This window comes from Rhamphochromis longiceps, linkage group LG3, assembly GCF_057381845.1.
Source record: "Rhamphochromis longiceps isolate RC_006_pf linkage group LG3, R_longiceps_female_GT1.1, whole genome shotgun sequence".
Lineage (NCBI taxonomy): Eukaryota > Metazoa > Chordata > Actinopteri > Cichliformes > Cichlidae > Rhamphochromis > Rhamphochromis longiceps.
Window position 1 is genome coordinate 29,907,519 of NC_140559.1, and position 72,089 is coordinate 29,979,607.

At 41.3% G+C, this 72,089-nt stretch overlaps 4 protein-coding genes and 1 pseudogene across 5 annotated transcripts; 1 reads left to right on the plus strand and 4 right to left on the minus strand.

The window, feature by feature from the left end:
* Nucleotides 1–2,118: 2,118 nt before the first annotated feature.
* Nucleotides 2,119–4,654, minus strand: LOC146674011 (tripartite motif-containing protein 16-like). Its single transcript, XM_085393497.1, has one exon. The coding sequence runs from the start codon at nt 4,560–4,562 to the stop codon at nt 2,895–2,897; it is 1,668 nt and encodes a 555-aa protein (XP_085249623.1). The 5' UTR covers nt 4,563–4,654; the 3' UTR covers nt 2,119–2,894.
* A 9,555-nt stretch (nt 4,655–14,209) lies between these two features.
* LOC146674012 (uncharacterized) lies at nt 14,210–18,154 on the plus strand (annotated as a pseudogene). Its single transcript, XR_014909026.1, has 3 exons — nt 14,210–14,940; nt 16,592–17,250; nt 17,320–18,154. The product of XR_014909026.1 is annotated as an uncharacterized LOC146674012 (transcript).
* A 3,160-nt stretch (nt 18,155–21,314) lies between these two features.
* Nucleotides 21,315–55,641, minus strand: LOC146674013 (uncharacterized). Its single transcript, XM_085384743.1, has 7 exons — nt 55,452–55,641; nt 54,399–54,798; nt 51,161–51,421; nt 48,770–49,760; nt 40,164–40,450; nt 25,552–25,704; nt 21,315–24,446 (listed from the first exon to the last, which is right to left on the minus strand). The coding sequence occupies exons 2-7, from the start codon at nt 54,568–54,570 to the stop codon at nt 23,185–23,187; spliced, it is 3,126 nt and encodes a 1,041-aa protein (XP_085240869.1). The 5' UTR covers nt 54,571–54,798; nt 55,452–55,641; the 3' UTR covers nt 21,315–23,184.
* Nucleotides 33,371–38,833, minus strand: LOC146674014 (uncharacterized). Its single transcript, XM_085393654.1, has 2 exons — nt 38,006–38,833; nt 33,371–34,726 (listed from the first exon to the last, which is right to left on the minus strand). The coding sequence occupies exon 2, from the start codon at nt 34,647–34,649 to the stop codon at nt 34,002–34,004; it is 648 nt and encodes a 215-aa protein (XP_085249780.1). The 5' UTR covers nt 34,650–34,726; nt 38,006–38,833; the 3' UTR covers nt 33,371–34,001.
* Nucleotides 55,642–65,244: 9,603 nt separating the features above from the next.
* LOC146674015 (tripartite motif-containing protein 16-like) lies at nt 65,245–67,504 on the minus strand. Its single transcript, XM_085393474.1, has one exon. The coding sequence runs from the start codon at nt 67,394–67,396 to the stop codon at nt 65,723–65,725; it is 1,674 nt and encodes a 557-aa protein (XP_085249600.1). The 5' UTR covers nt 67,397–67,504; the 3' UTR covers nt 65,245–65,722.
* Nucleotides 67,505–72,089: the final 4,585 nt, after the last annotated feature.

Genomic DNA, 72,089 nt, shown 5'->3' on the forward strand with positions numbered 1-72,089 from the left:
AGCAGAGTCGAATGCAGAGCCAGCAGGTGCAGAAAAGTCCGGCTGAGGTGAAGCTAACTGTAGCTGCACAGGGCACGTACAGAGCTAACAGTCTGTCTGAGCTTTGTCAGAAAGATGCAGTCCTCAGCTGACTGAATGAGCTCACCAGAGCTTTCAGCAGAGGATGGCAGCAAGTGAACAGAGCTGGGCTGGAGAGGGACCTGGAAACAGAGCTAAAGCCTGAACAAGTAATAGAGCTAGAAACTGCTGCTCCCACCCAGGGAACTGAAACGGGTGCAGGAGTCAGTGTCTCTGTTAGCACTGTAAGGGTGCAAGGGGAAGCTGGGCCCGAGCTGCCCTGGGAACAGGAACTGGAAGTGCAGAGCGGAGCTCAGGAGCAGTAACAGTCACTGGGCAAACTAGGTTAATGGTGCCAAAGACAGTTTCAACTTGACACCGAGGTGTCACTCTGAATAATGTCTTTAGAGTTCAAACACACAGTAGCGGAGTTATCTGATCCAGGCGATACAGAGTCCACGGAAGACGAAACAGTGTTACTGTTGATCTATTTTTACTTATTTATTTATTTATTTATTTGATGGATCCGCCTTCCCCTTGTGTTGACCATTCTCACCTGCTGGTAAGCCTCAGTCCTGAACTCCTCTTCCCTGTATGGTTGAATGTGAAGTTGCTTTCCCTGTCTGGATAATAAATCTTGGAAGCACATCTCCTCCCTCATTTTTAGTCTAAAGAACCTGTGCACCTGACTGTGTTAAACATATAAATATGCATTAAAGCCACTAAAGTGTCTTATAGTCCCTGTTAACACATGCCTGCTGACACATGATACACAGTAATGTGTGTTTGAAAACAACCTGAAAACTTAAACTTAAATGCAACATAAGCATCATGTCAGTGGCTGCCTTATCTGTATGTTTAGGATCATTATCCTCCTGCATTGACTGAAACTGAAGGACTGTTTGTTAACTTCAGTGAGAACTCTGACATTTTTAAACTGTCTATTTATTTACAGAGATAATGAGGTGAAGAAAAACTTTACATTCTTCATGAGACACTAAAACCTCTGCAGACTTTTCAGGCAAAGCATGAACAAAACGGCATTTGCCCTCCACTTCTACCCAAACAAATGCTCTGCTCTGCTTCTGTTTGTCCATCTGTCCAACCGATGTTTAAAAAAACATGTTCGTTCTACCAGTTTATAGTTTATGTAAAACAGTGGTATAAATTAAGCTCCTACAGACAGATAAAATTGTAAAATAAGCACCAGGTGCTCGTTTTGTTTCCAGTGTGAGGAGTAGCTGTGTACTGTTGAGTGAAGCCTGACCAGCATGTGGCTGTGGCTTTATGTCAACATGTTTTTTCTCTGTGTTGTTTTTTCTCTGAAATATGCAAAACAAACTCTGTTAGGATGTGTGTTAATGTAAGCTATACGATGTCCTGTTCAAACGGAGCCTCGGCCGCTCATTATAGCAACCAGCTGTCAACTCAAAATGACGTGTGATGAGTGAAAGACTTTAAATTGTGCTTCACTCATGATTCTTCTTCAACATGCAGGACACCGTTGTAAAGGAAAAATGCACTTGTACTGTTTAACCATGTTGATATAAATGACATTTTTATGACTCGCCTGTGTGGAACTTATACAGAAAACCTGCAACAATAACAACATCGTCTCCACCAGATGAAACTCCACAGCATGACCTGACATTCAGACACTGAAAAGTTCAGGCTGGTCGTCATTATAATTTATGGACTTTTGAACCGCGTCCTTGATTTGTCTTTGACTGTATGCTGACTCTGAGTTGCTGAGTCCCTGCTGTGACTATTTCAGCCTGGTGTTCATTCTTGTATTTGCTCAGGGTCCAGGATACAGACTGGATAAGGCACATTTAGAGAACACATTTAAAACAAGACAACAAAATCGTTTTTCATGTTAGTAAGATTAATGACTATATTTTATGTATGAGAGAAGAAGAAAAGCTTTGGTTTAACCAGTTTGAATAAAATAGATGTCTAATGAACAAACAAACAAACAAACAAACAAACATTTTCTAAAGAAGCTTTGGAGAAACGATTTCATCCAGTTTGTCCATTATTAAAACTGATGTTTATTTGCCAATCATTCAACATCACCACTTGTTTATAACTCTGCTGATTTTATTCCCTTTGTGTCCAGGATGAGATTCCAGGTGTCTCCCTCAGATCATTTTCTCCAAATCAGAAGCTTCAGATTTGTGGAGATGCTCTGCCTGCCAGACACAGCTCAGGGCAAAGCAACATGTCTATCCTCCACAACATACAGGCCTGTATCATTTAGTGTCTGTATTTAAATGTATAAATGATCGAGTGTGATCAAAGTTTTCATATGAAAAAAAATATTAAATGTCAAACATTAACTATTTAATTTTTGTTACATTTTAAAAGTTCAAACCTCAAAGACATTAAGTTTACAGTCATATATGATCAAGAAAACCAACAATCTTCACATTTCAGAAACTGGAACCAGCTTTAAATGTGACTAAAATAATGATAAAACAATCAATTCTCTAATCATTGACTAACTGATGAATCACTGCAGCTCCAATATATTGTTGCATTTGACAACCCACTACAGCAACTACAGAATAAAAGCACTAACCAGACTGATGACAGATTTCAAACATGCTGAATATGAAGAGTAGTATCATTTAAACTCACATGATTATCAGCCATAAGAACAAATTCAGATTTATATTGATGTAAGGTATATAAATGTAAGTACAGTTTGAATCAGTGCAATATTATTTTCACACATCAATGGACCACTGAACTTCTCAGCTTCTAAAATGTAAAGCCTCATTTAGAAACTACACAAGTACATATAATGGTCAGGGATCAACATGAACCTGTCTTCTCTATTTGACTTTAATCAACTCTGCAGTGGCTCCATAAAGATGAACTCCAGCATAGAGCGGCTGAGTGAATGTAGTCTGGACTCTGTGGAGGAGAGTCATGGTTTCAGAGACGCTGTAGAAAGACAGAATACCTGCTCTGTGATCCAGGTACACTCCTACTCTGGAGGACCGAGGACCTGAGAGGACAGTTCGGACTTTGTTGTGCCAAAATTTATAACTGTTCATGTCACAATCTAATGCCCAAGATTTGTTATTGTATCCAAATACACATTCATCGCCCCCCCCTTCTCTGCTGATATTCTTGTATGCCACTGCAACACCAACTCCTCCCCCTCTCCACTCCACCTCCCAGTAACAACGTCCAGTCAGACTCTCTCTACTCAGGACCTGAAAAAATACAGTGAATCTGTCTGGATGATCAGAATAAGACTGTTGTTGCTTCATAAATGTTACTTTTCTGTTCCCCTCAGATAATAACAGACGTCTGTTTGCTGTGTTTGGATCCAGTGTGATTTCATGTGAATATTTTAAGAATCCAGCTCTGGTCTTTGGCTCAGGTGGTGACAGTGAAACATCCTCTTCAGTGACTGTCAGTGAGATGTTTGTCCATTCCTCTCTCAGAATGTCCTGTAGTTTATCTCTGGTCTCTGACACAGCTGCTGTCACATCCTCAAAGTAGCTCAGAGGAAGAATATTGATGCTGGATGAGTGTGTAGACTCACTGAGTGCTGACAGTGAGGGGTAGTTGTGTAGAAACTGGTTGTGATCCTCTGTGTGTGAGAGCTGCTCCAGCTCGCCGTCTTTCCTCTTCAGCTCAGCGATCTCCTGCTCCAGCTTCTCCTGAAGCTCTTTGACTCGACTCACTTCAGTTTCCTGCTGGGATCTGACCTGCTGCTTCACATCAGAGCTTCTTTTCTGGATGAGACGGATCAGCTCAGTGAACATCTTCTCACTGTCCTCCACTGCTTTATCAGCAGAGCCATTGATGGCCTCCACCTCCTGTTGAAGCAGCTTCACATCTTTCTCTCGCTCCTGGATTCTCTGCTGGATGTTTAGTCGTCTCACCTCGAGCTCCTTCTGCTTCTCAGTCCTTTCTGCTGCAGCTGGGACTGTTTCATGGCCTTTATGTTCATCCATTGTGCAGAGATAACAGATACTCTGCTGATCAGTACGACAGAAAATCTTCATCACCTCATCATGACGAGAGCAGATGTTGTCCTGGAGCTTCTTGGAGGGGGCCACCAGCTTGTGTTTCTTAAACTGAACTACATCATAGTGAGGTTGGAGGTGTTTCTCACAGTAAGAAATTAAACAGACTAAACAGGACTTGATGGCTTTCAGCTTCCTCCCAGTACAGACATCACAGGCCACATCTTCAGGTCCAGCATAGCAGTGATCAGCAGGAGCAGCTTGGAGTCCAGTCTTCTTCAGCTGCTCCACTAAAGCTGCTAACATGGTGTTTTTCTCCAGGACAGGCCTCGGTATGAAATTCTTCCTGCACTGAGGGCAGCTGTGGATTCCCTTCCTGTCCTCTTCATCAAAGTGGGCTTTAATACAGTTCATGCAGTAGCTGTGTCCACAGGTTGTAGTCACCGGATTTATCAGTAGATCCAAACAGATGGAACAAGAGAAGGTTTCTTCATCCAGCTGAACTCCTTTATGCGCCATTTCTCCTCTCAGTGTCAGCGACTGTGTGAGTTTCTCTTCCTTATAACTGAAACTAGTCTGAGCTCTGATCTCAACAACATGTTTCTGCAGTGAATGGAGCCTGTCTTGTTTATCAGGCTGTGTCTCATTCCAGAAAGAGGAGCGGTTTGAGAGCGAAGTCTGTTTGACCTGTTTTTTTTTTGTGCTCACATCAACTTTTAAGCTTGTTAACACCTTATTCTATATAAATAAACTTCAGTTTAGAAATGTCAGAGTTCTCACTGAAGTTAACAAACAGTCCTTCAGTTTCAGTCAATGCAGGAGGATAATGATCCTAAACATACAGATAAGGCAGCCACTGACATGATGCTTATGTTGCATTTAAGTTTATGTTCATTTCAGTTGTTTCTGTCCCTCAAACACCATCAGAGGTGAGAGGGTGCAGCAGGTGTAGTAGTTGGTATATGAGGCAGTAAACAAATTAAAGGTTTTTCAAACACATTCATCTCCACAAAAATGTGATAAATGTTTGACAGGAATAAAAAGAAACTCTGATCCTTCTTTAAAAGTAATTTTCTGTTATTACGGTCGAGTTGATCACAACAATAATCTTGAGCATGGACGTGGCTAAATACTGGTATGTGAGAACCAGTCAATATTAACTCTTTCCTGACCAAGTATTATACAGACTGCCTTATTTGGTTATTTTGGCTGTAAAAGGGTCAGAAATCATACTATAAGTGAATGTTTTTGCTCCTTTTCTCAGAATAAACTCCACTTCCAATATCTGTCATTTTACATTATTGTATTGTTATTACAATGGAACAACAGCATAAAGTGGAAATAAACGGACTCTGTTTTTTCAGATATTTAGTTAATTAGAAACTGATATTCAGCAGGAAGAAAATGTATCACGACATCAACGTTAAATATGAATTACAATAAATACGTACAAAAACGTTTTTTAGCCTGGGCCACTCAGGTTTTTAAATCTCCAGGCCTTTTTGGGGGGCATTGCCACTTCTCCACACCTGCGTCTCTGCTCCGTGCGTCATCAATTCTTACTTGTGATTGGACCATTGTTACTCGTGCTTTCTAATGATGCACCGTAAAGTTTCGTAAAGCACATCTTCTCCTCTTCCAGTAACCGTCTGAAATGTTTCTCTTGCCCAACTGGTCGAGGAGCTACAGTGGTACAAATCACCCATGGTAACACCTAAGAGGAATTGACTTTTCTTTTTTCAGACAGCAGTAGCTTGTGAACAGTTTGTGCTACCATAATACACCAAATATCTCCGTAAAGTGCAGCTTTTCTTCTTTTAAAAACCGTTCATATTATGTCTCTAACATACACAATGACGGAGTTACAGTCATTTAAAGAGCGCATGTAAAATGGGCCCACCAGTGGATAAACAGAGCGCACTGATATGAATGGCAGCATTTTAGAGGATTCATTGTAAACATGGCTGAACAGGATGGTGACACTACATTGATGTGACGGACTACAAATCTATTCTCCACTCATGACTCTGTGCTGAGTCTGCATAATAAAGGAGGGTTTGTATGAAGTAGAAACTTTCATATAAAACATCTCTGTTACCAGTTGCTTCGTGTACAGGTTGATGGAGTGGAGGGTGATTTTCCAGCATCTGTGCTGAATAAAATCCTTTAAGTGCTGCAGGATTTGATGGACTGCCTCTGTGTGATTAACAGAGTGAAATAATGTTTCATCTTTTCTGCTTTGTCCCAAATGGTTCTTTAACATCTTTAATGACTGAGCCTCAGGTTTGATACCTGAAGGCTCCAATATTCTTAGACACTACAATGGGTCAACTGACTATTTAAGTTGCTTTGGACGGTAACATTGTCTGGTTATCCAGTTGGAATGAGGTTAAATGTGAAAAGCGTTGATTACATTTACATATTGCATTGATATTAATTACAAGGCTCTGCATGTGTGACCGGCAGCTGACTGGCAATCACCCTGCTGTCCATTATTAAAGCTGCCATTTATTTAACAATCATTCAACTTCTTCACTTGACTGATTCCCATAAATGTCCACATGGAGGCGATAAAGTCAAACACAATAAATAAACTGCACAGCAGTCCACTGATATCTGACATCCTGGCAGCTCATGAACCGATTGTCTCATTTCCACCTTAAATCCATCTCAGCTGGAAGAAAGAACAAAGAGGCTGAAGGTGGAAACACAAATGAAGAAAAAACTAAATGTTTGTTTAAAAAGATGCAGAGCAAACAGGAAACATTTGAATTTATTCATAGCTGCACATTATTAAAAACATGAGTGAATGTTGGAGTTTAGTCTGGACTCAATCAGAAACACAAAAGTAGAAATAAACACAAACCAAAAATCTATCAGGTTACTGGAACCAGTCAGAGGTCTTTGGGTCGTTTCATAAAGATCCCAATGGTGCAGAAACACACACAGCTGTAAACCTGCAGCCAGGTGAAGATTTCATTATAGAAAAAGTGCAATAAAACAACACCAGTGTTAACAACTCACTGATTTCATTTCAGGCTGATTCACATTTACAGGATAGCAATTATTATCAGACAGAAAATATCAGCGCGCTGTTAGACAGGATTAAAATCAGTGAATGCAGCAGAGTTTCAGATTAACAATAACAAGATTAATCTATAGTGTGTAAGAATTAAAGCTGTAAATGAATCCTGAAGGTCTGAACTCACAGCTGCAGTCTGACAGTTTTTATGAGATCAGACAATAAAGAAGCAGATCACTGTGGATCAAAGCAGAACACAAACACTGCAGCTTCATCAGAGGAGTCAAAAACTGGCAGACAGCAGAAATATTACTGCAATATAAGTAATAATAAACCAACAGCTTTATAAATGGAAACACGGCAACAGAAACAAATCAGAATGAAAAACTTCTACCACAACTTCACTTATAGTTTCAAGGTGCATGGAGAAGAAGAGGCTCTGAAGACTCTCTATTCTTTCTCTAATTGCTCTTAATTCTTTTCTGCACATCCACACAACTGAGTGGATTTGGGATGGCTATATTTCATTTGCTATTGTGATTGTGTTTTTTATGCCTCTACTCAAACACGTGTTCTATTTAAAGTGATATCGACCATCTGCAGCAGAGCTGCTGTCAGTAGAGGCCGATCCTTCCTCCACTCTCTGTGTTTGATGTCTCAGGTTTTCTCTCCCTGCTGCAGAGACACAAACACATCTTAAACAAGTATTTAAAATCACTAATAACCACTAAAATTATTTTCACACACATTTCCAAGCAGATTATTATTCATCTGAAAAGAAAGTCATGTAGAACTGAAGGAGTTTAAAATTTTACTTAATGACCTGATCCAGTTACCAGTGTCACTAAGATAAATCTGCCAAAGCCATAACATTGATCCACCTCACACAGGTACAGACAAGAGTCATCAGTCCTGATTCTGGACAGTCAGAATCAGTTCCTTCATGAACACAATACAGGACTGGGAGTTCAAGTATTATTTTGGCCACCCCCTGTTTATGTTTACAAAATGCTATAAAATTCATATATATTAAAACATTTTTCTACTTTCATTGACTTAATTTTTTTAAATTAGCACCGCTCCTAGTAATGAAAACCAAAATATAATTCAAATTCAGAAATTATACGCTTTGAATACCAGTCAGATTATGTATTATTACTACATTTTGGGGGAGAATAGCAAATAAATTCAGCATATGTATGATGAAACCTAATATATTTTTAATCATCATTGTAGGTTAGTATCATTTTTTGGGGGGAATGAATGGCCAAAAAAAGAAAATCACACATGGTGTTTTAGTGGCCAGAAAAGCCATTTAATGACCAAATAACCACTGAAATGATCAAAATTTATATTCCAGTGTGTGAGAGCTTCTGTGTGCATCCTCATTAGCACCAAGATGTACTAACCACATTAGAGTGGTTTTTGTAGGCGCACTTTCTACACCTGGTGCAAGGGGCTGCTGTTCCAATCTTGGTGGTGCGCCTTTTGCACCTTCTTCTCATTTTGTTGGTGGGGTGTGGGTCACACTCTGGTTCAGACTACTGCATCTTGAGAAGTGGCTGAGAATCAGGGACAAGGGTGTCTTGCAGTTGTTGAGGTCACCAGCATGTGCCCCAGCTCTCCCAGCATCACTCTTCATTTGTAGGTTGTAGAGGACTCCCCCACTTCAGTGAAGGTGTTTCCAACGGGACAAAGACATCGTTTCCCAAGACATCCAGGAGATTGGAGAAAAGAGCCATCAGTTAGTTTCCGTTCAACTCGAGGTGCCAACACAATCTCTAAATTATCCAAGCTGTATTTGTGCCTATTGTAGTCCAGGATTGCTTCTTGCTTTCACACATCCTTTATTCCCCATGACTGACTGCTGGTTCACTGTGTGTTGTGCTCAAAAGAAGAACATTCCTCCGTTGCTTTGGCATGTGGGACATCGCCGTGGTAGTTTTGGTGAAGACAGACAGACAACAAAGTCTTTCTCTGTTGCAACTGGAGGAGCTGGGGAGGAAGCTCTGGGTTGTTTCCCCTGCGCCCGTTTTCATCTGAGGAGTTCCTCTACCAAGGTGACCGAAGGAAAGACGCTGTCCTCGGAGCTCCTCCGTCAGTTGGAGTCTGAACCCCTTGAGCTTTTTTGCTTCCTGAGAACTTCCAGTGTTGTCATCCAACGTGCAATGTATTGCTTTATTCTGGTGTAGGCTAATCTCTACCTTATCTGTAGTCCTTTAATCCTCACACCTTCGCCTCCCGTGCAGGTTTGTAAGGGTGCACAAGAGCTAAAAGATCTCCTTTGTTATAAAAAAGTCAAAAGTAGATCTCAGGCTGCTAATGCAGGAAACTGCATACAGGGTGACCCCTGGTTTGATACCAGTGGGTACTGGATTGTAGAGCAGTCTCTCTTCAGTAGTGGGACCCACATGGTTTTCCTTTCACGAGGGATCCACTCAGTCACCGGCTCCTCGCTCTCAGAAAATGCTCCTTTTCCATCAGCTGCTTGGCCTCCACCTCCATGCCCCCCGACCCCAATCCTGAGGATTCAAGCACTGGCTAGTACTCATCATCTGTGATGTTGCAGTCAGCCTCTTTGGAGATTGTCCCCTCATCTTCTGGAGAGGAAGTTTCTTCATCTTGGGCAGATGTCTTTTCTTCAATGGCAGAGAACTGCTTGCTGTCCTTGCTCTCTGATCAGATCATATAGGCAGTGCTTGAAGCAGTGATGACCTTCTTGCCATATAGCCAGAATAAATGATGTGGAAGCTGTTAGGCTTACTTACAGCAGTAGCAACGTCTGCACCTGCATAAACTCCAGGACACGTTTAGTGTTTGTTGTTGTTTGTTTCTTTGTTTGTTTCTTTGAATTCTGCAAAATGTCCTGTGATTGGGTTTTTTTGTTTTTGTTTCTAGACTTAATATTTTGGGTATGATATCTTTTTATGAAAAATACAAGAGTAAAAGTGCTTTTAACATGTGCTGCAAAGCTGAGTTTGACTGGGAACCTCAAAGCTCAATAGCAGCCACAGAAATTCACTGCAGCCTATGTAATATTTGATGCGTCATAATTTATTCCAGTCTATCTTGCAAATATATGTTTGTGCTCCAATGTCATGCACAAACACAAACTATTAGATCCTTAAGATCAAACCTTTGTCAAAATTGTTTCATTATTTTGGTCCATTGGAGTGTGGTCAGCCATCAAAGGCCTACTAGAAACTCAGAATATTAAATAAAATTGCTTGTTTAACCAAAAATGGGTAATTGGTGCAATTTTGTAAAAAAAAAAAATATTAAAAACTACAATTTTCATGTGTTGAGTTTAAAATGAAAGCATTTTTACCTAAATTGCATGATTTACTACTGTCAATAAAAAGGAATCAAAAAAAGTGGTTATAATGGGTTTCAATTGGTCAAAAATGGCCACGATAGAGTCAAGAGGAACAATTTGGTGTATAGTGAATATTATTGACATTATTAAGGAGCTGATGTTGAAAATTAAAACATCTGAACAAATATAAACCTTTGGGAAATTTCATTCCATTTGTATTAACAGAATGAAAATGGTTGGAAAAAGAAAAGTCCCAGGATAGAGCCCAGAGGGTTAATGCGTCAGCGTACCAAGACATTTTGGACAATTTCATGCTCCCAACTTTGTGGAAACAGTTTTCGGATGGACCCTTCCTCTTCCAACATGACTGCACACCAGTGCACAAAGCAAGCTCCATAAAGATGTGGATGAGGGAGTTTGGTGAGGAAGAACTTGACTGACTAGCAGAGTCTGACCTCAACTCGGTAGAACGCCTTTGAGATGAATTAGAGTGGAGACTGCAAGCCAGGCCTTTCTTGGCTGCTGCCTCAAAGCACATTGTGCGCTGTCTATCTTGCGTGCTGCACAATATCGTTTATTATTTAGTAACTATTGATATCTACTGCTAGCTAGTTTATTGTGATGGTGCTTTTTTTTCTTATTATGTTGCTCTTTGTTGTTTGCTTTCTCTTCTGTTTTTTTTTCTCCATACAGGTGACCCAGGAGTTGTTTTTTTTTTGTTTGTTTGTGTTTTTTTCTCTCTTCCCCCCCTTCTCACCGTCTCTTCTCCCCTTTGGTTTTCTTTCTCTCCCTCTCTTTCTTTCATTCTTTCCCCCTGTCCTATCCCACAGTCATGTCTGTCCCGTTTGTAGCAACTGAAAATAAAATAAATCCATAATTATAATAAAGGTCAATCAAATGGACCAATATGGCAAGGCCATGATGATCCACTTGGTAAAATAAATCCGCTTGGCATCTTTCTTGGCCTCAAGACAACAATTCTGATGGCTATAGATCCAAACGGGACAAAAAAAAAAAAAAAGAGAAGCAAAAAAAGAGAATATGACACGAGACTGGAGTAAAAGACATCCATGGATTGATACTTTATTAAAGAAGGAGCATGATAACAGCACAAACACTAACTGCAACTAAACAAAATGGCTTCCCTTTATACTCTACCTTTTCAGGTGAGCATCCGGAATAGCCCAAGTATGGGGTTAACTAATCAAAATGAAACACATAACCCTCCACACAAACAAACATACAATAACATTAAAGCACATCACAAACATATACATATTTCCAACACGTACTATAAACAAACCAATAACATAAGCTTCACCCATTTCTATCTAAATTAAAACCCTCTTTATCCATACTCCCTAACCCGGCACACTGGTCTGCTCCAAGAGCTCTTAAACAGGTGATTGAGCTGCTTTCACTCTTTTGCTCCACATCCTGCAAGAAGCAACCAGGACAGGTGAGTACCTTTAAAAGTTCTCATTTCACATATGTTTAGGTTATTGATAAGTGATTAACTGCAAGCAGCTCTAACTAGTGATGGGCAGATGAAGCTTCATGAAGCACTGAAGCTTTCCATCCAATTGGTTCACCCCAGTGCAAAGCTTCTTGAAGCTTCATTTGCTCTAGTAGGACACCTACTGGACGTAAAAAATATTAGTTGGCATGAATTTGAAGAGTGTGGCCTTTTGCACACAGCCTGTAAATGTCAACAACAAAAGGAGTGTGTAAAACATGTATATTGTAGTGATGGAAGTATACTGTGTATATTTATACTGCCAGTATGGAAAATGATTATTTGGAAATGCTTAAAATGATCATTTACTGTGAGGTGAGGTTGGGGTGTGGACAGTGGTTGTGCTTTTGTAACGTTGAGGTATGGACAGCTACACACTGAGGCATCAGTCCTGCCTGTTCACATTTTATTCTGTAAAAACTAAATTTTCACTGCTTTTATGACCTTTTTAGTGGGGAGAACATAGCTAGGATTTAATGATTTAACAAATCTTTTAAATCCTTTGTCCTCCACAATGCTAAATGGCTGGGAGTCCTCAATCACCATGCTGACCAGGTTTTCATCTATTTGAGATTGTTCTCCTGAGGAAAGACAATAAAGACGAAGCACAAATATAAATATCACACACGTAACTTATAACAGCTGTATAATATTGTTATATCATTTAGTAACATTAAAGCATGCTATATTATCATTGCATTTGATGGCTCACCTGGTCTTGCTCCATCGGTGTTCCCCTTATTCTCATGCAAAGCTCTGTAGTGCCTAAGCATGGATGAGGTGTTGTTGCTATATCCCAGCTCCCTGGCACATAGCAAACACTTCACCTTGTACAAAAGTACAGACAGCTTAACATAAATTGTATTGCACCATCAGTATCATGAAAATACATCTTCTGTGGAAATTTACATACCTTGTTGGGAGGAATAAAATCAAAATGTTCCCACACAGGGGAGGACATCCTCCTCTTAGCTGGCTCCATTCTCTCCTGACTTTCTCTCCTCACTCTCCTAAACCTCCAAACTGTCTCCAAACTCTCACTAACAACTCTCCATCAAACACCCACATTTTGAATGAAGTCTGAGGGGTTTATATTGCTGTCATATCTCGCGGCAAAATTCGAACCACTTCATGAACCAGTCACGTGGTACAGCCGGGCAGCGAGGCTTCGGACGTCATCATTTTCAGCTCCTCCCATAAATGAAGCAAGCCTCTATCCGGTTGTTCAGTCTGACATCACTAGCCGTGTCTGGGTCTAAACTCCGCTGCAGGTCTATATATCAAATGATCACTATGGCATTACTGAGAGTTGAAAAACTGTCTAAAGTCTTTCATCTTTAATAAAATGATCAGCGTTCTGCTCTACCAGGTGTAACAATTGAGTTTAACTTCCAGGCATCCATGAAAACGGAATTTATGACATTTAACGGAGTTAGAAGTTAGCATGGAGTTAGCTCGCTAGCTTCTATCTAAATACAATATAGCATGTCCTGACTGCGGGGTTTTGGAAACAAATTAAAACGTACAGCTCTTTTATCACTTCCAACATAAATGAAGACAGAAAACTAAACAGCAGTGACGTTTGTAGGGTTACTGAAGTTGGGCTAGCTGGTATATAATGATGTGCTACGTGACCGCTAGAGACACAGCTATGTTAGCATAATATAAACAAGCTAACTTTTTTTCCACTGTAAATGTAATCGCATGGCAGGATGCTGTAAAAGGACCAAACTTCAGCCAGGAGAACAACTGAGATAATCCATCCACAATACGAGGTTAGTCATTCATATACTGCTGCATGGGCTGGGCTGTAGTTACATCCTAAGGTTTTAAAAACTGAGCTTAAATAAATGATTAGCGGTAATAAAAGCCGAGGGAGGTCAACAGTGATCGCTGACTGTTTTAGGAGCTTTTTGAGATCAAATAGAAGAAAATGCATAACATTAAACATGTTAACAACACAAAAGCCATATTAAACGCAGACTACTTTAGACCCGGAAGTAGGATTCGTCGCGTCATCACTGAACAACCGGATACGCGCATCGCGGAAACGCCCCCTCCATTACTCGACACAAGCTTCGATGCCTCGATACAGAACGTCTCATCACTAGCTCTAACTTTGGCTCTTCTCCGACACAGGTAGGATGGCCAGTCCCACTGTCTCTTTTCCGTTACCAGCTGTCAAATTATTAATTGTATGTCAAATAACCTAATAAAAGACTCCATAAGAACTAATGTGTTTTCTTTATTACCCTATTTTAAATTCCTAATCCAACAATTAATCACTAACAATACCAACCAGGTAATGGAACCCCTGGTCTCCATTACACATCGGTTAAACACTAGACTCCAGGTACACGACGCCCAGCTGGAAACACTTCAGCTGCCCAAGATTCACAGAATTTACAGAAAATTTTTACATTTTTGTGATTTATATCGTTATTGGGATGATAGTTGTCTTATATCGGTCCCATCAGTCTGAAAGCATGCAGTTATAGTGGCACTGGCAAAGCCTGTAAAAAGCCATCGTATTAACATCAAATTTTGGGATGACCTGGGAGAGAATGATAAAAAATTAAAAAATTTTCCTGCTATTCTCCTGTCCACACTTTACTCCAATAGGTGGCAGTAATACACCTGTAAGCTGGTTTGCCAACTACTATCAAGCTCAGAAAAATGAGAAGCAAGGAGGTGGAGGGCAAGTGTGGCTGTTCAAGTGGAGCAGTGTGAATAGACATGGCTGCTGTTTGATGAAGTGGACTGAAGTCGGAAGAGAGACACAAACTAAAGTATCGATCTGTGGATCGGATCCCAATGTCGGCTTCACGTCATCGATGCTTATATCGATCCGTCCAGCCTCAGCGGAAGCAGCAATGAGTTCAGTTCAGTATCTGAGAGAGTTCATCAAGGAGAGACTAACTGCTGTTTGTGAAGAAATCTTCTCAGAGGTTCAAAAAACCATCGTCCAGTATGAGGAGGAGATACACCGTCAGCACAGACTGCTGGATATCAGCCGGAAACCCGACAGACTCACACATCATAGGTATGGACATGTTTTTAACTGTTCACATTCTAATTTCCTGAACTGAAGTCAGAGCACTAACACATGAACATGGACAGAAACATCCTTTTTATTTCAGCTATTGCTGCAATTACTGATTTTTCAAGAGATCAGACATGTGAACCTCTGGTCTCTGGACTGCTCACAAAAGGAGCCTGCTAAACAACAATAACGGCTGGTTTTGAGCTAACTTTATGCCAGCTAATGTTAGGCTCGAGTGTCCTAAAACACACTTCCCCTCTAATAAACAGTTTGATTACAAAAAAGAAAACAAAACACTACATTTTTGGAAACATTTGTGGGTGTTTTCTCATTTTTGTCTTTTTTTTTTTTTTTTTTTTTTTTGGTAGTACCATACTTTTCAGTTCATAAGGCACATTAAGCTAAACAAAACAGTCAGATAACTCAAACTTTACTCAACTCATTCTTCTTGCGTCGTCCACTTCCCTACCATTGATTCATTAATGTTGAATTCTCTCACAGCTGCTCTATTCCCTTGTTGTTGCAGTATATTATTGACAAACCTCGTATTGTGGATGGATTATCTCAGTTGTTCTCCTGACTGAAGTTTGATCTGTTTGCAGCATCCTGCCATGCGATTACATTTGTACCATTAACTTTTATCAAGTGGAAAAAAGTTAGCGTTCATACTCCAGCTTCACTGTGTTTATATTATGCTAACATAGCTGTGTCGCTAGCGATCATGTAGCACATCATTATATACCAGCTAGTCTGACCCTAAAAAAGTCACCGCTGTTTCTGTCTTCATTTCTGTTGGAAGTGATAGCAGAGCTGTACCATTTTAAGTTTTTTCTGAAATCTCTCAGTCAGAACATGCTATATCATGTTTAGGTGGAAACTAGCGAGCTAACTTCTAACTCTGTTAAATTTAATACATTCTGTTTTCATGGATGCCTGGATGTTAAAATTAATTGTTACACCTGTTAACGCAACAACACTGATCATTTTATTAAAGATGAAAGAGTTTAGACAGTTTTTAACTCTCAGTGATGCCGCAGTGTTCATTTGATTTTGGGACCTGAAGCGGACGGAGCTTTAGACCCAGATTACTCCGCGAGGCTCCTGACTACGGTAGCTGTAATGCTCAGACAATCCATCGAGCGGTGCAGCTTCATAGTTTACCAAAGTCGTACTGAAACATTCTTTGACAGACTTTTGAGCGCCATGTACCACATAAGGACTTTCTTTTGCTGCTCTCTCACTGACAGAAGAGATGGTCACATTCCATAAATGTAACTTTCACATGACCTTCAGACAATGTTTCCTGAAGTTTACATTTGTAGAACCATTAGGGAACGTTTAGCCATTTTTCTTTTGTTAGCTTCTTTAACATGACCGTGTTTAAGAGTGTGGTCAGGTTTGCTGCACAAAAATGGTCACCTTGCAGTTTAGTTTGGTGGACTTTGGGTCTTTGCTCGCAGTGAGGAGCTTCAATGTCAATATATTAGTGTGTGGCTGTGAGTATGCACAACTGTTTGCCTGAGCTGCTGTGCGTGTGTTGTGCATGCATGAAACAGACGGGCTCACGATCAGTCAAATGATAGACTCTCTGGTCTGATCACCATTTATCATCACATAACTGACTTTTTCTTGTATTTATTTGTTCCTCAAGACCTCCCACAACAACATGACTGTGAGGAAGAGGAGGGTCTGGATGAGCAGCAGGTCTGTAACCAGGAGAGGAACTCCAGCCCAGACCAGGAGGAGCCAGAGCCTCCACAGGTTAAAGATGAACAGGAGGAGCTTTGCAGCAGTCAGGAGAGAGAAGCTTGGAATGAAGCAGGAGACTGATATTTTCATGGACACTCCGACTTATGAGGAAAGTTCCCACAGTGAACAAAAACTAAACAGTAAGCAGCTCCTTTCTCACAGCTCTCCTGAAGCAGAGAGCCGAGATCATGAAGAAAGCCATCACGTGGACTCAGGATTTACTAGCAATACAAAGCTAAAGAAGAGACATCACAATGAGGGAGTGGACAACACCCCTGTGTCAGAAAGTAAAACTGACACAAGGAAACAGTCTGTACAGTGTGACACCTGTGGAAAAACGTTTAACTTTAAATCCAACCTTACTACACATCTGAGAGTTCACACAGGTGAAAAACCATATCCTTGTAGCACCTGTGGGAAACAGTTCAATCAGAAATCATCATTGAATACTCATGTAAGAATTCACACAGGTGAGAAGCCGTATCCGTGTAACACCTGTGGGAAAATATTCAATCAGCTGGCACACTTGAAAACTCACACAAGAATTCACACAGGAGAGAAGCCACATTGTTGGGAAAAGATTCAATGAGAAATCAACATTAAAAACTCACGAGTGCACACTGGTGAAAGGCCATATCCTTGCAGCACTTGTGGTAAAAGATTCAGTCAGAGGATGAACTTAAAGAAACACATGAAAATTCACACTGGTTAAATGTTTAATACTTTGAAAATGTGATACAGCCCTGAGTCATAGCAATGTGTTGGTGGTAGAACTCACCCTGACCAGGGCCCTATTTCAGGAAGCCGGTTTAGAAAACTCAGAGTGAAAAACGATACTCAGGGTTGAGTAACCCCGAACTGTCCAACTCGGAATATTCGGTTTCAGAAAGGCTGATAACAAGTAGTTCAATCAACGCGGAGTTGCTTTAACCCCAAGTTAAGCGCGCGCACGAGGATACATAAAGCCCTGATTAGTGGAGCACAGATTAAGCGAGTCACCATGGAGACGGAGGGAAAGAAGGCGCGGTCAATGTATTTTACAGCGCTTGACGCCGAAATTCTGATGGCAGCATATGCTGATAACATGCAAATCTTGCAGAAAAAAAGTAACACAGCCTCAGCTGCAAAAGAAAGGGAGCATGCATGGCAAAACATAGCCGACAGAGTCAATGCGTGAGTGTTTATTTAAACATTGATCTAGGGATTTCCACCCATTTAACACGTTATTTTATTATATTTTATTTTATATTTTATACATTTTATTTTGTGATGATGTGAGCACAAGTGCAACCCAACAGGCCCCAAACGTTCCTGGCAGCAAGTAAAAATGAAATATAAAAATATAGTCCAAACAGGTAAGGTGTAATTGTATTATGAGCCATAGTGCTTGGTCTGTTGTCCGATGTAAATCAATTGCAGTTAGAGGCTACATTAATTTTCTTTCTGTAAGCACTTATTGAAATTATCTGAGCACATTATAAGTACATATTTGCTTACTCTGTATGCTCAAATGTGACCCATTATGGCCACTAGAAAAAAAACGGAGGCCCAAAAAACAGGTGGGGGTCCTCCACCACCCCCACCTGTTTTTTGGGCCTCCGTTTTTTTTTGGCCAAGGAAACAGTCTGTACAGTGTGACACTTGGCTTCCACATTTGTGATAATGTTGGCAGCATCACATATGATCTTCACAGTGCAGAGAACACAAATTAGCATCCATTACTATAATGAAATAATTTGTTAGTTTGAAATGCTACAGGGAACTATGTACCTGTACGTTAATGCTGTGGAAAGACTTCCTGTTCACATAGTCTCCTTCATTTACTGAAGGAGCAATGATTGGAATGTGAGTGCCATCTGTACAGCCAATCACGCCTGGGAACCCTGAAAATAAATGTAAAATTTAAGTAGTAGTCCAAGTATCACCACATCATGAATTAAGTTTTGTTCATCCTGCTACCTGCAATTTTGTGGAATCCCTCTTTGATAAATCTTGTGGGTCTGTGACCGGGGAACACCACAAACGAGTACAGGAGACGTTTCAGTGCAACTGTAACATTCCTGACTGCCCGACAGACGGTAGCCTTGGAAACGCGCTCAGTAGTAAACCTGCTAGGGGGCAGGTTAGCTTCACAGAGTGTGTCGTCATAGTGACTCACTCAAGATGAATCTAAACTCGCTTTGTGAAACTGAAAACCCAGAGTTTTCGTTAACTCAGGGTATACTTACTCAGAGTTTGCACTAAACCGGCTTCCTGAAATAGGGCCCAGAAGTCGAATCACTGCAACACCTGAGTGAAAAGATGATTCATGTTCAAGACAGTATTTCAAGACGTTGTTTATTTGGTTTCATGCTTTATTCTTATAATTGTATCAGCCAAACTCATCCTACATTTTATAAAGGTTAAAGTTCAGTATGCTCCTGTTCAGTAGGGCCGGTGTCCTGCAAGTTTTAGATATCAACCTGGGTCAACACACCTGAATCACATGATTAGTTTGTTACCAAATCTCTGGAGAACTTCAAGACATGTTGAGGAGGTAATTTAGCCATTTGAATCAGCTGCAGGACCTGGCCCTCGAGGCCTGGAGTTACCCACCCCTGCTCTAATGTGTGAATGCAGCATGAGAGTGTTCTCTTATTCAGCTGAAGTTTTTCTTTGTTTCTGATTTTTACCCACTACAATGCCAGGAGTAGTGCGCAAAAGTAGGACTGACTAACCAGTCAGTGGTGAGAGAGGTCCTTGCAAGCTCAGAATGAAAGGTTTGCTTTGGTTTAAATTTTGTTATGATTAATTTACCTGAATAAATATGCTGGACAAGTGAACCACAAAAAAAAAGTGGAAGCTCACTGATGAAGATTTGAAGAGATTGGAGAGAGTTACAAGCTTTCCTTCTTTGGGAATTCACTTTGACTCTACAGTTAACCTTTGGAGCTGGAGCGTAGTGAAGAGGTGATAGTGCGGATGGGACGCTATAAAAAGATGTTTCTACATTGAGTCAAGCTTCTGGAGCACAGATGTTTTCAAACACAACTCTGAAGCGTGGTTCAAAACACCCATGTCACGTGATCACGACTAACAGAGGTTTTGGTGCACTTCACCTCAGTTTCAGTAGGTGGTGTAGCTGCTGCTTATAGACATAGAGAAACAGACAGGTGTGTGAGCTCCATTTACTCATATCAGCAGAGAGAAAGTAGCACATGGTGCTGTCAACTCATAAAATATCTCAGTAAAAACTCTGCTTTCAAGGTGAAAATTAAAAAAAGTTAAAAGAAAAAGTTTTCAGCTCTGACTTTGCCTGGTCTCCATTTTTTCCTACTTTGAATAGAAAACATCATTTTCATCCTTTGCTAGCTTATGTGGTTGCAATTCTACTAGGTTTTAAAAATAGTTATGCAAAACAAAGTGTGCCTGCTCCGATAAGCCTTAAAGCAAGCCTATTCAAATGGCGGCCCGCGGGCCAAATGCGGCCCAGAAGCAACCTGTGAGTGGCCCTGCCTGTGGTCCTGGCAGAAATACAGAGAAATGGTCTGGATATTACAGGGGCGATCGTGGCTCAAGAGTTGGGAGTTCGCCTTGTAATCGGAAGGTTGCCGGTTCGAGCCCCGGCTTGGACAGTCTCGGTCGTTGTGTCCTTGGGCAAGACACTTCACCCGTTGCCTACTGGTGGTGGTCAGAGGGCCCGGTGGCGCCAGTGTCCGGCAGCCTCGCCTCTGTCAGTGCGCCCCAGGGTGGCTGTGGCTACAATGTAGCTTACCATCACCAGTGTGTGAATGTGTGCGTGAATGGGTGGATGACTGGATATGTAAAGCGCTTTGGGGTCCTTAGGGACTAGAAAAGCGCTATATAAATACAGGCCATTTTACCATATGAAGCGTGTCTGTTTGTGACGGATGGGGCTCCATCCATGGCAGGAAAAGTGAGTGGTCAGCGAAATATTTATTTTAATTTGAAAGGGAATTATCAATATGTTTTTTTTGTTATTATTATTATTATTATTATTATTATTATTATTATTATTTCAAATGTGCAAAAAATAGTTTAGTTATAGCTCCCTTTTTTTTAAATGGACTTTTTGGTGTGCATTTGTGAGAGGTCACCAGATTTACAGGGGAATAGGAATAAAAAAAATACTTGTTTTTCAGTACAGTTGTGTGGGTTTGAAATTGATCATGATCTGCTGCTTACTGGCTTCAAAAAAAATATCTGGCCCAGATAAATTCCTCGGTTTGAAAATCTGGCCCAACTAACTTCATAGTTGAATAGCCATGCCTTAAAGGGTTAACCCTCTGGGGTCCAGGGTGTAGTTGGCTGTTTTTGACTACGGTACTTTTGATTTTCCCTCTACATTTCACCTTTAAAAACAGTTTATCTTCCCTTGTTTGGTATCATTATTTTCAGCACAACCTATGTGAATTTACAGTTTTTTTTCATTTTGACATACTGTATTAACACAATTGATCTTAAATCAGACAAAAAACATAAAATCAGAGTAGAAAAAAGTGATACTTTTTACTGTTACAACCACAAACATGTTTAACGAATCATTTTCATAATTTGAAATGCAAATATAAATCGTAAATATTAAAAATCTATGCATAAGTTTTGCAGACAACAAAGTTATATGCAGCTATTTACCCAAAAATGCAGCCACGGCTTTTTTGAATTAACTATTTTCAGACTATTTATTTGTTCTGCATTAAATAAGATTCCACACAAATTATTTGTGTCTCTCTTAAGAGAGAGAGAGAAAGTGTCCTGTTCTTTGTCGTTAGCTTGGCTCTGTCCCTAGTTCTCCTCTCTTCCAGGTTTAAAGCCACCGTTCACTTCGATGCCTGTTTCAGTGATGTGTCGACAGGACAGGAAATCATGAAAAAGGATTTGTGTTTTCAACCTTTGGAGCTCAGATTGAAAAACAAACCAGTTATTAAAAACAGCCTGGTGTCTACACTATCAGCCAGTTTCACTTCCTTAATGAAGCCAACAAGATATTAGTGTGTGCTGAGTGCTTTTCTGATGCACAGCAATCCTTTCCTGGAGTTATTTCCAGCCGTTTGTCATCCCTCTGCGCTTTAGTGTTTTTTGTTGTCATGTCTGTGTTTGTCCACCAGGTGTCTCCCTCAGCTCTGTGTGACAGTTGTCTTTCAGTCTCACTTTAATGTTTTCTGCAGGTTCAGTTGTGTTTAATCATTTTCTTGCATATGAAATCAAGTCAGACACACAGAGCTCGTGAACTTACTGCCAACAAACTAAAATCAGTGCAAAAGCACCAAGGAGGAAAACTGCTTCATTTATTCTCTCAGATTAGCTTCACATTGTCAGATCCTGGAATGAACACAAGCCTTTTTCCTTTTTTAAAAATAACCTGAGTTTGTTCACATTAAATACAATGAACTCCTCATTAATTATAATAATGAAAAGTAAACTTCCTGCAGTGTTTGCTGAGTCACAAACAGCAGACAAACAGATCAATGCAGATGAAATGACACAGTCTTCACAAATGCACAAAGTGAGAAAAAAATCTTTGTGATCAATAAAGAACTACTGACTTCTCCGTGAAGTAGAAGAGAAACAACATAAAATTATTATTCAAAGAAATGAAGCTCTTGTTTTTTTATTCTACGAGTGCACTGACGTGACACTGTGATATTTTCAGTATACAGTTACATCCACACAAGACATTAGAGCTGCTGTTCTAACCTTCATTTGAATCCAAACGATTAATAGCACCAGCATCTCTCCCTTACCCAGTATCTACATGTCCATAAAGTGTGTTCTCGCCCTCATAGGGAGGCCGCAAAGAGACTAAAGCAGCCAGAAGTTGAACCTGGATTTTTTTAAATCCATAGTCAGATGATTGTCCATTGCGCCACAGGGAAGTGTTCTAGACAGACAGGTTTGAGCTGATTATGCACTCGTTCTGATAACATGTCACCCTACAACAAATAAACACTCCTAGTAGCAGCTACAACAGGCAGAAGACATTTGCTGTTGGATTTCTTGTGCCACAGACTTTGTAATTCACAATAAGTGACTTATTAAAACATTTTCCTCCTGAAAGTGAAACTCTGTCAAAAGAAGTTTGAAGGTAATCTTTATTTAGTTTATTCTGCATTTAGCAGACACAGCTGGATTTTTTTATATTAAAAAACAACAACAACAACAGCAAAGTCCAAGTACCATGCCTGAAAATCATTACACTGTGTGACTGTGAGACAATATATTCAAGTATATATAAAAACTAAAACCAGATGTTTGTCTGAGACTTAAAAACCTGAATGAACACACTCAGCTTTGGTTACTCTTGCTTTGATTAAAAAAGAAAAAGACAAGGCTTCAGTAGAACAATAACAGAACTCGATCCCTGGATAATAAACAAAGAACAAGTCTACACAACAGGAGCAGACTCCTGCAAAAGGCTGCTCCTCTGTGTCGGCTCTACCACCAGCACACTGCTATAACTCGCAGCTGTCCCCATATTCTCTAAGCATGAAACAGTTAATCAGTGTGAATTCTCCTGTGCCGTATTAACTGCATATTCCAGATGAAACTTTCCCCACAGATGCTACAACAATGGTGCTTCTCGCCTGTGTGAACTCTCGCGTGAGATTTTAGAGCTGATTTTTTACTGAATTCTTTTCCACAGGTGCTACAAGGATACGACTTCTCATCTGTGTGAATTCTCACGTGAGCTTTCAATGCTGATAGGTCAATAAACTTTTCCCCACAGCTATTACACGAGTACGGACACTCGCCAGTGTGAATTCTCATGTGATCCTTTAACTGTATCTTCCGAATGAATCTCTTCTCACAGGTACCACAAAAATATGGCTTCTCACCTGTGTGAATTCTCCTGTGCCGTATTAACTGCATATTCCAGATGAAACTTTCCCCACAGATGCTACAACAATGGTGCTTCTCGCCTGTGTGAACTCTCGCGTGAGATTTTAGAGCTGATTTTTTACTGAATTCTTTTCCACAGGTGCTACAAGGATACGACTTCTCATCTGTGTGAATTCTCACGTGAGCTTTCAATGCTGATAGGTCAATAAACTTTTCCCCACAGCTATTACACGAGTACGGACACTCGCCAGTGTGAATTCTCATGTGATCCTTTAACTGTATCTTCCGAATGAATCTCTTCTCACAGGTACCACAAAAATATGGCTTCTCACCTGTGTGAATTCTCCTGTGCCGTATTAACTGCATATTCCAGATGAAACTTTCCCCACAGATGCTACAACAATGATGCTTCTCGCCTGTGTGAACTCTCACGTGAGATTTTAGAGCTGATTTTTTACTGAATTCTTTTCCACAGGTGCTACAAGGATACGACTTCTCACCTGTGTGAATTCTCATGTGATTTTTCAAGCGTGTCAGCTGACTGAATTTTTTGCCACATTTGCTACAAGGAAACCGTTTCTCTCCTGTGTGGACTGTCAAATGTGCAGCCAGTAAGCATTTATACTGAAATGTTTTCCCACAAGTGTCACACTGTAGAGACTTTTCCCTTGCTTCAGTTTGACTCTCTGAAGCAGCAGTGTTGTCTGCTAAAGCATCAGCCTCCTGCTTCAGTCCAAGCTGCTCTCCCTCCTGACTGCTGCAGAGCTCCTCCTGTTCCTCTTTAATCTGTGGAGGCTCTGGGTCCTCCTGGTCCAGACTGGAGTTCCTCTCCTGGTTACAGACCTGCTGCTCATCCAGACCCTCCTCTTCCTCACCCAGACCCTCCTCTTCCTCACCAACATGCTGCTGTTGGAGGTCTGAAGAGACAAATGCAGAAAAACAAGCTGTTGAGAAAACATTTGATCTGACCCCTCAGTAGTGATCAGATTTGATGAGGATTTAGCTGTTCCAATTCCATTCTCAAATCACTTAACGATTCAAATTTTTAATGGTTCTCTTATTGTTATTAGGTTCTCACTGGCTCCACTTTGAGAGTCCCGACTATCTCCAAGCAGCATATCAAAGGCATTACATACATGCAAATTAATTGCATGTGTGTGCATGTCGAAGGCATTTCATAACCGTTCTTTAAAGTAATGCAGTATGCTACTATGGGAGGGGTGTGGTCTCTGCCCCGCTGCAGTGGAAGGGTGGTGCAGTGAACTCTTGAGGCGGTGTCAGGGCAGCAGAGGGGACAGGTGTGTGTGCTGACTAATGACTCTCTCCATATATATAGTAACAGGTGAGACTGACAGGAGTGTGTGCAGTGCAGGAGCTGCGGAGGGAGCTGACTCCTGGCTCGAGAGTGCCTTAAACCAAAAACGCGAACTGCTAAACCAAGCAAAATAAAAGAAAACAACACGTCAAACACTGTGTGTGTCAGGTCATTGTTACAGTTATTTCCACCTGGAAGGAGTTATTCGTTACACTGTTCATTACATTACTTTTGGATTTATATAAACTTACAGGCTACAGCCCCACACACCAACACAAATCCCTATCCTCATGCAGGACACACGTGATCTTAGTATTTAGGTTAATTTCAAGTACAGTCAAGGATCAAAGCCAAATAATATATTTCATATAGATATCTGCAATCTAAACTATGGCATAAAAAATTATTTTGTCCTCTTGGAAGACTTTCTGATTTTAATCAAAGGACAGTTTTGTGCTGTTGAAAAGAGAACAAGATGTTTTGATGGTGTAGATTTTATTTAATAATAATAATACTACTTCAGTGTCCAACCTAACAAGCCTCTGTTCACTCTGTTCACTCTGAAAGTGTTTTTTCTCTTTATAATATTTATTATTGTACATTAATGAGACAAAAGTACTTCTTATCCAATTAATCCATTATTTGATAGAATAATCAATAGCTGCAGGCCTAATTCATTTTTATTACTACCATCACAGTTTACATACCTATTCTGTGTGACATTATATCAGGTTCACAGATGGTCTCCAGCAGTCCAAGCTGCTCTCCCTCCTGACTGCTGCAGAGTTCCTCCTGTTCCTCGTAAATCTGTGGAGGCTCTGGGTCCTCCTCTTCCTTACAGTTGTGTTGTTGTAGGGGGTCTTGAGGAACAAAGATTCAGATTTATCACCAATCAACCAAACACTGAAGAATCTGAGCTTGAACAGCACAGAGTTAAAAACATGTCCATACCTGTGATGTGTGAGTTTCTGTCGGGTTTCCGGCTGATATCCAGCAGTCTGTGCTGACGGTTGATCTCCTCCTCATACTGGACGATGGTTTTTTGAACCTCTGAGAAGATTTCCTCACAAACAGCAGTTAGTCTCTCCTTGATGAACTCTCTCAGATACTGAGCTGAACTCATCGCTGCTTCAACTCAGGCTGAGCGGATCGATACAAGCATCAATAGAAGCGATACAGACGTTGGTATCAGATCCACACTGATGTGACGGGATCAATACTTTAGTTTGTGTCGCTCTTCCGACTTCAGTCCGCTTCGTTAAAAAGCAGCCATGTCTGCACACACCGCTCCACTCAAACAGCCACACTTGCCCCTCCACTTCCTTCCTTCTCCTTCTTCTGAGCTTGATGGCAGTTGGCAAACCAGCTTACAGGTGTATTGCTGCCACCTACTGGAGTGAAACGTGGACAGGGAAAAAATGACAGACGTCTGTGTCGGGCTCGTTTTGATGACCTTCGTGTTGACGTTCGGCCGTACCACGTGACTGATTCAGTAAACGCTTTGTGCGTTTGGTGTGTGGCTCTCTCTACAAAGGAGATTTAGGGCCACGTTGAGAAAAAAAAAAACCCCTCTGGCATTTCTTAAATTTGTGACTTTATTGCACGTTTGTTTTCAGTCTTTTTGAACTTCGTTTTTTGCGATGGAAGCGACATGGGACAGCCCACCCACTCCGACCCCGAATGAGTTTGCACATACTAATACCTTTGTGCACTCTTTTGTAGGAGGGCTGGATTTCCCTGAGGCACACTCTGAAAATCAGGGTTCAAGATAAACCTATTTGTTTTACTTCAATCCAACTTTATTTATAGAGCACTTTAAAAACAACATGTTTGACCAAAGTACTTTCCAGTGAAAAACAGTGATAAAAGTTAGAAAACCAATCATTACACAGAAAAAGAAAATACAATAACAATAAAATAAATAAATAAAAAATAATAAAAATGAATAAAATAAAATATACAATAAATAAAATGAACAAACTAAAGAAGATTAAAAGTGACCAAAAACTGAATGGTACTACTAATCAAATGCCTTGGGAAAAAGTTTTTCAAGTGATTTAACAATCTCAAGTGTTGGGGCCAGCCTAACATGGAGGGGCAAGTTATTCCTTAATTTTGGGGCCACAACAGCAAAAGTTCAGTCCACCCAGTGTTTCAGTCTCAACTTGAATGAACTCAGCAGTGACTCCATAACACACAAGACCAAGTCCAGCATAGAGCGGCTGAGTGAATGTGGTCTGGACTCTGTGGAGGAGAGTCATGGTTTCAGAGACGCTGTAGAAAGACAGAATACCTGCTCTGTGATCCAGGTACACTCCTACTCTGGAGGGCCGAGGACCTGAGAGGACAGTTTGGACTTTGTTGTAGTAAAATATATAACTGTCTGTGTCACAACGTAATGCCCAAGATTTCTCATTTAGTCCAAATCCACAGTGATATAAACCTCCTGTTCTGCTGAAATTCTTGTATGCGACCGCTACATAAACTGCTCCTCCTCTGCACTCCACCTCCCAGTAACAACGTCCAGTCAGACTCTCTTTGCTCAGCACTTGTTCATATTCAGTGAATCTCTCTGGATGACAAGAGTAAAACTGTCCGCCTTCTTTTAATGTTGCTTTTCGGTTCCCTTCAGATAGTACGAGCTCTTTATGTGCTGTGTTTGGATCCAGTGTAATTTTATGCAAATATCTTAAGAATCCAGCTCTGGTCTCTGGCTCTGCTGCTGAGTGTAAAACATCATTCTTCCTTTCTGCTGCAGCTTTGACTGTTTCATGGCATTTATGTTTATCCATTATGCAGACCTAACAGATACTCTGTTGATCAGTAAAAAAAGAAAATCTTCATCACCTTATCATGACGAGAGCAGATGTTCTCCTGGAATTCAGAGATCCATAGTGAGATGTTCTTTGTTGTCCTCTTTGCAGCAGTAAATATGCTGGTTTCTCTTTCTCCACAGAAAATCAAAGTGTGTTTCAGCTTCAGATTCTGAGTTTTTCCTCTCTGGTCTTTGAAGTTTTGAGATTACACCAGACATTCAGCTGGTAAATATGTCAGAGCAAAGGAACCAGAAAATTTGCTGTCAGTGGTCAGCTGTTGAACAAAAAAAAAAAATCAAGCCAGATGTTACAAGCATTTTTTTAAGCATGCAAAGAAAAAAAACTCCACAGGAGATGAAACATTAATATGGAGAATAGTTCACTGAAAGAAACTTTCAATACACCAAGAAAACTAAAAAAGACAAAACAGACAAAAAGGAGGAGATCAAGCTGTAGAGACACAGACCAGAGCACAACCGAAAGTGAACTTCCTTACATCAAGGGCTCTCAGTTTTATAGAGTGGTTCACTCACCCACTCTTTATGTCAAATCCCCCTCATGATCTCATCAGAAAAACAGGGACTTTCGTGCCCTCTGATTACCACCATTACTCTGAGCCATAAGACTTGATTATCTCACTCCCTTGCAAAAACATCTCCCATTAACAGAGCACAGTCCATCTTCCATTATGTTCAGAGTGAAAATGTGGGAATAAAAAGCTTTAATGAAGTCCCATAAATAAAACAAACAGACATTATATATTGATCACTCATGCTCAGAACAGTCTATATGTTGTGAGATGCGATCCTTCTCAAAGACGTGACGCATGAAATGAGAACAACAATAAATTGTCATCTAGTGCTGATCTATGTGATTTTCCAGTGTTGGATCAAGTTTACTGAGAGTTCAAACTGAAGGGGACTTTACAGTGCTTTCATTGGTATATCATCAGTAATAAACACAATGGTTTTACGCTCCACACATCATATTTCAAAATGGAAAGGGTTAAAGGTCAGAATGGTTATATTGATGAAATACAGAGTGCTGGAGAGAACGGAGTGACTATCAGTCTGGTTTCCTGTGAAGAAAAACAGGAAAACAGATCACAAAGTTTTTATAGGTTTCATTCAGAATTAATAAGCCAAGACTGTAAAAGAAGAAAAAATCTGTGTAAAAGTGAATAATTTTTCATAGTAGTTATCTTTTCTTCTGTACACATTTCTCAACTACTGCATTGCACTTGCACTGGTGAAAAAGTTCAAGGGTGACCATTACACCGACAGGCTTCATTTGGCTTGGGTTTCATCTGGAGAAGCTTTCTTTACCTTCTGTGGTAAATATTAATACTTTAGCTCAGTATCATTTTATATACAGACGACTATTATTGGAGTATCTTGTGTCTGCTGCATCCAGATAAATCAGGAATATTTAACAGACTCGTTTTGAAATACTAGTGATTTACGTGACTTAAGCTTTACAGTTCAGTAAATATAAATTTTATTTCTGGCTATGTTACCACCAGTTTTTGGACTCAGGTGGCCTGACAAGCACCAGTATTTATTAGCCACAGACAGGTGCCGCGAGAGCTGAGGCTCGGGTGTGAAATTTATGGTTTTCAGGGTTTTTATAGTTGTTGTTTTTAACGTGTTTATCATTAACTCTGTTTCCCTGGGTCTTTTCCCGTGTGTTATGAATAAAGCTTCAATTTTCTGGTAGCGGTACTGGTTTTATTTTGTTGTATTGAAAATATTGTCGGACATAAACTGGTCTGGGACCGCTGAGTTAAATTAATTCTGCACCCAGTATGTTTACCATTATGTGCATGCTGTAGTACATAGAACGGTTTAGTAAATATTTGCAGACAGTCTTTGTGTAACCGTGTTCATTACATTGCAGCGTAATATGTTTGTATTGAGGATTTAGCAGAACATTGAGCACATAACTGTGTGCCTTTTGTGCCATCAATATCCTTAGATCTGAATTATTTATTAGTTATCTGAAATGTGCATTATGAGCTTTCACCAAATGAAGCACTCTAAACACTGCGCTGGAAAAGTCCCTTACTTCACTCACTGAAAAAGGATGAAGATATAAGCAATGATGACTCAGGAAATGAAGGAAGCCCCTGATTTTCTACAAAAATAAGCTAACTCAATCAGAACATTAAAGTTGTTTTTTTCAATAAACAGCTTGTAAAACACAGAATGCCATTAAGTGCTTATATTTAGTCTTGATGTATACTTAGTGGCACTTTAAGCACAGTCATGCAGCTCTACATCGGCACAAAGTCTCACTCTGTTTTATCCTGCTGGCTTTTTAGAAATCTGCTTAAATGAATGCTGTGATGATGATAATAATAATAATCCAGCTCAGACTAATCAATATTAAACTTTGTTTTATTCAATGCATTTCTTCTGTAACTGAAAAATAAAAACAGATAAAACATAATAGCATGTCTTCAGTCTGAAAAAGGTGAGTCAAAGGAAAAGAACGTCCTCAAATTCATCCAGGCTGCTGGAATTTGTAAATTTCCCCCTCAGGGTAACTCTCCTCCTCATATCTGGTTGTCAAGTCTTTGCCTCGGTGTCATGCTATTTCTTTTCATATTGTTCAAGACCTTTGGATTCTGGAGTTAATTTTCTATTGATTTCATGCTTTAAAAATAAATAAATAAATAAATAAATATATATATATATATATATATATATATATACATATATACACACACATACATATTGTAGCGAACCCCCCCGAATGAAGGATGACACTTTACTGATGACGTTTTGAAGGTTTAATGGCAGTAAACCATCAATTTCACCATAAGAGCTGGGGATGTATACATAGAAACAGCGTGTAAGCAAAAATAATCCACACTCTTACAATCGTAAACCTTATAACACTTCCCCTGCCAGTGGCGGACTCCCTCAGACATCGGTGCGTTGGTGGTTCTTTGTGTCCGGGGATGGGCGTCCAGGTACACACCGGCTCACCCCTTGGCGGCCGCTTATCGGGGCCTGGAGCCTGGGGCTCGCTCGGGCCACTTCGGAGGTGGGGTGCCCCCGGCCTCTCGGCCTGGGGCTCGGTCACTCAGGCACGGCTGGCTGCCGGCGGAGCTCACGGGCGCGTCACTGCAACTCCCCCTGGCTTCTGCTCCGCGGCTGCTGAGTGAGCCCTCATCTGGGACTCTCCTCAGCTCTTTCTGGGACAGTGGCGCAGCTGCCCCTCTGTTGGTCTTCCTTGGTCTCTTGTGTTCTGGGGGCCTCTGGATGTCTGGAGTTTTGATCTCCTCTATACCTGCTTCATGCCCTGGAGGGTGGGGCTGTGGCTCCCCCACACCCTCTAGCAGATCATTACATGAAGGAACCTTTTTAAAAAAACAAAAACAAGCGCGTCCATGCTCACAGGTGTACACACGGGTGATCACACCCACAAACTACACCCTTTTTGGCTCCTACCTCAAAGCACACTGTGTTCTGTTGATCTTATGTGCTGCACAATAATGTTTAATATTTAGTATTTACTGTCATATTCCCATATATCATTGTGATGTTGTTTATTCTATTACTCTTGTTCTCTTCTGCTTGTTTTCTTTTTTCTTTCTCAGCAGGTGACCCAGGTGATTGATATATGCATTTTTTTCTCTGCCCGTTCTGTTGGTTTTTGTCTTTTGCCCTTCTCCCCCGTCCCTCTTCTCAGCTGTTTCTCTTTCCCTCTTTCTTTCTCCCCTTCTTTCCTCCAGTCAAGTCTGTCCCGTATTCAGCAAGTGAAAATAAAATAAACAATAAAAGGTGAATCAAATGGACCATTATGGCAAGGCTGGGATGGTCAATTTGGTAAAGTAAATCCGTTGGGCATCTTTCTTTGCCTTTAGACAACAATTCTGATGGCAAAAGAGCCAAACGGGACAGGCCAAAAAAAAAAATAATAATAATAATAATTTTCCTAAATTGCAAAATAAAATTATGTTCATCCACACATACATAACCAAAGAGGGGCAAATTACAAATTACTACTACCAGACCTCATAAATAGTCACATAGTCGACTCTTTCTACAGAGGTTACCTTAACATCTTTGCACATCTGTAATTTCAACCATTGGTATCCCAAAAGCACCAAAGGAGTTGAGGACTCTGTTGTAAGGGTTTCAGCAGAGGCAGTAAGCGTCATTACTTAAAAATGACATAAGGATGAAACTCAGTGGGAAGCCGAGATGACAGCGAGAAGCATGTTTATGCAAAGTTTCTAGTCTGTCCCATGGACTGATATATAAGGAGACTCAACATTTTGTTCTATATAACAGAGGGCATAAGAAAATGATACACCCAATAATTTTCTCTTGTTACTATACTGGATGTTTTATGTGTCATTAGGCCAATTATAAATAAAGGATATGCATTGACAGAATATGTTGCAGCTCTAAAACCATGGGTCCACTTTATTTCACCTTTTTCTGAATATCTTCAGCTCATGAAACGGCTGTTATGAGTTTCCATCACTAGTGGATGATCTTCCAGTACTTGATGGATTGGTTTAAAAGTTCAGTTTGAATTTATGATCACTTTGATGATCTACTGACTTTCCCCCCTATAGTCTGAGTAAATTTTCAACAACTACCAGATAGATTGCCATGGATAAGTGGCAAGAGTGCCTATCAAAATCTGTGACCAATTAGCCTCAGCATTACTCTTTGCTTGTGATAAATGTGCTGGTGGCACATAGAAAAAATGACAACCGTGGTATTAGTTATAACTACATGACTTAACATCATCATTGATGTTAACGTTTAGCTTGTGTAGCTGGTCTAAAGTTCCTGACAGAGCTACACTTTTTTATTAAAATATTCTTGGCCGAGCACAATTAGGAAATACGGAATGAATGAATGCTCTTCTAAACTCTGAAAAACTCTTTTTTTTTTTTTTTTTTTTAAACAAACTGTATTTAAGAGCTGAGTCAATTAAACACTGGAAAATTTCCCATGGGATTTGAGGGTGGGTGCGGGACCTCAGTATGGCCCTGTGGAGCAGACCTTTTGATGTACATCCTTCTCCTTAAAAAGAGAAAATACAAAAAAGAGAAAAAAATAAAAATAAAAAAATAACATGAAGTTCGTTTCAACGTAACATTTAACAAATGTAGCGACAGTCACAAAAACATCTAAACGTGTCCTTATTTATATCATAACCATACCTTGTGCCTCTATCAAGGGGGCTGCTAATGACAAAAGAAATCTCCATAGGCTCCGTTAAGCCATCACATTTCAAAACTCCCGCAACTGCTGCTGAAAACTGCGCCAAAACAGTTTTACAGGAAATCGTCCCATCAAAATAAAAGCTTCTACACCCGAACAGGAAGTTGGTAGTAGAAAACAGCAATGAGTGCCAAAATAAGGTGCAAGGAAAGGCATTCAGGGTTATTTACATATATATATATAATTTTGGCACCAGGAATCTGAATTTGAGTATTTTTCTGTACCACATAATGACATAAAATCTAATAAAATACAAATAATGACTGATTTGATGAGCAAAAAGCAATGAGAAAACTCAGAAAAAAATTTGTTACTGCAGCTACAACTCGTGCATCTTGTTAAAGGATGGAAAGGCAAACAGAAACTATAATACACCGGGCCGTATTTATCTGAAATCCAGAGCAGGGAAAGCATTTTCTAGAGATACCACAGAAAAAAAATACTCAAAAGAAGTTTTGATGAAATATTTATTTAAACTTTGAGAAAGGATAATTAACTCCAATAAACAATAAAATAAAAGAACAGGAGCATACTGAACTAGAACCTTCATGAAATGTAAGAATGTCAGGTTTTCCCTGAAACAATTTTAACAGTGCTTCCTGGTGGGCCATGATGGTACTGCATGTGGGCTGCAGTAATAACAACAGAAATTCAGCTTTACATTATTTAGGAGCAGGTCAAGTTGCATATTTATAAAAATACATTTATTCAAATAAAAAGTGAATTACAACCAACATAGAACATGATTAGTTTACTCAGAACGTACTGCTCTTTTACTGACGTTTGTGTCCCAGTGGCAGCTGAGTCACACTTTAGCCTTAATGCTAAGTATGAATGGGCAGCATTATCAATTTATAACCAACAACCTTTGTTGCTTCTGTTTTACGAATAAAAGTCTCAACAAATAAATCACTCTTGTGTTTTGATTGATAAAGAATTACAATGTTTCTGGGTTGTTGTTTTTTTAAGTGAGCTTCTCCCTTCACTTCGAGAATGGCTTTTCACTCAGGTGTCGCAGTAATTTGACTTCTGGTCAGTGTGAGCTCTACCACCAACACGCTGCTATGACTCACAGCTGTCCCACATGAAACCTTAACCAGTGTGAATTTTCATGTGTTTCTTTAATTGTATCATCTGAATGAATCTTTTCCCACAGATGCTACAAGAATGCGGTTTCTCACCTGTGTGAATTCTCACATGTCGCTCCATACCCGACTTCTCTCTGAATTTTTTACCACAAATAGCACAAGAATACGGTTTCTCCCCCGTATGAATTCTTACATGACGTTCCAAATCGGATTTCTGACCAAATCTTTTCCCACAAACGGTACAAGAATACAGCTTCTCACCTGTGTGAACTCTCAGATGTGTAATCAGATGGGATCTATAGGGAAACATTTTTCCACAGGTGTTGCATTGCACAGAATTTTTCCTTGTATGAGTTTTACTCTGACTGTCTGACACAAGAGTGTCGTCTAGACTTTTACCATGATCTGTTCTCTTCTTCAGCTCTGCTTCAGGAGAGCTGAGAGGAAGGTACTGCTCACTGTTTGGTTCTGGTTCACTGTGGTCACTTTGCTCATAAGTTAGAGTCACCATGAAGGTATCAGCCTCCTGCTTCAGTCCAAGCTGCTCTCCCTCCTGACTGCTGCACAGTTCCTCCTGTTCCTCTTTAATCTGTGGAGGCTCTGGGTCCTCCTGTTCCTCTTTAATCTGGAAAAAGATTAAACTGGAGTTCATCTCCTGGTTACAGACCTGCTGCTCATCCACACTCTCATTTTCCACACAGTCGTGTAGTTGTGGGAGGTCTTCAGGAACTAAAACAAACAGAAAAAAAACAAACAAACAAGGTCACTCATGTAATTATACAAAAACTACAAAGCTCAGCATAACTGGTGCCACAGTAAGGTCCCAGTCATGCTCAAGAAATATATGAATGTATAATATTTTCATCACACGAGGAACCCTGGTGGCACCCTCAGATGCTAGGGGGGGGGGGGGGATTTACAGGTACTGATGAGCAGAAAATATATACATATTTTCAATGCTTAAAATTAAAAGTTTCAGGGCTCAAATGTGTAAATGTCACATCAGAAATAAAGAGCACATAGCTTATATATATTAGTATATAAATATATAAATTTGTGAATATACAAGCTTAATAGGGTTCTGCTGACACTGCTCTTGTCATATTTGCAGCATTTATGTTGGGTTTTGGTGTCAGGAAGCAGAAAGACTGTCTGAACAGGGAAAGTTAATAACCACCGTCACAATAGAGCTCAACAGTGAAGCTCAAAATGAAAATCGCATTCAGGGATTTTGATTATGAGCATAATGTTGTGACCATATAAGTAGACTTGCTAAAGGCTACGACACTGTGAAACGATGGTATGTGCTACGTGATATCAAGCATGTTTGAACAAAAAAGCCTTTGTGGAAAAGAACAAAGCTACCTACGATCGCAAACTGAAACAGTGATGTCTCGATTGGTAAAATTTACAGTTACCACATTTTGTTAATGTCAAAGCTCCTCACTGTGAACAAAAACGTCAAAGTAAACTGCAGGTTGACTGCCATGAAAACGTTTCTAACAACCCTTATCAGAAACTTAAACATGAACCTGTTAAAGAAGGTAACAAGGTTGCTGAAAGTGGCTGAAGCTAAAATAGCCAGAGCCAGTCACAAGCCAGTAGCCTCAGTATAAGCAAAGGATCAAGGAGGAAAGTTACGGAGATGATGAAAAAAATTACCAAATTTTTTTCTTATATTTGCTGAAGTCAGGGTTATACGGTGAGGTGCTGATGCAATGACCTGAGCACCCCCCAATTGCTCATCTTAACCTAAAGGAGGTGGAACACTTAACTGTTTCTACCCTACCAAACCTCTTATTAGAATGTTCCTGATTCCTGAAAGTTCTCTAAGGACATATCTGATAAACATTTTAAATTCCTAAATACAGCTTAGACATTTATTCAGCTGTGTGAAAACCAAGGAGGAACCCACCCAAGGGAAGTTTTATTTTAACTAATCTAATCTAATAACTTTAATCTCAGCCAAACCGATTTACTCACGAACAAATAAAACTGAAAAAAGCCAAACAATAACATTTTTAGGTTATCTAAGTGACATATATATCATGATTAACCTGGGTAGTGAAATGATGTGCCGTGAATTTGCTATTCTCGCCGGCTCTATTGACCATCAAGCTCCCGGATAACTATCGAGCTGGTGGATAACAGACGTCTCTGAAAACGTCGGAGCACTTCTGCAAATATGTGATATCTTGATAAACCAAGCAGATATTTGAAGTTTACACAGCAACAATCACGCCTGAAAATATGTTAAAAGTTTATTTGTGACCCAAAAAGAGCATTAAGAGAAATATTAAAACTTGGCTGGGCTGCGCTATGAATTCTGGGATATGGTGGGCCACGAAGGACACACCCGTACCATCCTTCAAATTCGGGGAAAAGGAGGACGCATTTGTCGGCTGCATTCGGAACAGTCTACAAAGTTGGACAGCCTTTGTCGCGTCACTGTGACGTAAACGGCCTACAATTGCGGCCTCAGAAGGATGCAGCCCATGAATTTGGACACTCCATATGTATCTCCCATTATTTCTTTCTCCTTCTGTTCTTCACATGCCTCCTCCACCACTGGTCTCTTTTGTCTCTCATCTACACCTCAAACCTCATCGCCTGAACTTTAGTCAAGGGTATAACACACACAAAGGTGCATGAACATGCTTATTTATTTATGATATTGTTGCAATTAGGAATTTTCAACATGCAACTTTCCCTCCAATAAACAGTTTAATTACATTCTCACATCACAGAGAGTTCAATCACCAAGTGTCCAAGTGTTCCCTGACTCATTTACTCCTTTTACAAAGTTTTATAATCTCCTCCAAAGTAAATAGTTGGAAATGTCCACAATCAGCATTATGAGGTAAACAGTGACCTGATAGCCTAAACTCGATAAACTACATAAATGCCAGACACAGTGTTTGAGTTGACTGGGGAGGTAAAAACTATCACCTATGAGTTTTTTAAGTGTTTGCATTATTTAAATATATTAAAATATAGTGTGAACAAAAACATTTGTATACACAATCAATAGCAGAAACATGCTCCCTGGAACCAGACCTGGGTAGGGAGTAGGGCTGGGCCATATTATACTGTTCACAGTAATACCGGTACAATGTTATGCAACAATAAGAAAATAAAATATTGCGATAGAATATGGGTAAAACGCGCATGTGGAGCGCCTTTGACTTCATACGCACATGGCCGGAAAAGCATGGCGGCAAGGGAAGATGAGAAGGGGGAAAGTGGATCGTTGAGTGAAATGGATGAATTGGTTTGTAAAAATGGTGCAACTTCAGTGGTGTGGAACTAGTTTGGTGTTTGTCTATCAGATAGCCACCAAAGCACAATTTTTTGGTAGAACATGCAAAAAGGCCATTGTTATTACCATATTTATGGGACTATAAGGTGCTCGTAAAAGCCTTAAATTTTCTCAAAAATCGACAGTGCACCTTATAATCCAGTGTGCAGTGAGCTTTAATGCACACAAAAAAACAGCTGCTTGTTTAAGTGAAAATAAATTGATGGGGTTTTTTGCACTAGTAAAGTTGTGAAGTTGTATTCTGTATTTTGTCTCGCATCAATTATATTGTCAGTTATATCGTTATTGCAAATTTTCAAATATATATCGTGATAAAGGGGTGGCAAATTCCAGGCCTCGAGGGCCGGTGTCCTGCAGGTTTTAGATGTGTCCTTCATCCATCACAGCTGATTTAAACGGCTAAACTACCTTTCCAATATTTCTTGAAGTTCTCCAGAAGCCCAGTAATGAACTAATCATTTGATTCAGGTGTGTTGACCCAGGGTGTTATCTAAAACCTGCAGGACATCAGCTCTCGAGGCCTGGAGTTTGCCAAACCTGCCATACCCTAGCTAGTTAGAGCCCGAAGAAGATAGATGGGCTCACTCCTGTAGTCCCATCTCCTAGGGCAGGGGTGTCAAACTCCAGTTCTGGAGGGCCAGCATCCTGCTTGTTTTTGAGATATCCTGGCCCTACCTGCTGCCAATTACCTGGATCAGGTGTGCTTTGCCATTAAGAAGCTTCAAGGGGCGATCGTGGCTCAAGAGTTGGGAGTTCGCCTTGTAATCGGAAGGTTGCTGGTTCGAGCCCCAGCTTGGACAGTCTCGGTCGTTGTGTCCTTGGGCAAGACACTTCACCCGTTGCCTACTGGTGGTCAGAGGGCCCGGTGGTGCCAGTGTCCAGCAGCCTCGCCTCTGTCAGTGCACCCCAGGGTGGCTGTGACTACAATGTAGCTTGCCATCACCAGTGTGTGAATGTGTGTGTGAATGGGTGGATGACTGGTTGTGTAAAGCGCTTTTCTAAGGACTAGAAAAGCGCTATACAAATACAAATACAGGCCATTTACCAGTTAGTAGGAAAACAAGCAGGACAGCAGCCCTCGAGGCCTGGAGTTTGACACCTTTGGCCTATGAGTTAGAGCCAATGTGTGTCAGGCGGTGGTCTGACACACAATCCTCAGCTATCAAGTGGTGAAGGAGCCTGAGCTAGTGAATGAAGCTGAAAGATACCAAAAGCAAAAGGGTCTAGACTGACCAGACCCCTCGTTAGAGATAAGGTAAGAAGCTGATAGTAGAGTCAATACTGCCCCACATTGAAATTGCCAGTTGAGGAAGTTCAGGCACCTGAAAAGCTCTTAGGTGACTCCTGGGCTCCCAGAAAAGGTTTTTCAACCATGTCACCAGAAAAGATACCCAGGTTCAAGACATGCTGAAGAGATTATATCTCTCAGCTACGTTGTTAGCTGGGAAGAGGGAGGTACAGACTTCCTTGCTTAAGCTGCTGTCCTGCAACTCGGTCCTGGATAAGCAGAAGAAAATGGTTGTAGTTCAAGAGGTGGGAATGATTGACACTTAGCAGCAACCACGTTGACCAAAAGTTTATAAACGCACCACAGTGGAATGATTTTTTCCCAGTAGGCTGGTATGTAAATTATATTTATTTCAGCATGCAGCATACCTGTCATAGTAAGTTTAGAGCACTTGGTGCTGATAAGTGTCTTTAAATGGAGCTGCAATGCCTTTCAGTGGTTTCACTGAATTTGCCAATACAACAAGTTGCAAACAGCCGTTCATACAAAATATGTCTGTGTTAATATAATCTACATGCAGTGTTACAAAAACAATGTCTTGATCAAAGGTAAATATATGTAATGAACCCTGGTGATCAGACTATTAATTGTGTAATTCTGTAATGTAGTTCCCATGTAATGGTTTTCTTGATATGCCTCTGACCCGTTTGAATGGATGCCTTCACCTTCTGTAAGTTACACTGTGTTGGTCAGTCAGCTTGACAGGCAGGTACATAAAATTGCATAAAATAAGAAAATGTGCTTCCATCAGTTCACCAGCTGCTCACATGGATCCCAACAATAACACAACTCATTTAACAGAATCAACAGACAGATGCAATTTACAGGATGTTAAAGTGGTGATGTGCATACAATCAGCCTGACAATGTAAACACAACAAAAAAGATTCTCAGGGAAGCAGAATGGTTTCCATTTTCATCATGAATAACGTGATGATTTAATTGACAGACGGTTTGTCACTCAGGTGTGTCAGCGTGTAAACCAGTGCACTGACTATCTAAAATTGAGTGGGGGTGCAGTGATTGTTAGGGAAATGATTAATCATAGTTAGTCTTTTACTACAAACTAACTGCACATTTGACCTGACAGGCGGGTCAGTCTGTCTCTACAGTAACATCATGGCCTTTGGTCACATGTCTGCCTGCAGTGTTTCCACAAACATCTCTTCATGTTTGTGGAAACACTGAATTGGTCCTACATCTGCTCAGCCTTTGAAGTAAACTCAGGTCTGTTTGAATTTAGTCAGTAAGTATAAATAAATAAATAACAGCGAATAGTTTCTTAGTTCTAACTCACTAATCTACAGGCTGAGCTGGTGGCTATACTGGCCAACAACTGAAATCCTGTTATTTGATTATTAGCATTATATTTTTTAATCTTACTGACTATTTATGTCGTAGTGTTTACGTCTGAACACGGGTCTTTTTAAACTCCAATTTTCGTCGAAATGCTGACAAACAACAGTAAACCTGGAACACCCAGTTTAACTTCTTCTAGTAAAGTCAGTCACACTGAAGAATCTGAGCTTGAACAGCACAGAGTTAAAAACATGTCCATACCTATGATGTGTGAGTTTCTGTCGGGTGTCCGGCTGATATCCAGCAGTCTGTGCTGACGGTTGATCTCCTCCTCATACTGGACGATGGTTTTTTGAACCTCTGAGAAGATTTCTTCACAAACAGCAGTTAGTCTCTCCTTGATGAACTCTCTCAGATACTGAGCTGAACTCATCGCTGCTTCCGCTGAGGCTGGACGGATCGATACAAGCATCGATGAAGCGATACAAACGTTGGGATCAGATCCACACTGACGTGACGGTTTGTGTCTCGCCTTTAATTTCGATCCGCTTCGTCAAACAGCAGCCATGTCTGTGCACCCCGCTCTTGGCTCCTCCCCTGCTCTGCAGTGGTTTGCTCCAGTCACGTGAGGAATGTTTTTTCTCCTGCAAAACTTTATTCATATCACAGAAAACAGGATAAACAGGTTCGTACGAATGTGCAACATGCTGAAAAACAGTTCCTTCAACTTGTTATTGATACAGTATGGATCACAGGTCCTCCTGCTGACTTTGGTAACATTATGAGGACACGTTTAGGTGCAGCATTAAAAACCTCAGTTGATACTTCTAGTTGTATGAATATTTTGTATTTGTCCACAAATTCTTTGTATGATAACAAAAACATTTCGATAAAGCAACTCTATCGTGATTCATTTATCAAAGCATATATGATAACAGTCTTATTTTTTACTTGAACACTATTCATTTACATAATTATGTTTGTTTTAATCCAAGGCTTAGATTGTTCTTTCTATTTTTCTCCTCTCTGTGTCAGTGGGATAACTGTACATGTACTCTTATCTCTGCGTGAGTGCAGCACAGCACACAGCAGCACAGACAGTATACAAGGAAAACAAACTGTGTGGCATTGTACAACAGAACAAGAATTGATAATCCAGTTTTGTTTTGTGACCTCTCTTCAGTGATGTGAAAGTAAAGATTGTGTTACTAAATTAAGCTAAGCTAAGATGCTGAAATTAACATTTCCTTAGTACCGAAATTAAACATGATTGAGCAACTAAGAATCATATTTCATCAGGGAGCTGTTTTGAACAAAAAAGATTTTGTTCAGTATTTTGAGGGTTTGGGCAACAAAGGATGTTCATGAACAGGTCGCAAGGAAAACTTTGTTTTTCTAAGTTGTTGCACTTTAAAGCATCAGACAGTTTCAGTTTCTAATCTGCAACATTAGTGCTGCTTTCTCCGGGAAGAAGAAGCTGGTGAGCTAAACAGCTGTGCCTCAGCGCGCAGGACAGCAGCACTGAGGCTAAAGACTGTGTATCCATGGAAAAATGGAGATATCACACTTGCAGCTTAGGAAGCAATTTTGCTGGCGGGGAAGCAGGTGGAGCTTTACGGCATCTCCAAAGAACCCCCAGAGCTAAATGATGAGCAGGGGAGGTTAAGCAGGAGAAACAGAGGTGAAGACAAGCAGACGACCCGATGAGGAATGAGGAGCGGGGGGGGTCATCAAATTCAATTTCCTTGTTTTCACGAAATCCAGACTCAATTTCACGGCAAGCACTTGAGAGCTCCAGATACCCCTGACTGGCATATGGCATGGTAGTAAATACATCATAGTGCAGGACCCACACATGCAGGACCTTGGAGTAGGGGTATGTCACCAGGGTGCAGAGGAGGCTACCCCCCCCCCCCCCCCCCCCCCCCCCCCCGGGTCCCCTTCTGGCTGCCTCTGCCTCAATTTTATCCCACAACTTAGACATTCACATTACTCACACTCTCATTACACATACATATAGGATCTTGGGGGTGGGCACGATACATGGAATCCAAATTACCATCAGGGTGTACACCTCACCCCCGGCGTCGTTGCCCACCTCTCAATTTTAAATACATGTAGACATTGAGGGCTAGCAGGAGGGACTATGCGCTTACCTGCTGCTCTCTGGCAGGTAGCTCCATGCCCTCCTGGGTTTTAAATGCACCTTAGAACACACATGCATCAACACTACAATGAGCGGGTGGAGGGAGGTTTGGAGTCTTCTCTCACCCCCATTCTCTGCGACCTGCTGGAGCAGGGGGGCTAGGAGGAGGAGTTGGCCGTCCGACTGCGGTCTGGAGGGTGGGGCCTCCCTGCTGCTGCGGAGTCGGGGCGGTCTGCCTCTCCCCACCGCAGGGAAAAGGGTAACACCACCTGGGTCTGGGTGCAGTTCCCCCCTCCAGGGGCAAGGGTACCTAGACCCGGTTTGTAGAGTACGCTTGGGGAGTGTGATCGTGTGTACAACGTCTCTTTATGTCTGTCTCCACGTTGGTTGAGTGTGGAGTAAGTGTATATGAGAGCATGAGGGTGGGAATGGATGTTTGTGTCTGTGTGTGCCTGTATTTCTGTGTCTATATGTCAGGTTGGGTGTCAGGCGCCACCTCTCTGGGGACATCTCAGGCCCTCCAAGGTTTGGAGGCCTATCTCCCCCTACCACCACTTCCCCTGCCAGTGGCGGACTCCCTCAGACATCGGTGCGTTGGTGGTTCTTTGTGTCCGGGGGTGGGCGTCCAGGTACACACCGGCTCACTCCTTGATGGCCGCTTATCGGGGCCTGGAGCCTGGGGCTCGCTCGGGCCACTTCGGAGGTGGGGTGCCCCCGGCCTCTCGGCCTGGGGCTCGGTCACTCAGGCACGGCTGGCTGCCGGCGGAGCTCACGGGCGCGTCACTGCAACTCCCCCTGGCTTCTGCTCCGCGGCTGCTGAGTGAGCCCTCATCTGGGACTCTCCTCAGCTCTTTCTGGGACAGTGGCGCGGCTGCCCCTCTGTTGGTCTTCCTTGGTCTCTTGTGTTCTGGGGGCCTCTGGATGTCTGGAGTTTTGATCTCCTCCATACCTGCTTCACGCCCTGGAGGACGGGGCTGTGGCCCCCCCACACCCTCTAGCAGATCATTACATGAAGGAACCTTTAAAAAAAACAAAAAAAACCAAGCACGTCCATGCTCACAGGTGTACACACGGGTGATCACACCCACAAACTACACCCTTTTTGGCTCCTACCTCAAAGCACACTGTGTTCTGTTGATCTTATGTGCTGCACAATAATGTTTAACATTTAGTATTTACTGTCATATTCCCATATATCATTGTGATGTTGTTTATTCTATTACTCTTGTTCTCTTCTGCTTGTTTTCTTTTTTCTTTCTCAGCAGGTGATCCAGGTGATTGATATATGCATTTTTTATTTCTTTTTTTTTCTGCTCATTCTGTTGGTTTTTGTCTTTTGCCCTTCTCCCCCGTCCCTCTTCTCAGCTGTTTCTCTTTCCCTCTTTCTTTCTCCCCTTCTTTCCCCCAGTCAAGTCTGTCCCGTATTCAGTAAGTGAAAATAAAATAAACAATAAAAGGTGAATCAAATGGACCATTACGGCAAGGCTGGGATGGTCAATTTGGTAAAGTAAATCCGTTGGGCATCTTTCTTTGCCTTTAGACAACAATTCTGACGGCAAAAGAGCCAAACGGGACAGGCCAAAAAGAAAAAAAAAAAAAAAGGCATGGTAGTAAATACATCATAGTTACCTCGGGTGTTTTTGTGTCTAATTAACAGTAACAGTAGGATTGTAAACCATGTTGGATTAGCAGCAGCTGTTATTAAATGTTGTAGCTTTAGTCTTTTGTAGAAACATGTTTCCTTGGCTCAGCTTTCGATAATGGTACAGCAGCTCTATGTGATCAGCACTTCATAGCTCTTACCAAAATGTTACCTTGGGGATCTCAGACAATCTGTGGATCAGTTTTCAATAGAACTGTTTCCTCATGTTAATGTCTGTGGTACGTTTTTTAGTTAAGGTATTTAGCACATCTTTTTAAACTGTGGGAGAAGGTAAACTCTACAGAGAGGCTCCAGCTGAGCGTGAAGTTTGAACCAGAGCCTTTGTGCAGCAAGACCACATCAATAACCACGTCACAAACACAATCTTCTTGTTTCTCACTAAAGGGCAGCTACACTAAAACTTTATTATAAAACATTGCTACATATTGGGGTAAACTTTAAATTAAATGGAACAAATTTTGTTTAGAAAGAATTTCTTTCAGACTGTTGAAATAAATTCATACTCAAATAAAAACTAGAACACTTCAGTTCTGGACATGTTAGCAAACCTGTTAGTTATCCAAACCTGCATGCCCTGTGTGAAAAAAGTGATTGCCTCCTAAACCTAATAAGTGGTTGGGCCACCCTTAAAGGCATCTACTGCAATCAAGCGTTTGTGATAACTGTCAATGAGTCTTTTACAGCACTGTGGAAGAATCTTGGTCTACTCATCTTTGCAGAATTCTTGTGCTTAAGCCACATTGGAAGGTTTATGAGCATGACCCCAATTACTTTGTTCTCATTTGTTCCTGAATTTCCTTGGATCACAGCGAGACATGTGGCTTTTAAGAATCTCACGGTCTACTTGTCTTTGTCAAGCAGGTCCTATTTAAGTGATTTCTTGATTAAGAACAAGTGTGGCAGTATTCAGGCCTGGATGCAGCTAGAGAAATAGAACTAAACTTTCCAAAGATGTGGTACACCAAGGTTAATTTATGTTATAATGGTGGGTGGGGTCAAGCAGCAATAATTAACACATTAATTTAGAAATTGTATTTAGTGTTTACTTGTGTTATCTTTATTATTTAAATGTAGTTGATGATCTGAAACATTTAAGTGTGACAAAATTAAAAGAAAAAAAAAAAAACAGCAAGGGGGCAAACACCATTTCAGCTCATAGCAGCTCCATATGATATGCCTATATCCATCATGCACCTGAAAGCACAAGCCAGTGTCATGAAACTTATATCTGTCCCTTGCTGCAACCCGGCCCTCGAGGACTGGAGCTTGACACCCCTGTTCTAGAGTCCAAGCGCATTCCCAAAGAAGAAAAGCTTTTAAATCACTCCAAGTTATTTGCATATAATTTCAGATTGGTGCAACTTTCTTATTGCAAAATAACAAAAATTTCTTCAGAAAGTCTAAATCTAGTGTTCTAATTAGCTGCGCTGTAAACACGAGTGAAACCATCATCAGAGAGCCTCCACTATTTTCCGTGGTTCAGCCATCCAGTCGATTTCTTCCAGGTAATTTAATCAGGATACCAGTTACTTGGGAGTTACTTAGAAATAGAGCAAACCTCATTCCAGGCTTTTAATTGACCCTTCCCACCACTGGATTCCTGGTTAGTCAGTGCTGCTTATACCAAGTACAATGCCCCGAGACATGATTATCCAAAGAGTCAAAACATCACTTTCTATATTTATATTAAACATCAGAAACAAACTTATGTTAAATAAGAAAGATGTGCTGCGTTCATATTAGAGGTTTCATCTCAGAAAAAAAAATACTCAAAAGATGTTTGAATCAAGTTTTTATTTAAACTTTAAGACAACATAAACACTAATAAACAACAGAACTAAACAATGAACCATCAGAGCAAAACAACTTTAACCTTCATCAAATCTAGGATCAGGATTTTCCTGATACAATAATAAAATAAATAATATAAACTGAATAAACAATACTGAGAGGATATAACTGGTTTAAGTCATATCTGCATTCTTAACAGCAGTGTTCAAGTTGATTGTTTGCTATTATCATTTAAAAACAGCAAAAACTCAAAAGGTTGAAGGTTTACTGAACAGGCACATGATTCGTGTCTCACAGTGACTCTAAAATAATTTCCTGTCTTTGAACAATTAAAAAAATTAAAAACTGTCAACGTGTTTCTCAATCAATCATAAGACAATTATGTGATAGTTTTTCCATAATTATTGATCAGAAAAAAATACATGTTAATTAATTAACATGCTGGGAAGTAATACAATCAATTATAATTTGAAGCCCATTTTAGAAAAATGCCCGAAACAAGAGATTGTACAAAGATTGAACTGTTTGACTTGTACAATTATCATCTGCCTGTAAAGGCTGCCCAGTTAAATTTAATGCTATGATTCTTTTTCCACATCTTTCACACTGTGGCAACCGAATCAGCCAGTACAGTGGCATTACTGTAAAATTTAGGAAGGATATAATATAATATGCTTTTTTTAAATACATTTTTCCTTATTAAAACTGTACTTTAGATGTGTAAATGGCCTTGGCCTTAAATCAGTTACATGATTTGGAAATTCAGCAGTAAAGGTGTAAACACAAGGAGAGTTATTAATAATTGTAGGTTACCAAAATGTAGACACATTTGGTCTGCTCTCTGCTAGAGTTAAAGACCCACAGATTTTGAATACTTTGCCACTGAAAAATAAAAATATTAGTCACTAAATTTTAAATGCAAAGGTAAAGTTATGTCTTTAGTCGACAGACACACCAGTGCCTCCAAACAAGCTCGTGGAATTAAAATTATGAAGTAGCAAGATGCAGTCTCACTGAATCTGTCTCAATTTGAGTTGACAGTGAAGACTAAAAACTACCAGTTTTAACATTGTGTTGATAGGAAGGGTTTTCTAAGCACGGCGCATGCCCTTGTGATCGGGGGCAAAAAAACAAAGTATTGGTTGAACAATTCACCACATCAGGACCTCCCCAACATTGGACACTTTCAAAGCTCGTCTAAAAACCCATTTTTAATTCCTTGGCTTTTAAATCAGAATGAGTTTGTACTCTTACTCAAATCTAATTTTTTGAGAGAACGAGGGCCTCTGTAAAGAGGGCGCAGAAACCCGATAAATTAATTAAAACATAATAATTAATCAACAATAATAATTATTGCAAATTATAAATAATTAATACATTTTTGAATATACAATAATTATTCTAAAAAAATAAAATAAAAAGTATCTTTATGCCGCCAAAACCTGTGATATGGTATTCTCTCTTTTTTTTTTTTTAGATTATAATTCTAATTATTTTTGCTATAAAGACACAATTTCCTACTTTTCCCCTATTGCGGGGGTCCCGGGACGTAACTCCTGTGACAACTGAGAGAATGCTGTAGTCTAAAAGACCCGTTTTTATTGTTTTTCGCCGCTGACACACTCAGCACAAGCTGTGCTGACACAAACCAAAATGCTGCAAAAAATAGAAAAAAAAAATCAGTTTTTAGCCAAAGAACACAAATGGACTGATGTAGAAACAGAAGATGTCTATCAGCTTTTTGGTCTCTGGATTTACATATCGCTGCCAAGACTAAGACTACACAATCATGGAGACACAATCATGCCTTGTCTGTTCCCCTTCCATCAATGACATATAGACAAGAGACAGGTCCAGAGCCATATTTTGGAACATCCACCTCACTGATCCTGAGTAGGTGGTAAAAAATTATGAAATCCTCTGTGGCAGCCAGCTTATTAACACCCGAGGAGGGAACTGGCAGTTGATGAAAGGATGGTGGCACCTAAAGCAAAGCCTGGCATGACACAATACATGACGGACAAACCAACTAAATGAGGGATGAAAGGTTTTACATTGGCTGAATCAACCTTTAGATTCATCACATACACTGTTAAGACTTTAAAAGCAAGTGATGCTGTCTTATGTCTTATGATGTGGTGATGAACCTTTTTCAGCTGTTGCTTAGCACAGGATGCCATGTTTACATGGACAGTTGTTTTGTACCAGTCCCAAATGTTCCTGGATCTGACCAGCACAAGATGTGGTGCATGTAGTATCTACACAGGGAATGCCTGGGAGGGAGGGAAAATACTCTCAACAAAAAAATGCGAATTAGGATCTGTGAGATGGATCAGAGATGACCCACTTGATATTGTGAAGTGGATGGACACGTGGGAGGTGCCTGTGTGCACCACCATCCACCTGTATGTCCAGGGTGAAGAGAAAGGTGGAGGATGCAGATGGACACTGGGCTGTGAGAGGGGCTGACATACTAGACCAGTTCATTCAGTATTAGTCCACCCACAGCAAGACTGCTGCAGGTACGGGACTGTGCTCTTACACTTCCTGGAGATTGAGACAAGAAAAGCATTCATCTTGCACCGTGAGGCGATCAGTGCCATGCAGGTGCTGCCCATGGCACACAAAGAATTTGTGGCGGAGCTGGTGTGTCAGCATGGAGACAGGAATTCCTCACAGCAGAAGAGCTGAGAAGATTGTGTTCCCATTGTCACAGACAACGATGCCGTCCAAAAAGGCACTAAAGGCAAACGCTTATTTATACACCGTCTCGAGGTGGACAGCAAGAGGAGTGACACACCCCGGAAATATCAGGACTGTGATGTGCCCCTCTGTCTTGTGGTGGACAGGAACTGTTTTTGTAGAGGCATCTTATTGTGACACCTGATTGTTTTATTATGAATATTGTTGTTATTGCTGTTTTTTAAGGGTTTGATTTTATACTTTTTTATATTAACTGGTGCATTAGTTACTTGCCAAATTGCCCATAGGTGTGAATAATTGACCATCTATGTTTTAGCTCAGGAGCTGACCTGTCCAGGGCATACCCATATCAGCCTACGTCAGCTGTGATAGGCTTTGAAATGCAGAAATCTTAATGTATCATCCTTAAATAAAAAAACATTTATTTTTACTGCTCTGCTCTACACAAAAAATACTGACTTCTTCACTCAAGTGTTGCAGTCATTAAACTTCTGGTCAGTGTGAGCTTTATGACCAACAAACTACTACTACTACTCACAGCTATCTTATCTAAGCACGAAACTTCAAGTAGTATGAATTTTCATGTGCCTACTTAAGTGTGGCTTTTGAACAAAGCTTTTGCCACAGATGCTACAAGAATGTGGTTTCTCTCCCGTGTGAAGTTTTACATGAGTTTGCAGTGTTGATTTATGACTAAATTTTCTCCCACACGTGCTACACGAATACGGCTTCTCACCTGTGTGACTTCTTACATGCGTTTTCATTCCTGATTTCTGAATGAATCTTTTCCCACAAGTACTACAAGAATACCGCTTCTCACCTGTGTGGACTCTCCTGTGAGCTATGATCCCTGACAGGTCAGTAAATCTTTTCCCACAAGTGTTACAACAATGTGGCCTTTCACCTGTGTGAATTCTTAGATGGCGCTGCAACTCTGGTTTCAGACCGAAACTTTTCCCACAGGTGCTACAAGTAAATGGCTTCTCACCTGTGTGTGTTCTCAAATGACGCTTCAAATTTGATTTCTGAATGAATCCTTTGCCACAAGTGGTGCAACAATGTGGTTTCTCACCTGTATGAACTCTTAAATGTGCAGTCAGATTAGATGTATGTAAGGTTTTCCCACAGATTTCACATTGTACATACTTTTTCACTTTGTCAGATTTACTTTGACTCTCTGACACAGTGGTGTTGTCCAAGCTCTGACTGCGTTTCCTCTTCTTCAGCTCTGCATTTTTACTTGATTCTGAGTCCACATGCTTTTCTTCATGATCTTGGCTCTCTGCTTCAGGAGAGCTGTGAAAAAGGAGCTGCTCTTTGTTTGACTCTGGTTCACTGTGGTCACTTTCCTCATAAGATCGAGTCACCATGAAGATATCAGTCTCTTGCTTCAGTTCAACCTGCTCTCCCTCCTGACTGCTGCGGAGTTCCTCCTGTTCTTCTTTAATATGTGAAGGCGCTGGATCCTCCTGGTCCAGACTGGAGTTCTTCTCCTGGTTACAGACCTGCTGGTCTGTGAGAACTTCCTTCTCACAAATGTGTTGGTGTCGGAGGTCTGAAGAGACAAATTGGGAGAAATGATAGAAAAAAAACAACAACAACCCAAACATCTGAGGAACATATTCTGATTTGAGCCGTTGTCTCTTGATAGTAGTCACTTCTGTGTCATTTTAAATCTCAGTAACCTTCTGCTCTTAACTTAGGCCTGTGTCTTGGTTAAAGACAAAGGAAGAGGAGTGGGTGAGGCATTGTTAGAGAAGAAAAGGCAGGAACATGAAGGTTAGAGTACAGGCTAACCTTATCTTGACCTCACTGGTACTTTACTTTCAGTGTCATCTCTGCAAACCAACACAGTTTGTCACCATGGAAGATGTCTGCTCCACCTCTGCTGTAGTTGTCACGCCTCAAGAGTCTGTGCATGGACCTCTTCTTTTCACCATCTATGCCCTTTCTTCATTACCACCTACTCAGCTGGACTTGGCACGGTTCACCACACACGCATACTTGGTTATAATGGAAAATCGATCAATTTGAGTTGAGTCGTGGCGTATCGTGCAGAGTCGATTTGAATAGGCATTAATGGAAAAGGGGCTTATATGTACCCCCTGCTCAGATTTCCCACCACCATGGTCTCTGCTTCCATTTCTATGCTGAAGATACACAACTTACCCTCACAATCACGTGCCATCTAACCCCCCCCCCCCCCAATATAAACAGTAATAAAACAGTGCTCCTGTTTGTGGCCCCCAAAGTCTCACTCAAAAATCCTTCACTGCCCCGACCCTCAATACCTGTGCGACCTGCTGAAGCCAAACGCACAGTCTCAGACACTATGGTGCTCTGCCTTGCATCTGCGTTCTGTCCCTCGCGTTAACCTCTAGTGACAGAGCCTTCTGTGTGGCAGCCCCGACCCTCTGAAACGCTCTCCCATCTTAGTTTTGCAAAACCTCATCACTGGACTCTTAAGAAACGTAAAACTGACCTCTTCAACAAAGCCTTTCAAACTCTAGCATTTTTGTATGTTTATAAATTGATTTATTTAAACTCCTTTGTACCGTGCCCCTGGGTTTCTTGAAAGGCGCTATACAAATAAGTTTTGTTATTATCATTGTTAAATATAGGGATGTGACTCCCCCATTCCTTATTTTCCTACTGGCCCCTTTGCTTTTCTGTAGAAACGAGAAATCGACTGGTATTTATTTCAGGAACAAGGGCCGCGTGCAGGGTTGTAGTAACTACAGTTAATAAGCCAGATATGCGAAACGTTAGCAGAAGTTAGGTTAAGGAGAGAGGTGATGATGAGCAAGCAGTAGTATGACTTCATGTTGCTTATTACAGTTGGACCTTCAATTCTTCCTGTGCCTCTAAAAAAACAAAAAAAATAACTTTAAGCTCTGATTAGGATCCTACGTGAGTCATATTCATTGTCATTAAGCCCATCACAGTTTTACATACCCTTTCTGTGCAAGTTTATCTCAGGTTTCCAGATGGTCCCCAGCAGTCTGAGCTGCTCTTCATCAGTCCAGACGATAATGCCTTCAGTCTGCTTCAGTCCAAGCTGCTCTCCCTCCTGACTGCTGCAGAGCTCCTCCTGTCCCTCTTTAATCTGTGGAGGCTCTGGGTCCTCCTGGTCCAGACTGGAGTTCCTCTGCTGGTTACAGACCTGCTCCTCATCCAGACCCTCCTCTTCCTCACAGTCATGCTGTTGTGGGGGGTCTTGAGAAAACAAAGAAACACAGGAACAATAATCGAGAAGGTGTTGATACAAAAAAAAACAAAAAAAACACACACAACACTATTTTACAAAAGCATGAATCAAAACCTGAATAAATGGTGATCATTTACACACAAATGTTTTAGAGACAGTGAGCTCAGATTGTGGCGTGACTGGTGTCACAGTGAGATGTTGATCGTGTTAAATAAACTACATAAATATAAAATATTTTCATCAGCTGAGGCGCTCCCTGGTGGCACCCTCACATGCCTTGATGCACTGCAGCTTTTTGCAGGAATGTTTTCCACATTTGAAATGATCTGGTGTAAATTTTTAGAGCACAATATGCTTACAGTTAGGGCTGGGCTATATCATACCGTTCACGGTAATACCGGTGTAATTTTGGGCAACGATAGGAAAATGACATATCGCGATAGAATATGGTAAAACGCACATGCACAGTACCTTTGTTTACATACGCACATGGTGGCGACGCAGAATGAGAAGAAAATGAGAAGAGCGAAAGCGGATCGTTGAATGAAACGGATGAACCAGAACTGGTTTGTAAAAATGCTGCAACTTCATTGGTGTGGAACTGGTTTAGCTTTCGTCCGTCAGACACACAACAAACCACTATTTTTGGTAGAGCGTGCTAGCGGGCCGTCGTTATTACCGTGTTGTTTGGAAAATACAGCACACTTAAAATCAATCCTTTGATTTTTCTAAAAATCGACAGTGCCTTATGTATGAATTCTGGTTGCGTTTACTGACCTCGAAATGATTTTATGTACACGGCACTCGAAAATCTGTCAAATGTTTTAGTGCGACTTTGCTAAGCTACGAAGCCGCACCACTTGATGGATTGTTGGAGTATTACAGCTATCGTAGGCAGGAGCCTCGCGGAGTGATATGTACTGTGCTGCATTGTGTGTGTGTGTAACCTCTTTTTAAGTTTTGTGGATATTATACATGGTTATGGTCATAATATGTCAGCCCATTTCACTGGAAATGCCTTTTGGTTAAACTGTCAGCAAGGAATTTGCATTTCCACTGTTACGTTTTTATATAACTTTAATGCACATAAAAACAGCTGCTTGTTCAAGTGAAAATACATTGATGGGTTTTTTTGCACTAATAAAGTTGTGGAGTTGTAAAGTATTTTGTCTAGTGTCAATTATATCGTCAGTTATATCGTTATCGCAAATTTTCAAATGTATATCGTGATAAATGTTTTTGGTCATATCACCCTGCTCTACTTACAGTCTACAAAAATCACAAGTCCAAAAAGGCTAGGCAGCGCCTGTACCACCTACGACAACTGAGGAAGTTTGGGGTCTCTCCGGGGCTCCTCAGGACTTTCTATACAGGCGCTGCGTAGAGCATCCTCACACAGAACATCACATCATGGTAATGGGAACAGCTGTATTAACCCTCCTGCCATCCTTTAAAAAACTCACACCCATCACCCTAGGGACCATTCTCAGCCACGCCATAAAAAGACCATATATCCATATTTTATTCCACTTTAAATTAGCCAACCTTGTAAAACTACTTCTCCCTGAAATATTCATGTAAAGTTTTAATTATATTTTCGTTGTTTTAACCCTTCAAATCCCAGTGTTATTACATGAGCGCCCTGTGTTATAAGCCCCAAAAACCAAAAAACGAAACTAAATATTTCCACAAAAAACCAGTTGAAGTAATATGTGATTGTCATTATAAGTAGGCCTTTAGATGGACCAAAGATTGGCACCAACATACATTTTGACCTGCCATTATTTTTTTGCATTTTTTTTGCAATTTAAAAATTCAAACTTCAAGGCCCTGAGTCTTCATTGACATCCAAGAAAAGAAGAAAAAATAAAATCATATGATGATAATTTGGGGTTGAAAAATAGCATTTATAATGGAAGTCAATGGGCAGAAAATGGTCCCCAGGGTGATGGGTGTGGGGATTTCTGCTGCTCAGCCATTTTAGGCTGATTTAAGGAATTCACACTGGAATATTAACATTGACAGGTAAAAACTATCCTGTGGCAAGTTTGGTTATATTCCACTGAACACAGTGGAAATGGCAGCCATTTAACACATAGCAGTGGCACAAAAAGGTCCCAAGAAGGCAGGAGGGTTAAGGACCAAAAAGCTCTTCAGAGAGTGATCCGTACAGCAGAACGCTGCTGCAGGACTGCTCTCCCCTCCCTGCAGGACTAGAGCAGCTCAAATACTGAAGGAGTCGTTCCGCTCCAGCAATAAACTGTTCCAGCTTCTGCAATCAGGCAGAAGGTTCTGCACCATGCGGACAAGAACAGAGAGGCTCAAGAGGAGCTTCTACCCTCAGGCCATCTGTGTGTTAACTCAGCCCCCCCCAATCAACCATAACGAACTGAGAAAGGACTCACATATTCCCATTTCATGCCTGATCCTTCTGACTTCATTGCAGCACAAGCCACTTTAACACCCCACTCACACAATGTACATTCCCAAATTTTGAACTGTAAATTTCCAGATTGTTTTATTCTAACTTAATGTACATAATTCACTCACTTATCACACGTAATGTCCTCTTTGTATATATCTACTTACTTATTGTATATATTGTTTTTTGTCTCTCTATTTTGCACAGTTGAGGAGCATATCAGGTCACATTTCACTGTGTGTTAAACTGGTACAACTATGTACGTGACAAATAAAGTGATCTTGAATCTGATATTAAGCTTGTTTTATTCCATTTCATTTTACTTTTTAAAGCCTTTTATTAATGATTATCATAGAAAAGAACCAGCCTACCCTAAACAGAAACAGTGATGTCTCTTATTGGTGGATGTAGCAGTGACCATGGACCCGCACCAGTCCAACATAGCCCGTCACTGGACACTGACCCACAGCACTGCTAAATACCCACTTTAACTTCTTCTAGTAAAATCAGTCACGCTGAAGAATCTGAGCTTGAACAGCACAGAGTTAAAAACATGTCCATACCTGTGATGTGTGAGTTTCTGTCGGGTTTCCGGCTGATATCCAGCAGTCTGTGCTGACGGTTGATCTCCTCCTCATACTGGACGATGGTTTTTTGAACCTCTGAGAAGATTTCTTCACAAACAGCAGTTAGTCTCTTCTTGATGAACTCTCTCAGATACTGAGCTGAACTCATTGCTGCTTCAACTCAGGCTGGGCGGATCGATACAAGCATTGATAGAAGCGATACCGACAGTGGTATTGGTACCAAATCCGCACTAATGTGACGGGATCAGTACTTTAATTTGTGTCTCTCCTTTAAGTTCAGTCCACTTCATCAAACAGCAGCCATGGCCACACACCCACAGCACCTCTCGTTCTTCACAGCTTAATGGCATTTGGCAAACAGATCCATTATCGTCACCTGTGCAGACAGGAGTAAAGCAGGGAAATCAGGTACACACTTCCTGTGTGGCTCTCCCTGACAAATTCTTCTAGCAAATTACTGCATCCAAGATAAAAAAAAATCACAGTGCTTCACTCATGATATGATGTGATATATGTGCGATGTATATGTTCTGTCATCTTTAAATCACGTCCTCACAGTGAAACTTTTGTCATTCTTATTTAATTCAATAAAACAGAAACAAGTAATCTGAGCTGCTTTGATACTTACAGCATCTCAGAACAAAACCATCTCCGTGGTGGGGAGGTCTAACCTCATAGCTAATTTATCCACTGTACATCTTACTTTGCTCATAAAACTTAATAACAGCAGCCAAACCGTTGCCATTACATTTCTCCCTGTAATATGCGTTTTAAACCAGCACTATTTTCCCTGTTTTCTTTTCTTTTTTCTATTTCAGGTACTCCCCATACCCCCACAGACGCTCTTTTGTTGTCAGGCAGCAGACTGTGGAGTTCATTAACGCTTATTTGACTGAGTCGTGTGTCTTTATCTTGCTGAACCACATCCCTACAAACACTCATCAGAGAGCCGTTTCTCAGTATTTTAGCACTCTTCATCTCCCTACAGGCGTATTTATCGCTGTTGTAGCTGAATCCGGTTCCACTCACCGAACGACGACCGTCTGGAGACGATTTTATGATCACTTTAAATCCGTCCTCGTGTCTCGTTGTCACGGTTACACTGCGCTCACTGTCCGTTTCCTCCACCTTACAGGTTTACTTTCACTCTGCTTGTCGTTTTTCGCCTGTTTTAACGTATTTCCGCTCTCCCGCCATCTACTTCTGTTCGCATTTCACTTCCTGATACGTCACTTCTCTCCTGCCCATTCACAACCAGCTGGCCAAACCCTGGTCGGCCCCGCCCCCTCCACTTCAGCTCTACTGTGGTCACTTGGAAGAGCTAAGTTTCTTTGTCTACTCTAAAACTATTTCTGTATTTTATTTCTCTAAACTATTTTATATCGCACAGAGACAGCGTTAACATCTAAATGTGCATCAGATGTGCAACATGTTGAAAGACACGGAACAACTGACGGAAAAAGTGTGGACTTTATACCAGTTTTTAAATTGTGTTAATAGGCCACGTAAAACCAGAGTTATGATAAAAAATATATGCAATGTTTGGTTTTCATCCTGAATACTATTGTTGTTTATATTTACTGTGGGAAGAAACGGGAAAAACAGCGTCTTATAAGGAAAACGCTCGAAAGCCTGTGAGCAAAACCCCAAAAAACCCCACCCTTTCCGAAGGGTGGGGTTTTTTGTATGTACAATGTCGACCAGTCAAAAAAATGATATGGCAACATGACATTTAGTTGTTTAGGAAGGGGGACGTGAGGGGCGGGGTTAGGGGTGACAGTGTTTTGAGATGTGACAGATTTGCGACGTTTAGCGCAAATCTTGTGTAGTCAGTGTGTAGTGTAGCCAATAGTTTTGTTGTGTGTGTCAGAACAATGAGGCGACTGCTGAATGTTACAGGAGTGATACATGTGCTGTTGTCAGGCCTGCAGGTATCAGGCTGTTCTCCTTTATCTTATAGTGGACAGAAGCTTTTTTTTTTTTGCAGTGGCACAAATAATTTTTGTGGCATCAAATTTGATGCATAACAGCTGATTGTTCTGTAAATAGTTTGAAATGTTTATTTAAAAAAAATGCCTTGGCTGCATTTTTATGTAAACAGCAGCAAAAAAACCCCTCAGTTCGACCTCCTTGGCTGTAATTGGTCCAGCCCAGAATCGATCATGACCAACTGCCCAATCCACCACCATTCATTTATACCGTTAAAAAAAGAAAAGAAATTAAACCCTATCGGCCTATAAAAACGAAAAATGATGGCCAGTCCAACCCTGGTTGTGGCTAAGCAGCTCACAACAGCTTTGGACAAATGAAGCATTCTTGATGTTTGTCGTTTCAGTGTGGCTTTCGTAGATTTCAAAAACTTTGCCTAAATGTCTGCGGGTGGTTTCAAACGCTGCAGCAAGGCCCCTGACCAAATCTTCTAAGTACTTGCATGTGACACCATTGCTAATACAGCTACATTGAATTCAGAGTCCATTTTAAGATTCTAGTTCTGACTTTTAAAGCTGTTAATGCACAAGCATCATTTTATATCATTGACCTTCTATCCCTAGCTGGTCCCTGAGGTCATGTGATCAGGGCCTACTTGTTATACAGCATACTAGGCTGAGAACTAAGGGAGACAGAGCTTTGATTGTGATTGTTTTCTTGCTTTTGCTGCAGATGTAAGGACACGTATTGGGAATTTACTCAAATATATAATGAATAAAGATAAACATTTCCTTACCTTTGTGGCAAATAGCCTCATTTATTGTGTCCATTGTGACTGTTTAGTTGTTGGCTCAACGGAAAATCCAGCAAATGATGCTACAAGAGGGTTCAAGGCCAGGAACGTTTATCATAACAGTCACTGAATCGAAGGACCAAAGATCCTTCAGAAGCCAAAAACTGATTGGCCTACCAATGTAATGGAAAGCTCCTTAGAACCAGATGACCCTGAAGTCAAAGGTGAGTCCACAGTAAATGTTACTAAAGTACAAGCCTTTTCTGATGCTATGTGTTGATTGATAGCGTACTTCTCAGAGTGGAAGAGGCTCGAGGTTGCTGTTGCTTGGTTCCTTAAAATGAAAACAATCCTTTGTGGAATAGGATGTAAAAAAAAAAAGGAAACGGTCATCCTAAGTCAAATAATCGTACCTGTAAAAGATGTACAAAAGAAAAGGTAACGATAACACAAATGTGTGGTCTATCCACAGAAGATCTTCTGGAAGTTGAGCTCGCCCTTATCCGATAATGCCAGCGACAAAGATTTGGAGAAGAGATTGCTACGTCGTTAAGTGGAAGCAATAAATCCTTAAGCTGACATGATAAGTACGGCTGGAGTTACTGGACTTTCTCAGTACCACAAGTCTCATACATAACAGAGGCATCAGATTTCCCTGCCCTCCTTGGGATGTCTAGAGGTAAGAATCAAGTGCACCCAAAGGAACTTTGCATCAGTGGCCATATGCTTACCATGCAGAGCAGATATTCGGAGCTGCTGCAGAGCATTGCAGTTGTAACTTGTTGTTTTATGTGATTAAGTTGTGCGTTAATGAATCTGTAATTGTTGTTCCTTTGGTAAATTAATTGCCGTGATTGGCCTTACTGAGGTAGATTAACTTTTTTATTTAAAGGTTGCATGTTAGTGCAGAATAAACAGGTTAGTTTGCTGCACTGTGATGGATTTCATGCTCAGAGTTCGGTTACATTAAGTGTAGCAGAGATGAATTTGAGTTAACCCTTTAAGACCTACCATAGAACCAAGTTCGCCAGAGCTTATATTATATTTTTACATGCTGTGGAGCCATTTTTGGGAGCATTTCAAGTTGCTATACATCAATACAACCATTATAGCCCAAACTTTAATAATATGTCTGCATTAGGTGCATAGTAATTACATAAATTGCAAAAAAGTTTCCCACCACAGGAAATTTATTTTGAGTGTCTTCATAGTTTTATTTTTGAAATACACCAATTTTTATATACTGCAGGAAAAACGAAAATAAATATTATAGTGCAAATTTGCAAAATAACAGCATATGCATCAAAATAAACTATTTCCAGCAGTGCAATATGAGTCTTAAGCATCCCAGAAACGACACAGAAAGTCATAAAGTCAAACATAACTTTTTAAAACACATAACAAGTAAAACACAAGCTCATAAGGCCCCGATCGTAAAAAAACTACATTTCCGCAAAATGACGTCACTTCCGGTTTCGGGCAGGTCATGTGGTCATGTGATAGTTCGCGCTGATGGACGTAGGAAGTGTTACAAACAGCTGATGGATCGGCGAAGCGTGTTTCTGGAATATCATGTTTTTGTTGCTGCAAGTGATTTTTATGCAGTTTTTGCAAAGCTATATGTGGAAGGAAACTGTGACCTAGGACAAGCTGATGGCATAAGATGTAAGTACAACTCCTCCAGTTTCATATGCAAAAAAAATTATTGCGCTAGCTTACTTGGTTGCAGAGCTACTGGGATTTAAAAATAGTTACGCAAAACAGAGCGTGCCCGCTCCGATCGGCTGTAAAGGGTTAAGCTGATGGTGCTCAGATTCATTCACTAAATTCCACCTGTATAAATCCCACAGCTGTTTTACTTTTGTACATCAGCCTTTTTTTAGACAGTGTTTCACCTCCTGTAGTGGCAGCGTTACATCTGTTGATTCCCCTGCAGCAATGTGAAGCTTATTCACACTGCCCAAACCCACTGAGTGAGTAGTCATGATATCATTTATGTCATGTGTTTTCCACGATCGCTATGAGACGCAAATGATCAGAATGTGAATGTTAACACATCTTCTTATTTTATTTCCATCACACCAAAACAATAAGCAGTGCACGCCCTTTGACGTCCACACCAAGAAAAAAGCAAGGGAAAAATATTTTGTTTGTATTTCTTATTGACTTGGGTGAGTAATAACCACAATCAATATTTTTTTTTCAATAGACCCTGTAGTTTTTAAAATATTGATCTCTACCAAATGCTTGAAAAGTCACTGGTAAAAGTATGAAACGTCATGCAAATACAAGTACATTAGATAATACAGTTGAAAAAATCTAATTATAATTATAATTAAATTAATAACAAACTATCCAGGGCACAATAAACTGTATCCCTGTATCCAGGGATACAGTTTATTTCTAGTAGCATGCCAGTGACCATTGCTGGCTTTCATCCCATCAAAGGAAAGTATTACATCAAACAACAAAATACATGTTTTTTAATCTGCAAATGTGACAAGTGTGCAACAGCACAAAATTATCACATTCAGACCACTTCTGATTGAATGCTACAGTGCAAAATCATTTTTGTTTCAAAAATTAAAAATAAAAACAGTGCAAATCAAGCACATCTGCTTGTGGTTTTGGTCTATGGTGTAGCACTTATTCTGTGGTCTTGGAGAGCTGGATCATGGTTGTCCAACTCTAGATGCTGGCTTGTTAACTTGGTTCACACAGCCAGGTGGAAACCTTTTGAGAGCCATCGGTTTCTGATCCAGTAGGGCACAGTTCCTCTTGTAGACCAGGTATTCAAGTCAAGGATGTATCTGAACAGTGGAATATGCTATCTCCGTAACTTATAACTCGTGTAATATCATATCAGAAAGCTTAATTCCTCTTATATGCTAATTATATACAGGGATGAGTGATGGGCATGGAATGGTAATCTTTGCATTGGACTCTTTGCTCCACCGTTTGACGAATGAACCACAGGCATTGTTTAGGAGGTTGACACATCTCTTTTCAAACCATTTCATTGCAATCAGACCTTTATCAGAGCCTGTAATAACAAGCTCCATGGCCCTTCTTCATCAGGTTTTTGGTTTTAGTGTGGGAAGCATGGTTTTTCTGCTATCGGGGGAGCTCCACCAGTGCAGTTTGGTCATACAGTGCCAATGCACCTGACAGGTGTGCAAGTTCTGCACCAAGCTGAAACTTGTGAAGAGGTTCTTTTATGGGTTTGCATAGTGTTTTTTACAACTTTGGCCCCTTAGAGGTAGCTTCTGTTCCTTTTCACTGGGGGGAGAATTGAAGAATGTAGATCCCCCTTGATACAGCAGCAAGTCATGGATGATGCCAGATGAACTTGCTTGGCAGAACAATTTAAAGCCCAACTCATCAGTGGACCTGTTGTGGCGGTATGCAAATTGTAGAGGGTCCAGTGAGTCAGGTAGTGAAGAGCAAACGAAGTTCCTGACCAGCTTTTCGAAGCATTTACGATGGGGGTCAGGGCTACAGGTCGCCAGTCGTTCAATGCTGTCATGCTTATTAATGCTGTCAAGTGACATACATCTTTTTAGTAAGTCCTCTAACACTACCATGTATCAAAAAATTATATCTTCCTACCTTAGTTTCATCAAAAACACTCAAAATATGTTGGATGTTTTTTTGTTTCTGACTTCTTGGTTAGGAGAGATATAAGAAGAGCCAACAGTTCACATTCACAGTGCCTTCTGGTGGATTTTTTTGGCATTACAGATGTAAACCAATTGGTAGTGTGGGATTATAATATTATTTTATGCCATGTTAGACCCTTAATTAAAGATTGTGAATTATTATGTAGTTTTAGTTTGCATTATTCTCCTGAATTAGAAGAAGGTAATAACTATTACATTTGTTAGACTGATTTGCATTACATTAGACTGCTGATTTATTGTGAATGAATGATATTGTTTTATGATGCATTATACTGCTGAGTTATAAGAAATACTGTTCGCAGAAAGTCATCGCCTTATTTGTCTGATTAAAAGAGAACAGAACATGCTGGAGAGGTTTTCTGCCCCATCTCAGCAGGAGCAGATAAACAGGGAGCCAAGGTCGTAGCTTAGGCGCTGTGTGAGAGAAAGCATGTGAATGTTTAGGCTTTTATGATAAGGTGGGGGCCACTAGAGGCTATAAGAGTTTGATCAATGCTCCACCATTTTGAGATCTGATGCTGTCTGCGTACGGTGTCCATCTCCCACGCGTGGGATCATTAAAATCATCGTTTGACTCAACCCGGCCGGACCAGTGTTGTTATTGTGGTTTTTCCTCTTGTATCCATCCCCAATATTTGAATCCGTAACAGTAGAAAAGACTCAATAAGGTAGATCAATTTCAGTGAAAGCCCCAGTTAGATATAGGGCCTGAAAATGTACCTTACCAATTGGTTGAGCAGAATGCTAAAGGGTTACATTTTATGCTTCCCACACTAAAAGTTTCTGACCATGTGTAGGGAATTATCATCAGTTGTGTTACACTTTATTCTGCTTCAGCTGGAAGCTGGTGAAGGCCATTCAGAGAATGTGTTGTTAATTCAAACTGGAAACGTAAGGCTGGAAGCCCGTTTCAGAAATCGTGGATCATACCATGAATCTCATTTTTGATTCACTTATTGAAACTTCAAACATAAGGGAAGTACTCTTAAACTGTGTAAAGGACCCGGCATGACTCAGATGTGGGATGCTTTATATTTTGCCCAGCACTCTGCTGGCACTACCACAGTTGTGTTTTCAAATCAAATCAAATCAAATCACTTTTATTGTCACATCACATGTGCAGGCACACTGGCACAGCACATGCGAGTGAAATTCTTGTGTGCGAGCCCCACAAGCAACAGAGATGTGCAAACACAACAACACAAACGAGCAAAATACAAGAATGGCCAACCTGAAACTAATAAATATATGTACAATATATAATAGTGTATGCATTTCTGGATGTGTATACTAAATATTTTCCTACGTGTGTGTGTGTGTGTGTGTGTATACACATTTTTACAAATTAAATAGTAAAAAAAAAAAAAAATTAATAATAATAATAATAATAATAATAATAATAAAATATATAAAATATACAGAGTTGAATATGTGCAAAACAAGTGGCATTTATATACAGTGTGGAGTGCATAATGTTAAAGTTCCAGTAGTGAAGCTGAGGTGTCTATGACGTGTTCAGCAGTCTGATGGCCTGGTGGAAGAAGCTGTCTCTCAGTCTGCTGGTACGGGACCGGATGCTGCAGAACCTCCTTCCTGATGGAAGCAGTCTGAACAGTTTATGGCTGGGGTGACTGGAGTCCTTGATGATCCTCCCCGCTTTCCTCAGGCAGCGCTTCCTGTAGATGTCTTGGAGGGAGGGAAGCTCACCTCCAATTATCCGTTCAGAGCACCACACTACTCGCTGGAGAGCTTTGCAGTTGTAGGCGGTGCTGTTGCCATACCAGGTGGTGATGCATCCAGTGAGGATGCTCTCAATGGCACAGCGATAGAAGGTCCTGAGGATGCGGGGGCTCATGCCGAATCTTTTCAGTCTCCTGAGAAAGAAGAGGCGCTGCTGCGCCTTCTTCACTGTTTTGTTTGTGTGTACTGACCACGTAAGATCCTCAGCCAGGTGTACACCAAGGAACCGGAAGCTGCTCACTCTCTCCACAGCAGCGCCGTTGATGGTGATGGGGGTGTGTACTTCTCTGCACCTCCGGAAGTCCACTATCAACTCCTTTGTCTTTGCGACGTTGAGGGTGAGATGGTTGTCTTGACACCAGTGGGTCAGGGCGCTGACCTCCTCCCTGTAAGCCGTCTCATCACCGTTGGTGATAAGACCCACCACTGTAGTGTCGTCCGCAAACTTCACAATGATGTTGGAGTTGTTAGTGGCTGTGCAGTCGTAGGTGTAGAGTGAGTACAGGAGAGGGCTCAGTACACACCCCTGTGGAGCACCAGTGTTCAGTGTGATGGGGGATGAGGTGATGCTGCCCAGTCTGACCACCTGGCGTCTGTCAGACAGGAAGCTAAGGATCCAGCTGCAGAGGGAGCTGCTCAGTCCTAGATCCTGCAGTTTCCTGTCCAGCTTCGAGGGAACGATGGTATTGAATGCTGAGCTGTAATCTACAAACAGCATCCTCACATACGTGTCTCTCTTCTCCAGGTGTGACAGGGCAGTGTGTAGTGTCAGGGCTATGGCATCATCAGTGGACCTGTTGTGGCGGTATGCAAACTGTAGAGGGTCCAGTGAGTCGGGTAGTGCAGAGCAGATGAAGTCCCTGACCAGCTTCTCGAAGCATTTGCTTACGATGGGGGTCAGGGCTACAGGTCGCCAGTCGTTCAATGAGGAGATGGTGGAGGATTTGGGTACAGGGACGATGGTGGCCATTTTGAAGCAGGCTGGGACTACAGACAGAGAGAGGGAAAGGTTGAAGATGTGCGTGAACACTCCAGCCAGCTGAGCCGCGCATGACCTGAGGACGCGGCCGGGAATCCCGTCCGGACCAGTAGCTTTGCGTGCGTTCACCTTCCTGAAGCACTTCCGCACATCCTCCTCAGACACAGTGTGCGCACTGACGTCATCCGCGGTGCGCACACTGTCCGGTCTCATGGTGTTCGCTGTGTCGAATCTAGCGTAGAATACGTTTAGATCCTCACATAGAAAGGCCGTGGTCTTTTTACACTCCCCCTGACACTCACTCTTGTGCTGCTTGTCCAGCTGCTTCACCCTCAGCTCATTTGTCTCCTCCAGCCACAGCAGCTACTTAAACAGGGAAGGTATGCTTAGATGATGCTTGCTGGCTGTGACAACCAGCCTCCCTTGACACCACACCCTGAACCCATTGCTCCACCCCCTCCACTGAAGCTGAGCTACAAAGCACACTCTGCCACAGTCTGCTAATAAGAATCAACATCCCACAAAACATTGGATAGACCCCCGACTACATTAGGACCGTGTTAGTGGAAAATGATTCTATGTTTCTTTACCTTCTTTTAAATGTACAAAGATGCCTTTTCTCTGCCCTTTGTCTATGGTTAGATTAGTTTAGAATTATCCTTTTAGACTTTCCCAGCAAAGACATATTGTTTTGGGACATATTGTTTTAGATTGTTTTATCTCTCACAGCTTTCTCCCAGCTCTCTGCTGACGAGACTAGCGCCACATATGGAGTTGTTTATTTTATCTGTTTATTATTTTCTTATCCTGTTCTCACTGTCTTTCCTATAAAAAGTGCCAAGCCTCTGTTCACGGTGTGAGTTGTTTTTAACAGCTTACCCGTGTGCACGTTAAAGCATCAAAAGTAATTCTGTCTCATTGTGTCTTTATTTCTCCTGGGTTTTTTACAGAGTTTTCCCCCAACAGACCGACAGACCCAAAATAGACATGAGCTTCACGTCTATATTGGGTCTGTTGGTCCATGACCAGTTCACATCATGTGGACATCTAAACATGTCACTCCAACCTTTGCGCAGTTGGGAGCATTGTCCAACTTATTTTGAGACGCTTGTCTCGTGACTCCTGTATTCTGATTTTTTTGGTTTTATGGATATTTTTGAATTTGTCCAGAAATTCTTTGTATGATAACCAAAAACATTACAATGGATGTCCTTTTTGTTCCATTAAGTATGTATGTGGGAAGAAAACAATTCAAATGAGGTGTTTGAATATGATACATTTACATATTGGTTGTTGTTTTTATCTGTAGTATTTTCTCCTCTCTGTGTCTGTGTTTTTCTGAAGAATGACAATGTGTATTTCCTGCTGTTTGTCTCCACTCTGCACTTTAGTCTTTCTTCCTGTCATGTCTTTGTTTGTCCACCAGGTGTCTCCCTCAGCTCATTTTCTCCAAATCAGAAGCATCAGATTTGTGGAGATGCTCTGCCTGCCAGACACAGCTCAGGGCAAAGAAACATGTCAATCCTCCACAATATACAGGCCTGTGTATTATTTAGCTTTTATATTTCAATGTATAAATGATCGAGTGTCATCAAGCATTTCATCTGAAGAATGAGATTAAACGTCATCACTCTAGCTATAGTAATAATAATAATAATAATATCAAAAACCTCAAAGATTCAATTTTTTGTTATATTTTTAAAAGTTCAAACCTCAAAGACATTAAGTTTACAGTCATATATGATCGAAAAGAAAAATCAACAATCTTCACATTTCAGAAACTGGAACCAGCTTTAAATGTGACTAAAATAATGATAAAACAATAAATTCTCTAATCATTGACTAACTGATGAATCACTGCAGCTCTAATATATTTTTGCATTTGACAACCCACTACAGCAACTACAGAATAAAACCACTAACCAGACTGATGACAGATTTCAAACATGCTGAATATGAAGAGTAGTATCATTTAAACTCACATGATTATCAGCCATAAGAACAAATTCAGATTTATATTGATGTAAGGTATATAAATGTAAGTACAGTTTGAATCAGTGCAATATTATTTTCACACATCAATGGACCACTGAACTTCTCAGCTTCTAAAATGTAAAGCCTCATTTAGAAACTACACAAGTACATATAATGGTCAGGGATCAACATGAACCTGTCTTCTCTATTTGACTTTAATCAACTTTGCAGTGTCTCCATCTCCATAAAGCCAAAGTCCAGCATAGAGCGGCTGAGTGAATGTGGTCTGGACTCTGTGGATGAGAGTCATGGTTTCAGAGACGCTGTAGAAAGACAGAATACCTGCTCTGTGATCCAGGTACACTCCTACTCTGGAGGACTGAGGACCTAAGAGGTCAGTTTGGACTTTGTTGTGCCAAAATTTATAACTGTTTGTGCCACAATCTAATTCCCAAGATTTGCCATTGTATCCAAATCCACATTCATTGAGGCTCCCTGCTCTGCTGATATTCTTGTATGTGACTGCGAGACCAACTCCTCTACCTCTCCACTCCACCTCCCAGTAACAACGTCCAGTCAGACTCTCTCTACTCAGGACCTGTACACATCCAGTGAATCTGTCTGGATGATCAGAATAAGACTGTTGTTGTTTCATAAATGTTACTTTTCTGTTCCCCTTGGATAACAGTAGATATGCGTTTGCTGTGTTTGGATCCAGTGTGATTTCACGTGAATATTTTAAGAATCCAGCTCTGGTCTTTGGCTCTGGTGGTGACAGTAAAACATCCTCTTCAGTGACTGTCAGTGAGATGTTTGTCCATTCCTCTCTCAGAATGTCCTGTAGTTTATCTCTGGTCTCTGACACAGCTGCTGTCACATCCTCAAAGTAGCTCAGAGGACGAATATTGATGCTGGATGAGTGTGTAGACTCACTGAGTGCTGACAGTGAGGGGTAGTTGTGTAGAAACTGGTTGTGATCCTCTGTGTGTGAGAGCTGCTCCAGCTCGCCGTCTTTCCTCTTCAGCTCAGCGATCTCCTGCTCCAGCTTCTCCTGAAGCTCTTTGACTCGACTCACTTCAGTTTCCTGCTGGGACCTGACCTTCTTCTTCATATTGGATCTTCTTTTCTGGATGAGACGGATCAGCTCAGTGAACATCTTCTCACTGTCCTCCAGTGTTTTATCAGCAGAGCCATTGATGGCCTCCACCTCCTGTTGAAGCAGCTTCACATCTTTCTCTCGCTCCTGGATTCTCTGCTGGATGTTTAGTCGTCTCACCTCGAGCTCCTTCTGCTTCTCAGTCCTTTCTGCTGCAGCTGGGACTGTTTCATGGCCTTTATGTTCATCCATTGTGCAGAGATAACAGATACTCTGCTGATCAGTACGACAGAAAATCTTCATCACCTCATCATGGCGAGAGCAGATGTTCTCCTGGAGCTTCTTGGAGGGGGCCACCAACTTGTGTTTCTTTAATGGAGCTGCATCATAGTGAGGTTCAAGGTGTTTCTCACAGTAAGAGGCTGGACAAGATAAACAGGACCTCATGGCTTTCCGCTTCCTCCCAGTGCAGACATCACAGGCCACATCTTCAGGTCCAGCATAGCAGTGATCAGCTGGAGCAGCTTGGAGTCCAGTCTTCTTCAGCTGCTCCACTAAAGCTGCTAACATGGTGTTTTTCTCCAGGACAGGCCTCAGTGTGAAAGTCTTCCTGCACTGAGGGCAGCTGTGAATTCCCTTCCTGTCCTCTTCATCAAAGTGGGTTTTAATACAGTTCCTGCAGTAGCTGTGTCCACAGGTTGTAGTCACTGGATCCTTCAGTAGATCCAAACAGATGGAACAAGAGAAGGTTTCTCGGTCCAGCTGAACTCCTTTCTGTGCCATTTCTCCTCTCAGTGTCAGTGACTGTGTGAGTTTCACTTCCTTATAACTGAAACTAGTCTGAGCTCTGATCTCAACAACATGTTTCTGCAGTGAATGGAGCCTGTCAGCTCTTACATGTCACCACATGTTGGTTACACCCATCTTCAAACTGTAGATCTGAAGGTGAAGGAATGAGAAAACATGTGGACAGAGAGGAGGTGCTGTGTTAAAGATCAGGAAGAAGAGGGAGGGTTATCAGGCTGTGCTTCACTCCAGGAAGAGGAGCAGTTAAGAGAGCGAAACTGTGTTTTTAACCCTTTTTTAATTACTGCTCACATCAACTTTTACGCTTGTTAACCTTTCTTTTATATAAATGAATTAAAAAATCCATCGTTAATGAACATTGGACATACATGTCTCATGTTTATATTCACATGACCAGATTCTAAACCTGTAACTGTCAGAACAGTAGAGGCTGTTGCATTAATTAAAGCATATAGCTCTCTGTAACAAGATGAGAGCTAGATAAATGCCAACAACAAATATGTAAACTGCATTGCTTTGAACAGTCTAAAGTCTGAACATATAATTACAGATATTACTGCAGAAAGTTAATAACTCCAAAGAATCTTGCATTTTGTTTTGTTTTTGCATTTATAATCACTGCGGCAACAGAAATAACCCAACCATCTTCATTCGCTTTATCCAGGGCCGGGTTGTGGGGGCAGCAGCCTAAGCAGAAAAGCCCAGACCTCCCTCTCCCCAGCCACCTCCCTCCAGCTTATCCGGGGGAACACCAAGGCGTTCCCAGGCCAGCCAAGAGATATAATCTCTCCAGCGTGTCCTGGGTCTGCCCCGGGGCCTCCTCCCGGTGAGACATGCCCGTAACACCAACCCCAGGAGGCATCCTTGTCAGATGCCCGAACCACCTCAGCTGGTTCCTTTCGATGTGGAGGAGCAGCGGCTCTACTCTGGGCCCCTCCCGGATGGCCGAACTTCTCACCCTATCTCTAAGGGAGAGGCCAGCCACCCTTCAGAGGAAGCTCATTTCCGCCGCTTGTATCCGCGATCTCGTTCTTTCGGTCACTACCCACCGCTCGTGGCCATAGGTGAGGGTAGGGACGTAGATCGACCGGTAAATTGAGAGCTTTGCTTTTACACTCAGCTCCCTCTTCACCACGATGGACCGGTGCAGCGTCCGCATCACTGTCACCGCACCAATCTGTCTGTTGATCTCCAGCTCCCTTCTCCCACCACTCGCGAACAAGACGCCGAGATACTTGAACTCCTCCACTTGGGTCAGAACCCGGAATGGGCACTCCACCCTTTTCCGGCTGAGAACCATGACCTCGGATTTGGAGGTGCTAATCCTCATTCCCACTGCTTCACACTCGGCTGCGAACCGTTCCAGTGTGAACTGGAGGCCTTCACCCGATGAAGCCAACAGAACCACATCATCCGCAAAAATCAGAGATGAGATTCTGAGGCCACCAAAGTGAAAGCCCTCCGCCACTTGGCTGCACCTAGAAATCCTGTCCATAAAAATTATGAACAGAACCGGAGACAAAGGGCAGCCCTGGCAGAGCCCATCACCCACCGGGAACGAGTCCGACTTATTGCCGGCAATGCGAACCAAGCTCTTGCAACGGCTGTATAGGGATCAAATGGCCCGTAGCAACGGGCCAGACACCCCATACTCCCGCAGCACCTCCCACAGGACACCCCGAGGGACACGGTGGAATGCCTTCTCCAAGTCCACAAAACACATGTAGACTGGTTGGGCAAACTCCCATGCACCCTCAAGTATCCTTGAGAGGATAAAGAGCTGGTCCAGTGTTCCGCGACCAGGACAAAAACCGCATTGTTCCTCCTGTATCCGAGGTTCGACTAGCGGACGAACTCTCCTTTCCAACACACTGGCATAGACTTTCCCAGGGAGGCTGAGGAGTGTGATCCCCCTGTAGTTGGAACACACCCTCCGGTCCCCTTTCTTAAAGATGGGGACCACCACCCCGGTCAGAAGTCCAATAACAAAATACCACTCGGGTTCAGATCAGGGAGGCCGTTCCTCCCAATCACGCCCCTCCAGGTCTCGCTGTCATTACCCACGTGAGCATTGAAGTCTCCCAGCAGGACAACAGAGTCTCCAGGTGGAGCACCTTCCAGCACCCCACCCAGGGACTCTAAGAAGGCTGGGTACTCTGAACTGCCACTCGGCGCATAAGCGCAGATGACAGTCAGGACCCGCTCCCCGACCCTAATGCACAGGGAACAAACCCTCTCATCCACCGGGAAAAACCCCAACGTACCGGCAGCAAGCCGAGGGGATATTAGAATACCCACCCCAGCCTGCCGCCTCTCACCAGGGGCAACTCCAGACTGAGACAGAGTCCAGCCCCTCTCCAGGAGACTGGTTCCAGAGCCCAAGCCATGCATAGAGGTGAGCCCGACTATATCTAGCGGTACCTCTCAACCTCACGCACTAACTCAGGCTCCTTCCCCACCAGAGAGGTGACATTCCATGTCCCAATTGCCAGTCTTGGCAGCCGGGGATTAGTCCGCTAGGGCCTCCGCTCCTGGCCACCGCCCGGCACACAATGCACCTGACCCCTATGGCGCCTCCTGCAGGTGGTGGGCCTGCGGGAGGATGGGCCCATGTCCCCTTTTCGGGCTGTGCTCGGCTGGGCCCCATGGACTAAGGCCCAGCCACCAGACGCTCGCCCTTGGGCACCCTCGCCGGGCCTGGCTCAAGGGCGGGGCCCCGATAACCCTATCCCGGGAAGGGTAAATTGTTCCCTCGATGTTTTCTTCATAAGGGTCTTCTGAATCGCTCTTTGTCTGGTCCTTCACCCAGGACCAATTTGCCACGGGAGACTCTACCAGGGGGCAAAAGCCCCCAGACAACATAGCCCCTGGGATCCCTGGGACCCCTCCACCACGATAAGGTAACGATTCACAGAGAGGAAATAACCATACTCTTTATATGAAAATACAAGTTTTTCCCTTTTTTCCCACCTGTTGTGAGCAGCACTTTGTCCCCTTCACCTCCATGTGTTCCTTTTTCATACGAATACAAACGGCTCTTTTAAGAACCATTCCTGTACTTATCGCTGCATTTCTCTCACACACACACACACACACATATACACTAATAAACACACACACACACACTTTCTCTCTGTCTCTCTTTCCAAAGCTCTTCTGGAAGCCCTCCTGATTTCAGGTAAGTATTATCTATACCTTACTGTCTCTAATTGTTTGTGAGCACGGAAGTGCCATTGCCTGCTCTACATCTATTGTTTGGACTTTTTTTGCTTATCTTCCTAATGTAGTAGAGAGATCCTGAAGGACGTCAGAGACACAAAAACAGTTTTCATCTAAAGCTAGTCCATCTTCCAGAGGTCGTCTAACTTCCACGATTATTAATGCTAAACCAAGTCAACAGTCAAGTATCTTTTGTCATTAAGTGTATTTTAAACTAAATTCAGCTGTCTATTAGCTAAGCAGCATATAGTACTGTATTTATTTACTCACTGTGGAAACACTGGGTTGGGCTTATAGTTCATATCCCTCCTGTATTCTGGTCTGTGTTGAAAATAATAGTCTCTTTTTTTAAAAACATTTTCTATTGAAATAGTTTAAATGATGCTGTTAGGACTAGTGGATGAATCTGTTACATAACTGATTGACTTCATGTGTTTTAAATATACTTTTATTCTCAGACTAGAGCACTGAAAACACATCAAATTCAAATTTTATTTGTCACATACACAGTCACACACAGTACGATATGCAGTGAAATGCTTACACAACTGCTCATGACCTAAAGAAAAAAAAAGGCTATGAATAAGATAGGAAATAAATATGAAAATTAAAAAGGGTAAATTTAACTAGGAAGGAATAAAATAAAATATATAACACACACACACACATATATATATATATATATATATATATATATATATATATATATATATATATATATATATATATATATACACACACATACACACATAATAACAGCAGCTGTACAAGTATTAAATGGAAATGAAAAAATATAATGTCCAGTGTTGTGCAATCCACATTTGTAAATGTCTTGTGCAGAGCAAATATGCTTAAAGTGATTTAGTGATTTGATTAGATGACCACGCATCTAATCAAATTAGTGTAAACAAAGTCCAGAATGTCCAGTGTGTGTGTAAGAACCATATGTGTGGGTCAGTACCAGTGTTGGGTAAGTTACTTTAAAATAATAACTTAGTTACATTACTAGTTACTTCTCTCAAAAGTAACTCAGTTACTTCACTTTACTCGTTACTTTCAAAGTAACTAGTTACTAGGGAAAGTAACTTTGGTTTTACTCAGAATTCTCTTGTTAATGTGTTTCTTCCATAACTTTGCCAGTCTTCTAGCTTGCTTACTTGCCACAAGTGCACTGTGCCACCTACCAATAGAAAGGAAAAGATAATGTGCATATTTCCACGAGAGAAATCCCACGCCTGGACCGTCATTGACCGCTGCCATGATTCTAGCCTACGTCACAGCGTCATGTGCGCCTTTTACATCCAACACAAAAACTGCATTCATGGTGCTTTCAATTGTACTCAGAACTCGGAAATTCTGCCTTCTGAATAGGAAGATGTAGGTAACACCAGGCTGCAGATGAGCTGCATACAGGGCTGGACTGGGACAGAAAATTGGCCCGGGCATTTTG

Coding starts and splice junctions, on each gene's coding strand:
- LOC146674011 (XM_085393497.1), bottom strand. CDS start 4,562: ATGGCGCATAAAGGAGTTCAGCTGGATGAAGAAACCTTCTCTTGTTCC.
- LOC146674014 (XM_085393654.1), bottom strand. CDS start 34,649: ATGAACTCCAGTTTAATCTTTTTCCAGATTAAAGAGGAACAGGAGGAC.
- LOC146674013 (XM_085384743.1), bottom strand. CDS start 54,570: ATGAGTTCAGCTCAGTATCTGAGAGAGTTCATCAAGAAGAGACTAACT. Junction 40,451..48,769: donor ATGAAAATTCATACTACTTG/AAGTTTCGTGCT, acceptor TGTTTGACGAAG/CGGATCGAAATTAAAGGCGA. Junction 24,447..25,551: donor TATAATGTCACACAGAATAG/GTATGTAAACTG, acceptor TTGTCTCTTCAG/ACCTCCAACAGCAGCATGTT.
- LOC146674015 (XM_085393474.1), bottom strand. CDS start 67,396: ATGGCACAGAAAGGAGTTCAGCTGGACCGAGAAACCTTCTCTTGTTCC.